The 72089-nt window shown below is 45.9% G+C and overlaps 3 protein-coding genes across 6 annotated transcripts in view; all 3 read right to left on the reverse strand.

Annotated features, from left to right (window-relative positions):
• Nucleotides 1-8382: 8382 nt before the first annotated feature.
• On the reverse strand, nt 8383-11924 carry LOC116967482 (activity-dependent neuroprotector homeobox protein 2-like). The gene has a single exon (XM_033014091.1). It carries the CDS (start codon nt 11737-11739, stop codon nt 9724-9726), a length of 2016 nt encoding a protein of 671 aa, XP_032869982.1. The 5' UTR covers nt 11740-11924; the 3' UTR covers nt 8383-9723.
• A 14749-nt stretch (nt 11925-26673) lies between these two features.
• LOC116967490 (biogenesis of lysosome-related organelles complex 1 subunit 4-like) lies at nt 26674-38902 on the reverse strand. Of its 4 annotated transcripts, XM_033014103.1 has the most exons (5): nt 38498-38902; nt 36220-36291; nt 34960-35061; nt 31297-31431; nt 26674-27553 (listed from the first exon to the last, which is right to left on the reverse strand). In XM_033014103.1, exons 1-5 carry the CDS (start codon nt 38768-38770, stop codon nt 27452-27454), a joined length of 684 nt encoding a protein of 227 aa, XP_032869994.1. In that variant the 5' UTR covers nt 38771-38902; the 3' UTR covers nt 26674-27451. The 4 variants fall into 4 exon arrangements, with proteins under 4 accessions (XP_032869994.1, XP_032870002.1, XP_032870014.1 ...); XM_033014111.1 differs by lacking the exon at nt 36220-36291 and having other exon boundaries at nt 38498-38813; XM_033014123.1 differs by lacking the exon at nt 31297-31431 and having other exon boundaries at nt 38498-38813.
• A 10579-nt stretch (nt 38903-49481) lies between these two features.
• pard6g (par-6 family cell polarity regulator gamma) overlaps nt 49482-72089 on the reverse strand; it is a 26425-nt gene continuing 3817 nt past the window's right edge. The window contains exons 2-3 of the mRNA XM_033014143.1: nt 59931-60153; nt 49482-51268 (exon numbers count right to left, since the gene is read on the reverse strand). Of these exons, the coding sequence (XP_032870034.1) occupies nt 50415-51268; nt 59931-60153 (1077 nt within the window). The 3' untranslated portion in view covers nt 49482-50414. The remainder of the gene's footprint in view (nt 51269-59930; nt 60154-72089) is intronic.

The following is a 72089-nucleotide window of genomic DNA, read 5'->3' on the forward strand; positions in this document are numbered from 1 at the left end:
TTGATAACCATCAGCACGGGAGCACCTCAAGGCTGCGTGCTCAGCCCCCTGCTGTACTCACTCTATACTCATGACAGCGTAGCAGGTCATAGGGCAAACACCATAATCAAGTTCGCTGACGACACCTCTGTTGTGGGACGTATCACTGATGGGGATGAGTCAGTGTATAGAAGTGAGATCGACCGACTGACCAAATGGTGCCAGCACAACAACCTGGTTCTCAACACCAGCAAAACCAAGGAACTGATTGTGGACTTTGGAAGGGGTAGGATGGGGACCCACAGTCCCGTTTATATCAACGGGTCGATGGTGGAAAGGGTCAAGAGCTTCAAATTCCTGGGCGTGCATATTTCCTGAAGATTTCCCCTGGTCCAAGAACACTGATGCAATCATAAAGAAAGCTCATCAGCGCCTCTACTTCCTGAGAAGATTACGGAGAGTTGGTATGTCGAGGACTCACTCGAACTTCTACAGGTGCACAGTAGAGAGCATGCTGACCGGTTGCATCGTGGCTTGGTTCGGCAACTTGTGCGCCCAGGAGCGGAAAAGACTGTAAAAAGTTGTAAACACTGCCCAGTCCATCATCGGCTCTGAACTCCCTACCATCGAGGGGATCTATCGCAGTCGCTGCCTCAAAAAGGCTGGCAGCATCATCAAGGGCCCACACCATCCTGGCCACACACTCATCTCCCTGCTACCTTCAGGTAGAAGGTACAGGAGCCTGAAATCTGCAACAACCAGGTTCAGGAACAGCTACTTCCCCACAGCCATCAGGCTATTAAACTCAACTCAAACAAAATCTGACCTTTAATTAGCCTACTGCACTTTATATGTTTATTTATGTGTGTGTGTGTGTGTGTGTGTGTGTGTGTGTGTGTGTGTGTGTGTGTGTGTGTGTGTGTGTATATATATATATATATATATATATATATTCAGTGGTATATGGACACACTGATCTGTTCTGTATTATTTATGCCTACTATATTCTGTTGTGCTGAAAGCAAAAGCAAGAATTTCATTGTCCTATCTGGGACACATGACAATAAACTCTCTTGAATCTTGAATCAAATGGGCTATTGGAACGCAGGACGATGAAGGGTGATCTTATAGAGATGTATAAAATGTATTATAGATGTACTTTAAAAAAATCATGAGACTTTTGCCCAGAGACTTGTGAATCTGGAATTCTCGGCCTTAGAAGGCTGTGGAGGCCGATTCTCAGGATGCTTTCAAGAGAGTTAGATAGAGCTCTTAAAGATAGCGAAGTCAAGGGATATGGGGAGAAGGCAGGAATGGGATACTGATTGAGGATGATCAGCCATGTTCACAGTGAATGGCAGTGCTGGCTTGAAGGGCCAATTTGCCTACTCTTACACCTATTGTCTATTGACTACGTGAATCGAGGACCGGAGGACATAGGTTTAGGGTTAAGTGGGGAAAAATGTAATAGGAATTTGAGGGGTAACTTTTTTTACACAAAGGGTGGTGGGTGTATGGAACAAGCTGTCAGAGGAGGTAGTCGAGGCACGGACTATCTCAACGTTTATGAAAGTTTAAGAAACGGTCAGAAACAGTTGAGCGGTCGGTACATAGATAGGACATGTTTGGAGGGATATGGACCAAACGCAGGCGGGTGGTCCATAGCTAGTAGTGTAGCTGAGACATGTTGGCGGGTGTGGGCAAGTTGGGCCGAAGGGCCCGTTTCCACGCTGTATCGCTCTATGACTCCATGAACGACAATGTTTACAAGGCAAGTGCAGGAGTAACTCAGCGGGTCAGGCAGCATCTCTGGAGAACGTGGATAAGCGACGTTTCGGATCGGGACCCCTGGTCACCTCAATGGCTAAAAACACTCACTTTGCCAGATTCACCAAAAGAAGCGTAAATCTTTTCAAACATATTTTTCAAACAAGTACATTTGCAAAGCACAAATTTTTACCTTCTGTACAGAGATTTTAGTTTGTGGTTCCGGGAGATTGTCAAGATTTGCAGATTCTCAACAAACGTCATCAAAAGGTTGTGGCAGACGGTGAGTCATCACAACAATCTCCAGTCGAGTCCGGCGTGCCACAGGGAACGGTGTTGGGGCCCTCGCTGTTCTTGATCTACGTTAACGATCTGCCTGACAACCCGTCTTCCAAAGTGAGACTCTTTGCAGCCGACTGTATTGTGTATCGAGAAATCAAATCTGCTGAAGATGCCAAGGTTCTTCAAAATGACATAAACCATCTTTGGCAAATGGGTTTCAATCACACCAAATGCTTTACCATGAGAGTTGCTCATAAAGCCAAGCCGATCATGAACGGGGCGACAGCCTGCTTAAAGAAGTTGATCACCACCCATACCTGGGAGTTGAACTCACATCTGGCCTAGCCTGGAACAGACACATAATCCAGATTGCCACAAAAGCAAACAGAACTTTGGGCCTTCTCCAGAGAAACTTATCCAGTTGTGACAAACCAACTAAGGAGGTAGCGTACAAAGCACTTGTCTGCCCACTGTTGGAAAATTGCCAGACAATATGGGACCCTCACCAGAAAAATAACATTGACACCCTTGACAAGGTTCAGAGGCGTGCAGCCTGGTTTGTCTATAACGACTACTCAGGACAGTCAAGTGTTTCCGATATGTTAAATCACCTTGGCTGGGAGTCGCTGGAGTCCAGACGCACCAAAGCCCGCTTTTGTGCTGTCTACAAGGAGACTCATAGCATCATCCCCAGTAACATATCTCACCTCATTCAATCCAATACCCAGAAATCTACAAGATCAGGTCACTTTATTCACACTAGAATTAGAGCAAACAAATATAGCTATCTACAGTCACTATATCCATGCACTATCCTTCCCGACACCACCACATGTGCACCAACCTTGTCACACTTCAAGTCACAGCTCAACAACTTTGGACATGGATCATCTCACCAAACTTGTCCACAAAAAAATCTAAATAACCCTTTTGTAACCAGTGCCCATGCGAGCGTTACCTGCACGAGATAGCCCAGTTGTTGGAAGTTGTGCAGTAGCAAGCAGAAGCAGAAGATTGTAAACTGTGGGGTTGGGATGAATGCAGTTACAGCACCATTCACCCCAGAAAGAAAATGAAACAAAGGCCAAGCATTCAAAGCTTAGTGTGTACATTTTGATTAGGATGTGTGTCATGGGTTATGGGGAGAAGGCAGAACAGTGGGGGTGAGAGTGGAGATGGATCAGCTATGATTGAATGGCGGAGTAGACTTGATGGGTCAAATGGCCTAATTCTGCTCCTGTCACATGAACGCATAACTGGGGTCATGGGGAGAAGGCAGGAGAGTGAGGTTGAGAGGTGGAGATGGATCGGCCATGATTGAATAGCGGAGTACAATTGATGGGCCAAATGGCCCAATTCTGCTCCGAGAACTTATGAACAAATGGTTCTCTTAGAAAACATTCAGAACTGTTTAGTTACTTAAATCAAGGTATTATGATGTAGGGTGCTATCAGGCAACTGAGTCATCCTGCCACAACCAGAGAGCAGTGCTGAACTACTATCTACCTCATTGGTGACCCTTGGACTGTCTTTGATTGGACTTTGCTGGCTTTACCTTGCACTAAACGATATTTACTTACCATGTATCTACATACTGTAAATGGCTCGATTGAAATCAAGTATTGACTTTCCGCTGAAAGAAATGCAGTTTACTGTACCTCAGTGCACGTGACAATAAACTAAACTGTGGACAATCTTTCTTTTCTTGATCTTCATTTCTTTTCTTCTACTGTGGGCTCTTGAATTTCATATTCCCGCGAGTGTGTACCTTGACAACCACCTGTTTTGTTCTCCCAACCCAAGGATCAAATGCCACCGCAACTGAAATAAATGGCACACCCCAAGATGTGATCAGTTATTCGTCCATTGTTATCAGCCAGCAACAAGTGGTAGGGATCAGTGGAATAGGATGACCCCCCCCCCACACAGTATTTATCAACATTGTTCTCGGCAGATAAGTGTTAAAACGCACACCTCCCGACTCAGGGACAGTTTCTTCCCAGCTATTATCAGGCAACTGAATCATCCTACCACAACAAGAGAGCAGTCCTGAACTACTATCCACCTCATTGGTGACCCTCGGACTATCCTTGACCGGACTTTGCTGCCTTTACCTTGCACTAAACGTTATTCCCTTATCATGTATCTGTACACTGTGAATGGCTCGATTGAAATCATGTATTGCCTTTCCGCTGACTGGACAGCAGGCAACAAAAGCTTTTCACTGTACCTCGGTACACTTGACAATAAACTAAACTGAAACGGAGTTGAAAGGGGGAGGAAGTGAATGATACCGCAATGAATGAATATATATGACGTGTATAAAACATCTATCAAACATGAACATGTATAAAGTCATGAGAGGAATAGATCAGGTAGATGCACAATCTCTTGCCCAGAGTAGGGGAATTGAGGACCAGAGGACCTAGGTTCAGGGTGAAGGGGAAAGGATTTAATAGAAATCCGAGTGGTAACTTTTTCTTATAAAGGGTGGTTGAATGAGAGGTAGTTGAGGAAGGTACTATAGCAACAGCTAAGGAAGAATTAGACAGGTGCATGGATAGGACAGGTTTAGAGGGATATATGGGCCAAATGCAGGTTGGTGGGACTAGTGTAGATGGGACATGTTGGACGGTGTGGGCAAGATGGGCCGAAGGGTCTGTTTCCACGCTGGATGACTCGATGACACTACATGCCGTTTCTTGGTTCACCTTCTGAATTTAAAAAAAAAATGAAAGTTCCATGGAAAGAAAGATCATGACAAATTGGAAGATAAACTGAAGGGGTAAAAAGAGGCAAGTGCATTTTATTGAAAAAAAATCCAGCATTTTTTCCTCCCATGATTTACAAAAAGATGTACACTGTGATGCTGTTGCAATGAATCCCAACATTTCTCACCAATAACTTCGCAGTCCAGCTGAATCAGAGAAGGCGATCTTAATTTTTGTTTTTTAACTTAGAGATATAACGCGGAAACAGGCCCTTCGGCCCAACGAGTCCGTGCCAACCAGTGATCCCCCACACTAATGCTATCCTCCACACACTTGGGACAATTTACATTTATACCAAGCTAATTAACCTACAAACCTATACGGGTTGGAGTGTGGGAGGAAACTGGAGGACTTCTTTAGGTTCTTTAGGCATTAGCTTCCTTAGGTAAGTGAAGAGGAAAAAATGAAGATTGAAAATGGTGAAATTATTATGGGGAACAAGGAAATGGCAGATGAATTGCACAGGTACTTTGGATCCGTCTTCACTAAGGAGGACATAAGCAATCTTCCTGATGTACTAGCCAGAGGATATGGTGTGACGGAGGAACTGAAGGAAATCCACATTAGGCAGGAAATAGTGTTGGGTATACTGATGAGACTGAAGGCTGATAAATTCCCAGGACCTGATGGTCTGCATCCCAGGGTACTTAAGGAAGTGGCTCTAGAAATCGTGGACACATTGGTGATAATTTTCCAATGTTCTATAGATTCAGGATCAGTTCCTGTAGATTGGAGGGTAGCTAATGTTATCCCACTTTTTAAGAAAGGCGGGAGAGAGAAAACAGGGAATTATAGACCAGTTAGCCTGACATCGGTGGTGGGGAAAATGCTGGAGTCAATCATAAAAGATGAAATAGCGGCTCATTTGGATAGCAGTAACAAGATCGGTCCGAGTCATGACCGGTCCGAGTCCGAGATTTACGAAGGGGAAATCATGTTTGACTAATCTTCTGGAATTTTTTGAGGATGTAGCTAGGAAAATGGACAAGGGAGAGCCAGTGGATGTAGTGTACCTGGACTTTCAGAAAGCATTTGAGAAGGTCCCACATAGGAGATTAGTGGGCAAAATTAGGGCACACGGTATTAGGGGTAGGACATGGATAGAAAATTGATTGGCAGACAGGAAACAAAGAGTAGGGATTAATGGGTCCCTTTCAAAACGGCAGGCAATAACTAGTGGGGTACCACAAGGCTCGGTGCTGGAACCGCAGCTATTTACAATATATATTAATGATTTAGATGAAGGGACTACAAGTAACATTAGCAAATTTGGAGATGACACAAAGTTAGGTGGCAGTGTGAACTGTGAGGATGCTTTGAGAATGCAGGGTGACTTGGATAGGTTGGGTGAGTGGGCAGATGTAGTTTAATGTGGATAAATGTGAGGTTATCCACATTGGTAGCAAAAGCAAGAAGACGGATTATTATCTGAATGGTGTCAAGTTGGGAAATGGGGAAGTACAACGGGATCTGGGTGTCCTTGTTCATCAGTCATTGAAAGTAAGCATGCAGGTACAGCAGGCAGTGAAGAAAGCGAATGGCATGTTGGCCTTCATAACAAAAGGAGTCGAGTATAGGAGCAAAGAGGTCCGTCTGTAGTTGTACAGGGACCTAGTGAGACCATATCTGGAGTATTGTGTGCAGTTTTGGTCTCCAAATTTGAGGAAGGACATTCTTGCTATTGAGGGAGTGTAGTGTAGGTTTACAAGGTTAATTCCCGGGATGGCAGGACTGTCATATGTTGAGAGAATGGAGCGACTGGGCTTGTATACTTAGAAGGATGAGAGGGTATCTTATTGAAACATATAAAATGATTAAGTTTTTGGACATGCTAGAGGCAGGAAACATGTTCCTGATGTTGGGGGAGTCCAGAACCAGTGGCCACAGTTTAGTTTAACAATAAGGGTTAAGCCAATTAGAACGGAGATGAGGAAACACTTTTTCACACAGAGAGTTGTGAGCCTGTGGAATTCTCTACATCAGAGGGCGGTTGAGGCCGGTTCTCTGGATACTATCAAGAGAGAGCTAGGCAGGGCTCTTGAAGATAGCGGAGTCAGGGGATATGGGGAGAAGGCAGGAATAGGGTACTGATTGTGGATGATCAGCCATGATCACATTGAATGGCTTGAAGGGCTAAATGGCCTACTCCTGTACCTATTGTCTATTGACCCGGAGAAAACCCACGCAGGTCAGGGGGAGAACATACAATCTCCATGCAGACTGGCACCCATAGTCAGGATCGAACCCAGGTCTATGGCTCTGTAAAGCAGCAACTCTAGCGCTGCACTACTGTGCCATATAATTCAAGTGCACAGGAGGAACATTTTCTTGCAATAATTGGTGGAGTATTTAAATATTACATCCTCTTCAATGAAATGTTGGGAAAGCTCCAATCAGCTGGCTGTAATAAATAATAACTCACCGATTGGTAATGGACAGTTCAGGCCAAAACACACCAGCAGAAAATTAACAAAATCCTGCAGTTTGGAAACAGCACTTAAAAGTTAGATTTGAGATTTTGTCCCTCATTTCAGGCATACAATCAGATATATTCTTGATTAGCACGGGCGACAGCAGTTATGCGGAGAAGGGGTTAGGAGGGAGAGATAGATCAGCCATGATTGAATGGTGGAATAGACTTGATGGGCCGAATGGCCTAATTCTCCTATTCCTTATGACAATTTAAAAGCATTAAATCAATAACAAGTTACCTAGTAATTTTGAAATGTTGAGGTGTGCAATTTTGTAACCAGAATGCATTCTATGGTTATTTAGTAGTATTAGCATTTAATAAAATTGCTAATAGTGTTTAGGTTAAAGATACAGATATAGGTTAAATATACCGTTCGGCCACCGAGTCCTCACCGACCAGTTATCCCCCGCACATTGACACTATCCTACGCACACGACGAACAATTTAACTGAAGCCAATTAAACACCAATCCTGTTTTTATTTGGAGCGTGGGAGGAATCCGGAGATTCCAGAAAAATCTCCGTACAGACAGTACCCATAGTCAGGGTCAAACCCGGGTCTCAGGCGCTGTAAGGCAGAAACTCTATATGGGGTGGGGGAGGGAAAGATAGCTAAAACTTTATGAACAATTCAAGATAAATCTTAGTAATGTAACAGACTCTGTTCTTTAAACAAACTAGAATTTAAGTGGAAAATTGCTCAATGTGCAATTACAGCAATTTTAAAATGAGAAACCACTGAAAAGACCTGCCAGTTACAGTTCATGATGCTTTCAATATTTAGTCCCCTCCATAATTTGAAAGTGGTCCCGGGTTTGATCCAGACTAGGGGTGCTGTCTGTACGGAGTTTGTACGTTCTCCCCGTGACCTGCTTAAGTTTTGTTCTGAGATCTCAGGTTTCCTCCCATACTCCAAAGACGTACAGGTTTGTAGGTAAATTGGCTTGGTATAAATGTAAATTGTCCCATAGTGTGTGTGTAGGGTAGTGTTAATGTTTGGGGATTGCTGGTCGGTTTGGTCTTGACGGGCCGAAGGGCCTGTTCCCACGCTGTATCTCTAAACTAAAAACTAGAAAGAAATTAGTTTTGAAAAATAACTTAGGACTAATTGTTGAATGATGAACTGTGATTTTTTTTTAATCATTTGTGAAATGAACTACAAAATTGTAATAGTGAAAAGAAGAGGAACTACAAAATTGTGATAGTGAAAAGCAGACAACAAGGCATCCTAAGCCGAAATTCATCAAGAACATTGGAAAAATGGACTAGGCAATGTCAAAAAATAATCCAAGATGGCGCCCAACAAAGAAGCAGATCTACAATCACAGATTACAATCGCTGCACCCATTACACTGTAAATGGCTCGATTGTAATCACGTATTGTCTTTCTGCTGACTCTATAGCACGCAACAAAAAGCTTTTCACTGTACATCTGACAATATACTAAACTGAAAGAGGCAACTTTGCAGCAGGTTTGACCGAATAAACTGTACTTCTCACCCTCCTTTTCATGTTTCAAACAAACATTAAGAAACTGCAAAGGCAGGAACTTTGTAAATTGGGCAGAGCAAAAGTCACAGTGTTATTGACATTAAATTCATCCTCCAACACATATAGCAAAGCTCATCGTGAACCTGTGCTTAATACCAATATATCCCTTTCTACCTGAATGCAAGTTTACATTTCATTTTGCAAACCGCACTGCATCCATGTAAAGTGTCTGTAAATAAACACAATAACATTTTTGGCTTTAAGCAGGATTTCGAGTTAAACCTTTGTATTTAGATTCATCTTGATCTCGAGCTTCCAGCCACAAGGAATCATGACCAGTATGGCACAAGAAGCGTCCCCTAAAGCAAAATGCCATGAACAATTTGATTGTCTTCCAGTATAGATTAGTCCATGTATTTGTACCCTATGACCAAGGTGGACACTCATGTCAAAACTAAAGATAGACACAAAATGCTGCAGTAACTCAGCTGGACAGGCAGCATCACTGGAGAAAAGGAATGGGTGGGTGACATCTCAGGTCGAGACCCTTCTTCAGACTGGAGAACGGAGCAGTGTCTGGACCTGAAATGTCACCCATTCTTTCGAGTTACTCCAGCATTGTGTGTCCATCTTCGGTGCACAACTTCACCAATGGAGTCTGGACAAAGTTTACACAATAATCTACAGTATCACTGTCAAAGTCATTCATTTTCAGGATTTGGAAGGATGGACAGTTATAATCCAAAGATAGACACAAAATGCTGGAGTAAGTCAGCGGGACAGGCAGCATCTCTGGAGAGAAGGAATGGATGACTTTCGGGTTGAGATCCTTCTTCAGAAACGTCACCCACCCATTCCTTCTCTCCAGAGACGCTGCCTGTCCCGCTGAGTTACTCCAGCATTTTGTGTCTTACCTTAAGTGTAAACCAGGATCGGCAGTTCCCTCCTACGCAAGCCATAACTAACTTCTATTCGGCTTTCTGCTTGTTCCCCCAAAATCAAATCTGAGCCCGTGCTTTACTTTCTTCAGTTCCGACATGTTGAATCCTAAAAGCACAAAAGGTTTGTCCTTCATTGCTTTCAAGCACGACCCCCGTTTTGTGTCAAAGACGAGGGCAACGTCGTTCTTCTTCAGGGACAGGACTGAAGATAACAGGTCGATCTCCTTATTGCTCGGGTAAGGTTGCTTGTGAAAGTAGTCGTTGAGGAACAGCTTTCGTTCTTTGTAGGAGCGATGGCCAAATCCTTTCGGGACTAGCGCCAGCACAGTAGATGGATCCGAAGAGGGCAAGGAGTGTGAAGTATTCGCCGTGTTACTCCGTGCTAAAGGAGAGACTTTAGAATAGGCGGTGGCTACATCAGTCTTTAATCGTTTTGAAGCCGGAGGTGCTAAATTTCTTCCATCGCCATTTGAAACCAGTTCAGTCCCCAATTCGCCGATTTCTGAAAACACACGCTTTGACAGCCCAGTGTCTTTTGGCAAAGTAACACTTTGCATTTTATTAAGGCCCCTGCAGCGAAATAGATGGAGAGAGATTGTTGATGCCGACATGTGGTCAGTGTACACAGCTTGACAGTAAATGCACTTAAACGAGGGTATCTTCAGTAGCGGATGAACAACAGGTGCCACGTGATGTTTCTCGTGCAAATGCTTTTCGTATTGCAAACCACGAAAATGATTCCAACAGAAAGGACACCCTGAACTTGGTGGCCCCGGGGTTACAGCCTGTGCAATGATGTCTACCTCCTCTGCCTTGTGCCTGCACACCTCGATTACTAAAGGCGCGTGAGGAGAGGACATTTTGCTTGGAATGAGGGTCAGGTGGATGTCGTTGGGACCCATTTCATCTTCTGGCAACGTGATAGTCAAGTTAAAGCCGCCTTCTTTGCTTTGGTTGGAGGCCGAGGCTCCGTCTTTGTTGTTTTCCACCACTTGGATCCTCAGCCCAGCGTGCGAGAACTTGGTGTGCGCGGTAAACTTGGCCAGATCGTGGAAGGTTTGCGAGCAGAACAAGCAGGTCAGGCCATGCATTAGCAGATGGCAAAACAGGAGGTTTTCGTGTACGTAACACTCACAGAACAGACACTTGCAGATGTGGGCGCCGGCCCTCTGTAGGTAGTTGGCACAGGCCACGACCTTCTCAGGCCTGTTGTTGTTGTTGGCCCTGTGCGCGGTGGCGATGTGGTTGTCGTAGGCGCTGAGCGGTAACAGTGAGCTGCAGAAGGAGCAGCTCTTCCACTGTTGGGCTCTGGTGACGGGCGCCAGCGGCAGATTTAGAGCAAGTTCCGCGGGCATCGACAGCGCCGGTTCCCGCTCCACGGCGGCAACTGCGATCACCGAGGGCTCTTGCTGGGGAACGCACGGCGCTTGATTCGACCGGTCGATATGAAGTGGCAATTGCGTGGCGGAGAGCACGCCCGGTTTGTTGCTGCTGCTGCTGCTGGTGGTCGCAGTGGTAGCAACAGGCAAGGCGAACTGAACCGGAGTTATGAGGGTGTAGGCAGGTAAGCCGTTGGCGTCTTTCCCGCTCTGAATTAGATGCTCAATCGTCGGCAAATTCCCTGGAATACTGGTGGGTCTGGCCGCCCGGTCAATGGTCAATCCCTGCGGCATGAGGAATGCCCGAGGCAGCGCCCTGATGGCAAGGTTGCTCTGGCCCATCTGGAAGGTGGCAGGCAGCAGGTTAACCTGGCCTGGCTTTGGGAGTCCGCCAGGGCCGCTCACTGGGATCAAAGCGTTCAAGGCCGGAGTCATTGAGCCCAAAGACACCGGAGTGAAATTCTGCGGGAGCGCCAACACATTGAGCGACGCCGGCACCGGGATGGGAGAGAGTACGCTGGTGATGACCGGCAGAGGAGGCTGTGATAGCGGCGCGATGTTCACCGTGGAGGCGGCCTGCTTCACGCACGTCAGCGCCGGGCCTTGCAGTCCGATGATGTTCAGAGCCGACCCGGCGGCTTGAGCTCCGGAGAGCATTTGCCCAGCTGGCCTGATGCTACACGGCGACGGCGCGTTGGTCTTGCTCAAAGATCATAGAAGGCCCCGATAGACAACGCCTGCGAAATCCAACGGACTGAGGTGGAGGACGCAACCGAACAAAACTGAACGTCCGCCATTCCAGGAACCCGACTTCCGTTAAGCCTCTCGCAGTGTATTGTGGGGGATTGTGCTGGGCAGCCAACGGTCACGCATCGAGCGCGGGACCACGCAACGAGCGCGTAACTGACGCATCGAGCGCGGGACCACGCATCGAGCGCGGGTCTCACGCAACCAACGATCCTATAAGATCTTTGCACGCAACGAGCGCGGGACCAGGCAACGAGCGCGTAACTGACGCAACGAGCGCGTAACTGACGCATCGAGCGCCTCGCGCACTGAGCGCGGGATTCAGGCTGATCACAGAATTATTATTATTATTATTATTAAAGCTTTATTTCAGGCACAGGTCCATATAACACATCAAACAGTACAAAGAATTACAAAGATACATTAAAAAATTGCATATTAGCCTAAAATATATATAAGCTATTGCACCAATGCCGTCTTAGCCTAGAAGTGAATATATAGCAGCTTTTCAGAGGGCTGACTAGGGCTTCAATTATGTGGTTCTCTGATTTGTCCAGGCGACACATAAAACTAAACATCAGCTGTCTTAAGAGTGCCTCACAGGTTGGCACTCTAGTGGACACAAACAATTGACTGGCACTATGCCACCTAGGGACACGAAGTAGCAACCCCATTGCATCATTGTATGCAACCTTAAGCCTGCATACTCGTTTTCTTATAATTAGACCACAATTGAGCAGTATATAACGGTGTGATGTAGGTTCTGAACAGGGAACACTTCACAGAATCAGAGCACATATAAAACTTCCTTATAAGCATGTTGGCTTGAAGATAAATTTTACAGCGCTGTCGGTAGAGGTCTTTGTCATCCTTCCAGTCATCAGATATGACATGACCTAAGTATTTAATTTCCTCACGCACAGCAAGAGGACTGTCTGACAAATAAAAGGTCGGAAAAGTTGATTTCCTGTCCTCAGCACTTCTAATTACCATTATGCGGCTTTTCTTAGCGTTATACTTAATGTCATAATCAAGGCCATACTGAGAGCACACCTTCAACATCTGCTGCAGCCCAGCACTATATGGACAGAGCAGGACCAGGTCCAGAATATTTGGCGCTCAAAAAAAATAAAATAAAGAAAGTCACGTACGATTCAATTCGCCCCAAGGCTTCCAGATCTCCTCCACACTCACCAATGAGAATAGTTTTCAGTCGGCGGGTTTCCTGTAAAGAACGAGCAATTTGATTGTCTTAAGCACATCGCACATTATTTAAAATGGCAAGTGTTTAAGAAAGAACTGCTGTGTGTGGTGGGAGGTGGGGTGGGGAATTAAAATGAAGGTTTGTATTGATTGTCAGAGAGGGGTTTCCTCGGGCTGCTAGCTGATGAAGAAAAATCGTTCACGCTTCCGTTCGCGGGTTTAAAAAAAAAAGAATTTGCTGTACCATTGCGTCTCTATTAAACTTAAACACGACTAAAAAAGCCTTCACCGCCTTTGATCGCGGATCGCAATATCAGGACAAAACGAAAGGCATGTCGTTTATTTAACATATTATTTTGCTTTTTGGTGTGACTTTATTTTAATCTTATGATGCGAAAATTTTATTTAGGCCCCATACGAATCGGCCATGTCTTGCCTGCCGATATGGGCTTAAATTTAGGGCAACGGCAACATTCCAATCGATCACATTCCAGAAACATCCACTCAAGATAATCAAAATCATAAATTGTTTTTGGACAATCATGTCATAAGAGCATCTAAATCATCTATATTTTGTGTTATTATCTATCCATGATCAATATTTTCAATATATTGTTGGGTATTTACTATTTGTTTTAGCGTTTAACATTATCATTTCTAAAGTTTTTCTAAAACTGCAAATAATAACTTGTTTCTGTTAATGCTGTTCAGTGTTTTTTTTCTTTACTTTTGTCTCCGGAGAAGAAATGCAAAATTGTCAATCCAAATGCCAAGCAAAAGAAACTGATTTAGGCAGCATTCGCAGAGATTATCCGAATTTGGACTACTCCAAATGTGATGCTCTTCAGGACATTCTTAATGGGAAAGTAGTGGGCAGAAAGGCATGTCATGCGTGGTTTGAAGATCAAAAACCTGTGGTTTACAATGCCAAAATTGAAAAGTTGGGAAAAACAAGGTGTACAGAGTTGCTTATTGGTTACAATCTGAGGAGTATGATGATGCTACTGATTATGATATGCGAATGTACCAGCTAGCAACTGATCTTCTCCATAAAGACTTGGGCTATTGCTGGAAATTGTAATTTATTTACCTATCTGTTATGGACTTACAGCATATAATACAATAATATTAAAGTTCTGATCTTGAGAATATCACATTTTCAAGGCAGTCTGGGTGTTTATTACTTGTTCTGTCACAACGGTCACTTTTGTAATTAGCTACAATTAGGTAACTAACTAATTGTATGCTTCAATTTGAGGTCATCCAAGTAAGATGTTTCATATGTTTCAGACTGCTTCAATCTATAATTGAAATTTTCATTCAGTTCTCTTAATTTTTAAGAAAGTTATGGGCTTTTGACTGTCCTCGATCACAGCTTTTTTGTTAAGTCAGTGGAAAAGCAATAGGGAACGAGATGCTAATTTCCGAGTAGGAAAATGGCCATAACTTTTTCAATACTGAAGATATGAAAGTGAATTATGTATCAAATTAAAGTTCTTTTTGTGCTTTATCTGATGGGATAAATTACAGGCTTATTTTTTTAAATCTCAAAATTTTGTAACATTCCTACTGCAGATGCTGGAAAAATCAAAGGTAGACAAAAAAAGTCTGGAAAAACTGGCAATGTAACTGTAGTACTAATGATTCCATTTGACATCCATGCCATCAAAATCTGCAGGTGCTGGAAATACAAAATAAAGCAAAAAAATGTTTTAGAGGTGAGTAAAAACCATGAAGGGAATATATAAGGTGAATGCATAGTCTTTTTCCCGGGATATGTGATCTCCCCTTCTCCCTCTCCCCTTCTACCTCTCCCCGTCTCCCTCTCCTGCCATCCCCCTCTCCCGCCATCCCTCTTCCTATCCCTATACTCCATTCCATCTCAGCCCCCAGCACTCCCTCCCCTCCTCTTCACCCTCTGTCTTCTTGCCCCTCTCCTCCTCCCCTCACCTCTCCCTCCCTCTCATTTCCCCTACCCTCAGTCCCTCCATAACCCCTCTCCACTCCCTACCCCCTCGTCTCACTCTATCTCCCTCCTCCCCCACTCCTCACCTGCCCCCTACTCTCCCCCCTCACCTCCCCACTGCCCACCTCTCCCTCTATTCCCCCCCCCCTCCTCTCCCTATATCAGGGCTGCCAGGGCTTGCATTTCATGAAATTCTCAAGCTCTCACGCTGATCACAAATTTCTCATGCTCAAATTTTTAATAAATGAATAGAGTCACGAACTATTCAATGCGCCCAAGGCTTCCAGATCTCCTCCACGCTCACCAATGAGAATAGTTTTCTGTCGGCGGGTTTCCATAAAGAACGAGCAATTTAATTGTATTAGACTCTTAAGCACGTTATTTAAAATGGCAAACTGCTGTACATTTGACATTCATGGAACCAAAAATCTGCAGTTGTTGGAAATTCAAAATAAAGCAAAAATTGTTTTAGAGGTGAGTAAAAACCATGAGGGGAATATATATGGTGAATGCATAGTATTTTACCCTGGATATGTGATTCAAGAACTAGAGGGCATTGGTTTAAAGCAGGGCTGTCAAACTACCGGCCCACGGGATGATTTGTTTCCCCCCTGCAGATGGTGTGATAGGTGAGACAGGGCCAGCACCGACCCCCCGAGGCACCCTTCACACCTCCCACCCTCACCTCCGGCAGCTCTGTGCCCATCGGCCGCTCTGTCCGCACCCCATGGGGTGAGAGGGGGCATCGAGTCTCGGGCTAAGGCTCCACTCCGATGCCCGACTCCCGGGTCACTGACCCCCACCTCCCCCTGACCCCAGCTGGACACAGAGCGCCTGGGCCGGCCCGCATTCCCGGGGGGGGGGGGGGGTGGGGGGAACGCTCCTCGGGCATCACCAATTCTCCGCTCACTCCGGATGTTGTCGCCGCTTCACTGACACACACTCTCACACACACACACACACACTGGCACACACAAGGTTTAAAAAGATATGGGCCAAATGGGACTAGTTTAGATGGGGCAACTTGATCTGCATGAACAAGTTGGGATAAAGGGCCTGTTTCCATGCTGTAAGACAACGACACATTGTAGAAAGGGTACAGTTGCTCTGGAGAGGATCCAGGGGCGATTTATGGACATATTAGCAGGGCTGGAAATTTTTTTCACTTTGAAGAAAGATTTGATAACTGGGGTTATATTCTCTGCAGCAAAAGAGGTGAAGGAAAGACTTAGTTGAGATGAATAATATTATGAGAATAGGACCCGTTTCGCTTAACAAAGAGTGTAGGAAGGAACTGCAGATGCTGGTTTGAACCGAAGATAGACACTAAAAACTGGAATAACTCAGCAGGACAGGCAGCATCTCTGGAGAGAAAGAATGGGTGATGTTTCAGGCCAAGACCTTCAGACTGAAGAGGTTGAAAACCAGCCATAAAAGACAATGACTAGAGATGTGTGTTATCCAACTAAGGGCAGAAATCAGAATCATGTGTTCATCTTTATTGACGTGACACCATAATAAATATATCACAGAAAAAATAATTTAATGGGGTGGCACGTTGGCGCAGCAGTAGAGTTGCTGCCTTACAGCACCACAGACCCAGATGTGATCCTGACTACAGGTGCAATCTGTACAGAATTTGTACATTCTCCCTATGACCACATGGGTTTTCTCTGGATATTCCGGTTTCTCCCACATCCGAACGATGTGCAGGTTTGTAGGTTAATTGGCTTCTGTAAATTGTCCCTGGCGTGTAGGATGGAACTGGTTGCCGGTCAGTGTGAACTAGGTGGGCTGAAGGGCCTGTTTCCATATATATGTTTTACATATCTTTATTTCATTGAACCATATACGATTGAATATGTGGCATTATTTTCATCTTGTTTCTATAGTCAAAGGGTAAGGTTGATTGATTTATTTGTGCAGAACATTGATGGAAGTCCGACTCTTGCCTTGTTTCTCTGTGTTTTTTCTCGCTCTCTCTATATATATATATAAATATATATATATATATATATATATATATATATCTATATCTCTGATTTCCATACATGAATATACTAAGGTCATTCATGTGCTGCACCTGTTGATCAGAGCCTGGCTCTACTGTGGAATGTAATTTAGCCTAACCTTATTCATACCTAATCCAATTTAAAGCATAAATGTTGCATTCAAGTGTAAGTTAAAAGACTCACTACAGTATGCACCAGATTGCACAATTTCAAGCTGAAAATGCAAAAGCTCCCTGTTGGCAGCCCTGCCCCCATCCTTCCCCACTCTCCTTCATGGAGCCGTCGGAGGGGAAGGGAGAGGCTGAGATTGCGGCCTTTAATTATGTTTATTGTTATTATTTGTCTGATACGTTGGAGCTCCGCTCGGGCAGTGCACCTGAAATTTCGTTGTATGTATTTACAATGACAATAAAGTGTATTATTATTATTATTATTATTATTATCCCACCCCCACCCCCCACAATGGAAATCGCGATGTTTTAAAAAAAATGGAATTCTCAATGAAAATCGCGTTTTTTCTTTAAAAAAAACTAAACACAATGTTAGCTGTTAATTAATTGATTAAAACTGATTTTTTAATGTAAATGAGATTTGGGGTCCCATTGTGACTTCATTGTGAATGAAAACATTTGATTAAAACTGATTTTTTTTAAAAATCTCGATTGTTTTATGTAAATGAGATTCGGGATCCCATTGTGATGCCGAACGCTGCTGACGGGCAGGGCAAGTGGAAAAGTGGTTTGAAAAGTGTTTTTTGTAAAGTTTAAAATGTCAATAATTTGTAAAATATAACATCAATCCAATCGAAACATGTGTCATTTACATCCCAGGACAATTATGAGTAAGATGGGCCAAAAATTGTGGCGCTATCGTGTACTGTTTTGGCACGGTATTTTGGGTTTCACATCCAAGCTCGCACGCACGCATACATAGATACATAGATACATAGAAAATAGGTGCAGGAGTAGGCCATTCGGCCCTTCGAGCCTGCACCGCCATTCAATATGATCATGGCTGATCATCCAACTCAGTATCCCGTACCTGCCTTCTCTCCATACCCCCTGATCCCTTTAGCCACAAGGGCCACATCTAACTCCCTCTTAAATATAGCCAATGAACTGGCCTCAACTACCCTCTGTGGCAGAGAGTTCCAGAGATTCACCACTCTCTGTGTGAAAACAAGATGAGAGTTTTAGTAATATACTAGACTAAGTGGGACGCAATATTCCACCTCTCCACCACTTCCTATATTGGTGGCCAGTGGGAGTTGGGGGGGGGCGGGGGGACTTTCTGGAGCGCTAGTATGGATGTTGTGGGCTGAAGGGACTGGTTTTCCAGAGGGCTAGTATGGACATTGTGGGCCAAATGGATTCTTGGGGTGGCAGCTCAGTCACTCAAACCTGATGTGCTGGCAGCTCACTCACGGCTGGTGGGCTGGCAGTTGACTCACGGCTATTCCTTGAAATTCCATTTCAAGCAGGGTGCAAGGTCACCAAATTCAAATGCAGTTTCCTACCATTTCAAGCAGGCTGCAAGGCCACCAAATTCAAGTGCAGTTTCTTACCACTTCAAGCAGGGTGCAAGGCCACCGAATTCAAGTGCAGTTTCATACCACTTCAAGCAGGGTGCAAGGCCACCAAATTCAAGTGCAGTTTCATACCACTTCAAGCAGGGTGCAAGGCCACCAAATTCAAGTGCAGTTTCATACCACTTCAAGCAGAGTGCAAGGCCACCAAATTCAAGTGCAGTTTCATACCACTTCAAGCAGGGTGCAAGGCCACCGAATTCAAATGCAGTTTCATACCACTTCAAGCAGGGTGCAAGGCCACCGAATTCAAGTGCAGTTTCCGACCACTTCAAACAGGGTGCAAGCCCACCGAATTCAAGTGTAGTTTCCGACCACTTCAAGCAGGGTGCAAGGCCACCGAATTCAAGTGCAGTTTCATACCATTTCAAGCAGGGTGCAAGGCCACCACATTCAAATGCAGTTTCATACCATTTCAACCAGGGTGAAAACGCCATAAAACCACACTAAACGCCACACTCACAGTTTAGTAGACTTTCAGTGTGTTGAGTTAATTCACAGCTCAGACAGTGTCGTGACCTCTCCCTCCCCCATCTTGCAAAGACGGAGCCACACCCACACTTCTGGGTTTTATAATCCCTCCCACCGGAAGGGATTATAAACTAATAAGTGAATCGGAAAAAGGAAAGAAGGGAAAGGAAGATGAAAGGAAAAAGAAAAGAAAGAATTTCGAAAAAGATACGAAAAAGAAAGAAGAAAAACCCCTGAACTAATGAAGAATGAAAGAAAAAAGTGAAGATATCCTACTACTCTTCCCTACACCCGCTCACCCGACCCTAGCGTCGGTTTTGAATTTGTGTTCAACCATTCTGTTGTGGAAGAAATTCAATAAAAGGAGACCATATTTTGGAAAATTGATCTGATTTGTCAGACAAAACAAGCCTTATTTTTTCTAAATGTAGTGTCTCGGTCATTTCTGTGATCCACATCTTCACTGTGGGAACTGTTATCTTTTTCCAGAATTTAAGTATAAGTTTTTTCGCAGTTATTAAACCGTAGTCAAGGAAGCGTCTTTGGAATATCGTTAACTTAGGGCAGCCCTCTGACATTCTTAATATTATTAATTTTGAATCTGACTCCAATTGAATTTTGAGTGTTTTAGAAATGGTATTGAATATTCCCTACCAGAACATTTCTCAACCTTTTTTAAGCACTAATAACACTTTTATTTCTCATTGATGGGAAGAATCCTCTGCACCTGATGAGCGGAGGGGGACTAAGATGGTAAAAAATCACAGCAGTAAGTGGTAGCGTTTTATCTAAAATCAATGTACAGTGCAAACAGGAAGTTGTCAAGTTTCCACCACCAACAGCCATTTGCAGTGCTTCACTTCAAACCAACCCACCACCAACAGCCATTTGCAGTGCTTCACTTCAAACCAACCAACCACATTTTCATTTGCAAACCACATTAAGGGCTCACAAGGTCAGTAAAACCACACTCACAATTTAGTAGACATGTGTTCAGTATTATTCACAGCTCAGACTGAGAGACGTGACCCTCTCGCTTCCCCCATCTTGCAGAGACTGACTGAGCACTTAACACTTCCGGGTTTTAGTCCCTTCAGAAGGGGCATGGCCTTCAGAAGAGAGAATCTCAACATTTTTTAAACACTAATAACTCTTTTATTTTTCATTGATGGGAAAAATCCTCTTGTCCTGCACAACGGAGGGGGGGGGGGGGGGGGCTGAATAAGATGGCCAAAAATCACAGCCATAAGTGCCAGTGTTTTTTCTAAAATCAATATACAGAACAACAGGAAGTGGTCAAGCTCAGGCTTTTAATAATATAGTCATACGAGCCCAAGTGGGGCCTGTTGGGCCCCGTTCCCCAAACCAATAATCCACCACTCACCCGGGGGTGGCATAGAAGGAAAGTTCTGTAGTTTTTTTTGTAAAACATTGCGGGGCGGCGTCTGCGCTCCCCAGAGCCAATTAATGGACTCGACTTGGGTCCCCGGAGCCAATCAATCTTTCCCATGTGGGGGGAGGGTGGGAATTTTAGTGCCATCGTGTACAGTTTTGGTGTAGGCCCATGATCACATGGGATCATAAATATAGATAGATAGAAACAAGATTCAAGGTCAAGTTTGCATTTATTGTCACTGCACCAATTGGTACAGCGAGATTTGGGTTACCATACAGCCATACAAATAAATAGAACACAACACACGATAGAATTTAGCATGAACATCCCCACACAGCAGAATCAATGTTTCCCACTGTTCAGTCATCTTCCTTTTTGTTCACCCGTGGCCGGGGCCTATTGAGGCCTCCGCAGTCGCCGCAATGGCGGCCCGATGTTTCAGGCCCTCGTGCCGGATGATGGAACTCCGGCGTCGGAAGAACATTCTCAGTGGCTTGGAGTTCCGAATCGCCCGCTTCCTACCGGAGACAGTGGCTACCGAAGTCCACAGGCCGAGCTGGGCGGAGCTCCAACACGGTAATCCTTGGCGAAAGATCCCAGGGCCCCACGTTGTTAAAGTCAGCGCCGCCCACAGCTGGAAGATCCGCAGACCACAGCTCCACGTTGTCAAAGTCGACAACCCCAGCACTCCGGAACTCCAACACGCCGACCCCGGTAAGGCATCGCTCGGTCCGCGATGATACTTCAGTGCTGCGCCGCTGCTGAAGCCGAAGCTCTGATCGGTCTCCGGCAGGAAAGGCTGCGCCAATCCAGATGGTAGGCGGGGGCGAAGATGCGGCTCGGAGGAAAGAGGCATCCTCGACCAGGTAGTGACTGAGAAAAACAGTTTCATCCTTCCCCCCCACATAAAAAGACTAAAAGACCTCCAAAACAAAACTTTATGACAGACTAAAAAATAAAAAAAAGATGAAAGGACGAACAGCTGCAGGGGAGGCTACCATACTCAACGGCGCCCCCTTCCGATGAGAGTTTTAGTAATATACGAGACCAAGTGGGACTCGTTGGGTCCCTGACACACGGGAGGCCTGGTCCCCCAACGCAACACGCATTGTTCCTCAACGCAATGTTCCACCACTCACCCGTTCCCCCGACGCAACCCGTTCCCCCAATGCATTATTCCACCACTCGCCCATAGCACCCAACTGTGCAGGGGCTGCTCATTTTGCCTTATTCACCCTCCCTCATTTTAAACTTTAAAAAAAACTAGACTAAGACTAAGAGGGGGGAGAGAGAGGGGGGGGGGGAAGGGGGGGGGGGGAGAGGGGGGGGGGGAGAGGGAGAGAGAGAGGGGGAGAGAGAGAGGGAGAGAGAGAGGGGGGGAGAGAGAGGGGAGGAGATAGAGGGGGGGGGAGAGAGGGAGAGAGTGAATGAATTAATGTCTATATTACTAAAAGTCTGATCTTGACCGCTTTTGGCCCACTGCTGCGATTTCCGAGAGAACGCCGCCACCATTTTTGGCCACCTCGCTCAGAGCCCCCCTCCGCCTTCCGGGATCGGAGGATTTTTCCCATTCTCTCTGCTGCCCCCGCTGGTGGCAGGGGGGAGTGACTATAAAACCCGAAGTGTAGTCCCTCACTCAGTCTCTGCCAGACCCAGGAAGCGAGAGGGTCACGGCTCTCTGAGCTGCGAATAACACTGAACGCACGTCTACTCCACGGTGAGTCCCCTCGATGCGGTTGTCAGGTGGCTGCTGCCCAATTGTTTGCCACGCCTTTTTTAAAAGTTTGTGTTCACAAAATGAATTTTGATTGTCAGGTGGCTGCTGCCCAATTGTTTGCCGCTCCTTTTTAAAAAGTTTGTATTCACAAAATGAATTTTGGTTGTCGGGTGACTGCAGCCAAATTGTTTGCCTCGGCTTGGCTTTTTATAAAATCGTTGCAACAGTTGGCTTCCATCCCAAGAATCCATGCGGCCCACAATGTCTATACTAGCCCTCTGGAAACCAGTACCTTCGGCCCGCAACACCCAACAGGTCCCACTTAGTCTGGTATATGTATATGTCTATATATATTATATTTTATATATATATATATACCGGGGTTACTTGCAGTTAGAGAAATCAATGTTCATACCAAGCAAAATATGAGATGCTGCTCCCCCAATTTGCGTTTAGCCTCGCTCTGACAATGGAGGAGACCTAAGGCAGAAAGGTCAGTGTGGGAATGGGTAGGAAAATTAAAGTGTTTAGCAACTGGGAGATCAGGTAGGTTCAATATTTTTTACTGTATCTATTAATATTACAAGGCAAATGTATTTACTGGAACATTAAATTCTTGGGCAGTGAGATAGGATAGATGCGGGAAGTATCCTGGTTTGCGTTGTGCCATTCTGGAACTGGAATGCTGAGGGCTAGGATGGAAGCCACCTATTTGGACAGAAACACGTGGTGTGATGCTGCATCCCAAATGGTTGCAGAAGCTGAGTTTGTGAACAGGCATAACAGTGTATTAAAAATTCTGTTAATCAATGGATTATGGAAACACTACTGGAAAGCCAAGTTAAGATAGTCGGGAGTCATCGAGTCATAGTGCCTTGCAGTGTGGAAATAGGCCCTGGTGTTCTCAGCCGCCGAGTACTGCGCCCAGGTCTGGTGCCGTAATTCTCACGCCAAGAAGCTGGATGCTGCCCTCAACAGCGCCCTGCGGACTGTCTCCGGATGCATAGGAGCCACCCCAGTAAACCAACTGCTCGTCCTTGCTGGCATCGCGCCAGCCAACATCAGACGAGAAGCAGCCACGCTGGCCCTCTCTCGAAAAGCAGACCAGTGAATCCCACCTCCTCCATCAGATCGTCACAGAGACACCACGACATGTGCGCCTCAAGTCACGGCGCCCCTTTGCCACGCAAGCCCAAGAGCTGCTCTGCACAACACCGGCTGACGCTTCCAAGGCCGCCTGGGTCAAGGCGAGATGGAGAGACCAGTGGAAGTCAGCGGAACCATTTAGGCTACACCGTTACATCAATGACCCCATGGACGTCCCTGGCCAGGACCCGCCCCGAAAGCACTGGACAACCCTCAACCGCTTGAGGACAGGCGTCGGACGCTATGGAGTAGTGATGAAGAGGTGGGGCCTCGTGGACAGCGCCTCCTGCGAGTGTGGGGACCCAACACAGACAGTGGAGCACATTCGCCAGTTGCCCCAAACACCGGCCACCGAATGGTGAACGAGGTCTGATTGATCAAGACGATGACACGTTGGCCTGGCTTCCCTCAACGGAGCTGCAGGTCTAAAAGACATATGACAGAAGAAGAAGAAACAGGCCCTTCAGCCCAACATGCCCACACCAGCCAACATGTGCCATCTATACCAGTCCCACCTACCTCCATTTGGCCCATATCCCTCTAAACCTGTCCTATCCATATACCTGTCTAAATATTTCTTAAACGTTGCGATACTACCTGCCTCAACTACTTCCTCTGGCAGCTTGTTCCATACACCTATCACTCTTTGCGTGAAAGTCACCCCTCAGATTCTTGTTAAATCTTTCCCCCCTCACTTCTCAACCTCACCTCACCTGCTCAACCTCTCCCCATAGCTCAGGCACTTGAGTCCTGGCAACATCCTCATAAATCTTCTCTGCACGGTTTCCAGTTTGGCAACATCTTTCCTATAACATGGTGCCTAAAACTGAACATAATACTGTAAATGCGGTCTCACCAACATCTTACACAACTGCAACACGACCTCCTAACTTGTATACTCAATGCTCTGACTGATGAAGGCCAATGCGCTAAAAGCCTTCATGACCACCTGCCCAACCGATCAAGATCCTGCTGCAATTTTGACAACCATCTTCACTATCTACAATATCACCCACTTTTGTGTCATCTGTAAATTTGCGAACCATGCCATGTACGTTTTCATCCAAATCATTGATGTAGATGACAAACAGCAATGGGCCCAGCACCGAACCCTGAGGCACACCACTAGTCACAGGCCTCCAGTCTGAAAAGCAACCTTCCACCATCACCCTCTGCTTTTTTGCAATCACATGGGATTGAACCTTTCAGAGCAACCTACCTTGGTGTGGAACCTTGTCAAATGCTGTATTAAAATCCATGTAGACAATGGCCTTACAGCGCCAGAGACCCGGGTTCGATCCCGACTACAGGTGATGTCTGTGCGGAGTTTGTACGTCCTCCCCGTGACCGTATGGGATTTCTCCGAGATCTTCGGTTTCCTCCCACGCTCCAAAGACGCGCAGGTTAGTAGGTTACTTGGCTACTTGGAAGGAGTGAAAATTGGCCCGTGTGTGTAGGGTAGTGTGTGTGGGGATCGCTAGTCAGTGCGGACTCGGTGGGCGAAAGGGCCTGTTTCCACACTGTATCTCTAAACTAAACTTTATAACAATGTAAACTAGCATCTGCAGCACCTTGTTTCTACATCCATGCTGAATCTGTTTCTATGTTATCTTCTGAACACCTTGACGTTCACCTTGATTATTTCCCACCAGGGAGTATAAGAGGGGTTTCATACTTCTTTTAATCCTTTTTAGGTTTCTCAATGTTGTCCAACATTGGCAGCTTGAGGTGTAGATGCTGGTTTACACCGAAGTTAGACACGAAATGCTGGAGTAACTCAGCATCTCTGGAGAGAAGGAACAGTTGACGTTTTGGATCAAGACCCTTCTTCAGACTTGATATTCAGCTTCCATGTGCCCTGCAAGTCTTCTGGTCTTCCTGTAGGCGGTAGTGGTGAGCAAGGAACACCAGCATGATGTCAATGGATTTGAGTACAAGTGCTTGGGGCACAGAGTCTAGAGCCAGGAGCTAGTGTTTAATTGTCCTACCTACCAACATTCCATCTTCTCCCCTCTCCCATCAGGCAAGAGGTGCAGATGCAGTATTGTGGTCACAAAGTGCTGGAGTAACTCAGGAGGCAATTTCTGGACGACATGGATAGGAGACTTTTCGGATGGGGACCCTTCTCTGGGCTGATTGGGAGGAGGGAAGGGGGAGAAAGAGTAAAGTTGGGTGAGAGGACGAAGGCGTGACAGGGTAATGCAGGCGAGGAGGCTGTTTGATAGACAGGTGGTTGGAACAAAGCGATTAAAACAGAAGGTGGGAGACAAAAGGATTGAAGAGTTGCGAATTGTGAAGCCAGAGGAAGGAATGTGGGTCGAGGGGCAAGGGAGAAATAGGTGCAAGTCTGGATGTGGGATGAGGCAGGGAAGGAGAGAAATGGCAGGGGCGTCGGTTCCCTCCCATCCACTCCACCCCCCCCCCCCCCCTCCGTAAACAGCATCCGTGGTGAGGATCGAACCCCGAACAACAGCTCCAGAGACCCGACTTTAATCCCAACTATGGGTGCTCTATGTACGGAGTTTGTACGTTCTCCCAACGACCGCGTGGGTTTTCTCCGGGTGCTTCGGTTTCCTCCCACGCTCTAAAGACACACAGGTTTGTAGGTTAATTGGCTTTGGTAAAAATTGTCCTAGTGTGTGTAGGGTGGTGCTGGTGGACAGATTGATCGCTGGTCGGCACAGACTCGGGGCACCATATCTCTCAAGCCAACAGTCACCTATCCATCTTCTCCAGAGATGACCTGCAAATTTACTACAGCACGTTTGTCTCTTTTTTTGGTAAACCAGCATCTGCGGTTCCACATTTCTGCAGCATTATAATGTTCCCTGGCAGGGTGGCTGAAGATGCAGCAGGGCTTGGGACTACCATTGATCGAACCTTCCTGGACTTCAGCTTGCGCTAAACGTTATTCTCTTTATCGTGTATCTGTACACTTATCTAACTGATTTCTTGATTAGTAAGTGTCAGCAGGTTATGGGGAGGGGGGGGGGGGGGCGGCGTGGGAAGGCCGGAGAATGGTGTTGAGAGGGAGAGATAGATCAGCCATGATTGAATGGCGGAGTAGACTTGATGGGCTGCACGGCCTAATTCTGCTCCTAGAACTTATGAACTTCAACTTTCCCCCTCTCACCTTAGACCCCCTGGTATTGGACATTACTACCCTGGGGGGGGGGGGGAAGGTTCTGACTGTCCACTCTATCTATGCCTCTCATAATTTTTATATACTTCTATCAAATCTCCCCTCGACCACCGACGTTCTGGAGAATCCTGACTTCCTTTCAGATGTGTTTCGAGATGCATTCTATCCCGTACCATACCAACCAGATGCAGCACAGGAATTAAAAATTACAATACTGAAAGGCATTTTAATATTTTTCAAAGCAAAAAGAATTTCAAAATCCAGTGCCCAATACAGTCATTAGTACAATAATAGTAATATAAAATTTAACAAAAACATTTTAACTTAGCAAATTTGAAATTTCTGCCTCGAAAGTTAATATAATTAAACAAAGTAGCAAATTTTGAAAACGTTGTTATATATTATAGTGAAGGATCATAAAAGTGCAAAAATTATGGCTTAGGATATGATGCACTGCTAGGAACAAATTCAGACTCAAACAAGGACCAAATCATTGCAAAAAGTTAAACACACAGGTTTGCTGTTTGCACCTTTAGAAAGGAGATGAGAAGGAATTTCTTTAGTCGGAGGGTGGTGAATTTTTGAATTGTATTGCCGCAGAACGTTGTGGAGACCAAGTCAATGGATATTTTTAAGGCGGAGATTGACAGATGGCAGGAGAATGGGGTTGAGTGGGAAAGATAAATCAGCCATGGTTAAATGGCGGAGTGGATTTGATGGGCCGAATGGCCTGATTCTGCTCCTAGAACTTATGACAATCATTAAAGTGTACACAACCATCCAAAATCAGTCTAAAGTAATCATTCAACAGTGCATGTGTTTAGGCAAGAGTTTTACCTCAAGTAATTTTTGGAAGATTCAAAAAGGAAGACAAGATTTGTTTCAACACTGGTTCGAAAATGTCGGCAACGCTCTGATTAAGTGCATCCTTCACGGCTCAAACAATGGAAGCCCTTCTATTCTGCCGCGATTATCTCAGCATTGTCATTCGTGCTCCTCTGGATTCTCCGCAGGGAAATAATCTTCCGCCCGGAAGAGAGGCGCAATCTCAAACTTTTGCTGTTGCTTCTTTGGCGAGGATGATTTCTACGAGGGAAAAGTAGAGTAAATAGGATCAGATGCCCCTCCGTATTTTGCATCGCTGTACATCACGCTCTTTTAAGTCTTCAATACCAGCCAAGATCATTCACTCTTGTTACGGGAATTAAGCATCTCCTTCCCCTCCCAAACAAGGACTGCGCAGTGGAGCAGCGGTAGAGACCTGGGTCCGATCCCGACTACGGGCGCTGTTTGCACGGAGTTTGTACGTTCTCCTCGTGACCTGCGTGGGTTTTCTCCGGGTTCCTCCCACACTCCAAAGACGTGCAGGTTTGCAGGTTAATTGGCTTCTGTAAAAACTTGTAAATTGTTCCTAGTGTATGGGGTAGTGCTGGTGTACGGGGTGATCGCTGATGAGCACGGACTCCGTGGGCCAAAGGGACGATTTGAACGCTGTATCTCTAAAGTCTGTACCTTTGCATCATCAGCCTTTCACTGTACCTGTACACATGACAATAAACTAAACTAAGTATAAAAGTCTAAATTCTACAACAGTGCATGTATTTAGGCACCAGTTTTGTACCTCAATTAATTTTTGGTAGATTCTGGCTTGCACAATGCTATGAACTATCAGTGAAAGAATATACCTTTAGAAATGAGATGAGGAGGATTTCTTGAGTCAGAGTGTGGTGAATCTGTGGAATTCAAAGGAATCCAAGTCTTTTTAAAGCAGAGATTGACAGATTCTTGATTAGTAATTGTGTCAAAGGTTACAGGGAGAAGGCAGGAGAATGGGGTTGTGGGTGAAAGATAAATCAGCCATGATTAAATGACGGAGTAGGCCTGATGGGCTGAATGACCAAATTCTGCTCCTTTGACAGAGGAACATGAACTATATTCTGCACTCTGTATCTTCCCCTTTACCTATTGTATTCATGTTTGGCCTGATCGTATCTGACCTGCTTGGATGGCATGCAAATAGGTATGTATTGAAAAGCTTTTGTTTGCATGCTATCCAGTCAATTGAATTGTATTAGAGTCATAGAGCGATACAGTGTGGAAACAGCCCCTTCGGCCCAACTCCCGCACACCGGCCAACAATGTCCCAGTTGCCTGCGCTTGGTCCATGACCCTCCAAACCTGTCCATGTACCTGTCCAACTGTTTCTTAAATTATGGGATAGTCCCAGCCTCAACTACCTTATCTGGCAGCTTGTTCCATACACCCATCACCCTCTGTGTAAAAAGGTTACCCCTCTGATTTCTATTAAATCTTTTCCCCTTCACCTTGAACCTATGTCCTCTGTTCCTCGATTCCCCTATGAGTAAAAGACTCTGTGTATCTACCCGATCTATTCCTCTCATGATTTTGTATATCTCTATAAAATCTCCCCTCATCCTCCTGCGCTCCATGGAATAGAGACCCAGCCTACTCAACCTCTCCCTATAGCCCGCACCCTCTAGCCCTGGCAACATCCTCGTAAATCTTTTCTGAACCCTTTCAAGTTTGACCATATCTTTCCAATTACATGGTGCCCAGAACTGGACACAATATTCTAAAGGCAGTCTCACCAACGTCTTATACAACTGCAACATGACCTCCCAACTTCTATACTCAATACTTTGACTGATGAAGGCCAAAGTGCCAAAAGCCTTTTTGACCACCTTATCTACCTGTAACTCAACCTTCAGGAACCATGCACCTGTACTCCTAGATCCCTCTGCTCTACAACACTACCCAGAGGCCTACCATTTACTGTGTAGGTCCTGCCCTTGTTCGACGTCCCAAAATGCAACACCTCACACTTCTCTGTATTAAATTCCATCAACCATTCCTCTGCCCACCTGGCCAATCGATCCAGATCCTGCTGCAATCGTTCACAACCATCTTCACTGTCTGCAAAACCACTAGCTTTTGTATCATCAGCAAACTTGCTCATCTTGCCCTGTATGTTCTCATCCAAATCATTGATGTAGATGACAAACAGTAACGGGCCCAGCACCAAACCCTGTGGCACACCACTAGTCACAGGCCTCCAGTCTGAGAAACAACCTTCCACCATCACCCTCTGCTTCCTTCCATGGAGCCAATTTGCTATCCATTCAGCTATCACATGAATACAATTAAACCATCCACAGTGCAAAGATAAAGGGCACAACATTTAAAGATATGACACTGAAGTCAGATAAAGCCTGATTAAAAATAGTTCAACGGTCACCAGTGAGGTAGATGTGAGGTCAGTATCTTTGTTTACCTGATGAATTTAGGTTTATTATTGCACGAGGTACAGTGAAAAGCTGTGTTTTGCATGCTATCCTAACAGATCAGATGTACCCAACATAAATAGAATCCATTCAAACTCAAGTAGAATACACTATCGCTACGTTTAAGAAACATTTAGACAGGTATGTGGATAGGACACGAGCCAGATAGAGGGATACGGGACAAATGCAGGCTGGTGGGACTAGTGTAGACGGGGCATGTTGGCGAAGTGGGCAAGTTGGGCCGAAATGCCTGTTTCCACGATGTGCGACTCTATCACAAAGAGCAATGGGGATGATACAGAATGACGAATATGGTTCTCAGCATTGTGATGGGCCATGTAAACCAAATGCAGGCTAATGGTACTAGTTGAGGAAGACGGCTTGATCAACATGGACAAGTTTGAGTTTAGTTTATTGACACGACTACTGAGGTACAGTGAAAAGCTTTTGTTGCGCGCTAACCAGTCACAGAAAAGACAATACATGATTACAATCGAGCCATTCACAGTGAACAGATACATGATAAAGGGAATAATGTGAATAATGGTTAGTTTAGTTTTGAGATACAGTGCTGAAACAGGCCTTTCGGCTCACTGAGTCCACACCGACCAGCGATCCCCGCACACTCACACTATCCTACACACACATGGGATAATTTACATTCATACCAAGCCAATTAACCTACAAACCTGTGCGTCTTTGGCGCATGGGAGGAAACCGAAGATATCGGAGAAAACCCACGCAGGTCACGGGGAGAACGTACTAAACTCCGTACGGACAGCACCCGTGGTCAGATCAAACCTGTGTCTCTGGCGCTGTGAGGCAGCAACTCTATCGCCACCATTTAGTGCAAGATAAAGCCAGTAAAGTCCGATCAAAGATAGTCCGATGCTGGGGCAAAGGGCCTATTTCAGTCTGACGTTACGACACTAAAGATTTGGAGTCTGCCAGCTATTTGCCAGGATGTTTACAAGAATGATCCCAGGAATGAGCAGGTTAACCTACGATGAGCGTTTGTCGGCACTGGGCCTGTAGGGGGACCTCATTGAAACATACCGAATAACGAAAGGCTTGGATAGAGTGGATGTGGAGGGGATGCTTCCACTAGTTGGAGAGTCTAGGACTAGAGATTATAGTGTCAGAATTAAAGGACGTTCTTTTAGGAAGGAGATGAGAAATTTCTTCAGTCGGAAGGTGGTGAATCTGTGGATTTCTTTGCCACAGAATGCTGTGGAGGCCAAGTCAGTGGATATATTTAAGGCAGAGATAGATAGATTCTTGATCAGTATGGGTGTCAGAGATTATGGGGAGAAGGCGAGAGAATGGGGTTAGGAGGGAGAGATAGATCAGCTATGATTGAATGGCAGAGTAAACTTGATGGGCCAAATGGCCTAATTCTTCGCCAATTCCTTATGATCTTATGACCTATTTAGGGAAATTGCGATTGAGGCTACTTCAAACAAATAAAAACAGTTGCTACAACAGCCACAAAACTTAAAAAAGCGCATTGTCAAACACATTACTCACATTAAAGAATGTCGAAGGACTGAACGACTGCAACATTTTTCTAAACGCACTGGGAAAGGTCCCGAACTGCGCTTCAGCCTGTGTTACTTGGTCATCCAGCGTCGATAAGTTCTGACCAACCAGCTTAACAAAGGCCTGAAAATTCCATTGGACATTTATGAAGCCTGAAATTAAATATCTACATTTTCAAAAGATTGCATCTTGTTAATTCTTCCTTGAAAAGAAGTTGAACTGCTGAAAAAATAGATGAGCTTGAATGTAGGAGTGGCATTCCATGCTACATTGTGTGAAAGCCTTCCTCTGTTTATACTTTGCTTTAGAGATACAGCGCGGCAACAGGCCCCTCAGGGGGGTCTAAGCGAACTGAGCGGAGGTGTTCAGCGAAACGATCGCCGAGCCCGCGCTTGGTCTCGCCGATATACAGGAGTTGACACCTGGAACAGCGGATACAGTAGATGAGGTTGGAGGAGGTGCAAGTGAACCTCTGCCTCACCTGGAAAGACTGTCGGGGTCTTTGGATGGAGTCGAGGGAGGAGGTAAAGGGGGTGTTGCATCTCTTGCAGTTGCAGGGTAAAGCACTTGATGGTTTGTGTGGGAAGGGACGAGTTGACCAGGGAGTTGCAGAGGGAACGGTCTCTGCAGAAAGCAGAAAGGGGTGGAGGTGGGAAGATGTGGCCAGTCGTGGGGTCCCGTTGGAGGTGGCGAACATGTTGTGAGGATTATGTGAGAACTTTTTCCACACAAAGGGTGGTGGGTGTATGGAACAAGCTGGCAGAGAAGGTAGCAATGGTCAAGAAACATTTATACAGGTACATGGATAGGACAGGTTTAGAGGGATAAGGACCAAACGTAGGCATGTGGACTACTGTAGATGGGACATGCTGCCCGATGTGGGCAAGTTGGGCTGGAGGGCCTGTTTCCACGCTGCATTATTGATTCGAGGGACAAAGTTTAATGGAGATATGTGGGGCAAATTAAAAAAAACACAGAAGCATGGATGTCTAGAGCACACAGCCAGGATGATAGGATAGTTCTACAGTGCAAGGCCAATCCCCCCGTTTCCCCAGAGCCGCACCAGGAACCCAGTCTAGATTTTGGGTGGATTCACTGCACTCAAACCCCCACCATTCTGGCTCAGAGACACAGCACGTTATCCAGTGAACTCTGTCCTACATCATATGACCATATTAAAAATCTGAAGCATTTCTCCTTCCATGGTACATTAAATGAAGCACTTTTAATTGGCAGAAGCGGCACACGGATTAAAGATAATTGGCAATAAGGAAGATTAAAACAAAATATATAATATGCAGTGACAGCCCGGAATATTTCTTATGGATAGGCATTTGAAACAAACTCAATGGCAGCCTTAAAGTAATAATTCAGAAAGGCTACGGAGGCTTCGGAAAGGGTGCAGAGGAGGTTTATCAGAATAGATCCCTGCATTAGGGGGGCATTAGCTGCAAGGAGAGGTTGGATAGGGGTGATCTTATAGAGGTGTACAAAATCATGAGAGGAATATATTGGGTAGACACACAAAGTCTCTTGCCCAGAGTAGGGGAAACGAGATCCAGAGAACATAGGTATAAGGTGGGGGGGGGAAGAAAGATTTAATAGGAACCTGAGGGGTAACATTTTCCACACAAAGGTGGTGCGTGTATGGAACAAGCTGCCAGAGGAGATAGTTGAGGCAGGTACTGTCGCAACATTTAACAATTAGACAGGTACATGGATAGGACAGGTTTGAGGGATATTGGCCAAACGCAGGCAAGTGGGACGTGTAGATGGGACATGTGTAAGAAAGAACTGCAGATGCTGGTTTAAATCGAAGGTAGACACCAAATGCTGGAGTAACTCAGCGGGTGAGGCAGCATTTCTGGAGAGATGGAATGGGCGACGTTTCGGGTTGAGACCCTTCAGACTGATATCAGGGGAGGGGGCGGGACAAAGATAGAATGTAGTTGGAGACAGTAAGAATAGTTGGAGAACTGGGAATGGGGAGGGGATGGAGAGAGAAAGCAAAGACTATCTGAAGTTAGAGAAGTCAATGTTCATGTGGCTGGGGTGTAAACTACCCAAGTGAAACGAGGTGCTCCTCCAATTTGTACTGGGCCTCACTCTGACAATGGAGGCGGCCCAGGACAGAAAGGTCCGATTGGGAATGGGAAGGGGGAGTTGAAGTGCTGAGCCACCGGGAGATCAGGTAGGTTAAACCTGAGCGGAGGTGTTCAGCGAAACGATTGCCGAGCCTGCTCTTGGTCTCGCCGATGTAGAGAAGTTGACACCTGGAACAGTGGAGGTTGGAGGAGGTACAAGTGAACCTCTGCCTCACCTGGAAAGACTGTTTGGGTCCTTGGATGGAGTCGAGGGGGGAGGTAAAGGGAGAGGTGTTGCATCTCCTGCGGTTGCAAGGGAAAGTACCTGGGGAGGTGGTGGTTTGGGTGGGAAGGGACAAGTTGTGGGCAAGTTGGTGTGGGCAAGTTGGGACGGACGGCCTGGTTCCACGCTGTGTGACCATTACTCTGTGACAAACTTGGATTCTTTTCTCTGGAATGCTGGAGGTTGAGGGGAGACCTGATAGAACTATGTAAAGCTATGAGGAATAAATAAGGCGGACAGTCAGAATATCGTTTCTAATCTTCAACTGATCTTAAATGGAAGTTTACAAAGTCAAGGTTGCAATGGGATTAAAAGACACAAAATGCTGGAGTAACTCAGCGGGTCAGGCAACATCTCTGGAGATCATGGATTGGTGACGTTTCGGGTCGGGACCCTTCTTCAGACTGATTGTGGTGGATGGAGGGGATGGGGAAGAAAGCTGGGAGGGGCAGGACTAAGCCAGGCAAGTGATACGTCAGACAGACACAAAATGCTGGTGTAACTCAGCGGGACAGGCAGCCTCTCTGAAGAGAAGGAATGGGTGACGTTTCGGGTCGAGACTCAGCGGGTCAGGCAGCATCTCTGGAGAATATACTAATTGTGTCTCTATGTCTGTGGTCTTAGAGAACACAGATAGGTGATGTTTCAGGTCGGGACCCTACTTCAGACTAATCGTGGCGGGTAGAGGGTTTGGGGAAGAAAGCTGGAAGGGATGAAGGGCAGGACAAAGCCAGGCAAGTAACGGGTGGATACAGGAGAGGGGGGCAGGGAGTGGGGGAATTAATATGCTGATGGTTGGTCAAAGGGTAGAAATGTACAGTAGGTGTGAGACAAAAGCATTGAAGAATTGTGAATTTTGAAACCAGAGGAATGAATGTAATGGAAATGTAGACATTGGTTCCCTATAAGCATTCTTATTTAATATATTATACATAATTTAAGTTTAGTTTAGATACAGTGCTGAAACAGGCCCTTCGGCCCGAGTCTGTGCCGACCAGCGATCCCCGTACACTAGCACTATCCTACACACACTAGGGACAATTTACAATTTTACCAAGCCAATTAACCTACAAACCTGTGCCTCTTTGGAGTGTGCGAGGAAACCGGAGTTCCCGGGGGAAAGCACATGCATGTCACGGGGAGAACGTACAAACTCCGTACAGGCAAGCAGCTGTAGTGAGAATTGAACCTGGGTTTGTGGCGCTGGAAGCAACTCTACCTTTGGCAGAATGAGACCTTTTCTACAAAGAGAGGATACACTTCGATTAACAGTTAACTGCTCACCTCGAGTTTATCAATCTTTTTGTACATGTGCTTCATTTCATCTGCTTTGGCATGGATTTCAGGGATATTTTCATTCATAATCTGAGAAGAATCATTTCGAATCTACAACAGGAAAGAACGTTTATAGCATTACAAATCCTGCATTACTAAAGGTTAGAACAAATTTCAACAGCATAACATGTTATCAGAAGAAGGGTCTCGATCCGAAACGTCACCCATTCCCTCTCTCCAGAAATGCTGCCTGTCCCACTGAGTTACTCCAGCATTTTGTGTCTACCTTTGATTTAAACCAGCACCTGCAGTTCTTTCTTACACATAACATGTTATCACGTTGTTCAAGAAGGCTACAAAACTCCAACTAACAATTCATAAGTTTCTAGTCCTGGTAATGTCTGCCCATCAAGTCCATCTATCTTTGAGGTGAATGTGAATCATATTTCAGTTAGACTTGGGATGAGGCATTATCTCTTCATAAGTGATAGGAGCAGAATTAGGCCATTCGGCCCATCGTCTACTCCGCCATTCAATCCTGGCTGATCTATCTTTCCCTCTCAACCCCTTCTCCCCATAACCCGACACCCGTACTAATCAAGAATTTATCTATCTGTTTTAAAAATATCCATTGACCTGGCCTCCACAGCCTTCTATGGCAAAGAATTCCACAGATCCTATGATTAAAGAAACTCCTCCTCATCTCCTTCCTAAAGGAACGTCCTTTAATTCTGAGTCTGACCTCTGGTTCTGGACTCTCCCATTAGTGAAAAACATCTTCTCCACATCCACTTCATCCAGGCCACATCCACTGTGTTTCTTGGTTTAGCGATTCAGCAAGGAAACAGGCCCTTTAGCCCACTGAGTCCATCAATCACCCTTTCAAACTGCTTCTATTTTATCTCACTTTCTTATCCACTCCCCTCACATTGCCGAAGCCAACTAACCTACAAACCCGCAGATCTTTGGGATGCGGGAGGAAACCGGAGCACCCGGAGTAAACCCACACGGTCACAGGGAGAACGTGCAAACTTCACGCACACAGGACCCGAGGTCGGGGTCGAACATCTGGCTCTGTGAGGCAGCAGCTCTACCAGCTCCGCCACCGGAAAAATGTGTAAGCAATCTCACTTTTTATATGGTAGCTGCAACACAAATTATGGAGCAATATGGACAATGGTCATGGAGAATATGCGTGGCATAATAGAAGATTCTGTATCAAAAGCCCCACACATGAAGAGCAAAAATAAGGATGTTTACACTACTTACCATCTCCAACATCCCACAGAATTCATCCACTCTGGTAAGCATTTCTTCCAAGCAAATATCCAATTCCTGAATCTGTAACTCAAAAACAAACTGAGCTACACTCAAGGACACAAAGTGCTGGAGTAACTCAGCGGGTCAGGCAGCATCTCTAGAAAATATGGATGAGGGACGTTTCGGATCGGGACCCTTCTTTGGACAGCTGTACTGTCTTGAAAGTGAGGTACAATTTGGAGTGAGACCAGCACAGTGCCTCTTTAGTCAGAGGGTGGTGAATCTGTGGGATTCATTGCCACAGAAGGCTGTGGAGGTCATGGCATTGTGTATATTTAAGGTAGAGAATGTTTGGTTCTTAATTAGTAATGGTGTCAGGGGTTATGGGGTGAAAGCAGGATAATGCAGTTGAGAGGGAAAGATAGATCAGCCACGATTGAATGGCGAAGTTGGCTTGATGCGCCAAATTGTCTGATTCTGCTCCTACAGCTTATGAACCCTTATAAATAAACTGAGAGATTTTGAGGATTCGACCATTGATGGATGTCAAGCATTGAACAATAGAAAGAGGAAAAACATTTATTAAAAACAGAAGAGGGGCATTGATAGAGTGGACTGTCAGAACCTTTTACCCCTGTGTGGAAATGTCAAGGATAAGAGGGCATAGGTGAGACGGGCAAGGTTTAAAGGAGATGAGTGTGGCAATTGTGAGAGGAGAACTTATAGAAACAATAAAAATTCCTAAGGGATTGGACAGGCTAGATGCAGCAACAATGTTCCCAATGTTTGGGAAGTCCAGAACCAAGAGTCATAGTTTAAGAATAAGGGGCAGGCCATTTAGGACTGAGATAAGACAATAAGATTAAATGGCCAGCACCGCCATTCAATGTGATCATGGCAGATCACCCCCAATCAGTATCCCGTCCTGCATTCTCCCCATAATCTCTCACTCCGCTATTTTTAAGAGCCCTATCTAGCTCTCTCTTGAAAGTATCCAGAGAACCAGCCTCCATCGCCCTCTGAGGCAGAGAATTCCACGGACTCACAACTTTCTGTGAGAAAAAGTGCTTCCTTGTCTCCGTTCTAAATGGTTCCCCCCTTATTCTTAAAAGGAAAAACATTGTCACTCAGAGAGTTGTGCATCTGTGGAATTCTCTGCCACAGAAGGCAGTGGAGGCCAATTCACTGGATGTATTCAAGAGAGTTAGATTTAGCTCCTAGGCCTAATGGAACCAAGGGATGTGGGGAGAAAGCAAAAACAGGGTACTGATTTTGAATGATCAGCCATGATTATATTGAATGGCGGGGCTAGCTTGAAGGGCCTACTCCTGCTCTATTTTTAATGTTTCTAAGATTGGTGAGTTCCGAGAACGAGCTGCTGGGGCTGATGGTGGAGGCAGATACGAAAGTGCCATTGAAGAGACTTTGGGATTGGCACATGGAAATGCAGCGAATGGAGGGATATGGATTATGGGCAGGTAGATAAGAGTTGGTCTTGGCATCATATTCAGCACAATCAGGTGGGGCTAGTGTAGATGGGGCGGTGTGGGGAAGTTGTGCTAAAGGGCCTGTTCCGTGCTGTATGACTCTAATAACCCCAACATGTAGGAAAGAACCGCAGATGCTGGTTTGAACCAAAGATAGACACAAAAAGCTGGAGTTAACTCAGCGGGTCAGACAGCATCTCTGGAGAAAGGAATGGGGGACGTTTCGGGTTGAGACCCTACAGGTTTGAAGGGACATGGGCCAATTGCGGGCAGGTGGGAGTAGTGCAGATGGGACATGTTGGCCGGTCATAGAATGATAGTGTGGCAACAGGCCCTTCGGCCCAACCTGCCCACATGTCCCAGCTACACTAGTCCCTTCTGCCTGAGCTTGCTCCAAACCTGTCCTATCCATGTACCTGTCTAACTGTTTCTTAAACGTCGGGGTATTCCCAGCCTCAACTACCTCCTCAGGCAGTTTGTGTCATACACCCACTTGTGTGGGCAAGTTGGGCTGAAGGGTCTGTTTCCACGCTGTGTGGCTTTTAGTGTATGTCCTGAGGGAGCTAGACGAGGGGTTTCCTGAATCGTGCAGACTCAGGGTTTTCCTGAATACTGCCACAACTAAAGCAGCAGAGTTTCCAGGAGGGAGGGGGGGAGAAAGAGGAGAGAGGGAGAGAGGAGAGGGGAGAGGGAGAGAGGGGGGGAGGAGAGGGGAGAGAGGGGAGGGGGGGGGGGGTGAAGAGGGAGGGAGTTGCAGCCCTGGTGAAGATGATGTGCGGGCGCTGGCGGCTCTCTCTCACCTCCTGCCCGGCGCTGGCTGTCAGACAGTCCGAGTAGAAGCTGGCCGTCCGCCGCAGCTGCTGCAGCAGCGCCTCCTGCTCGCTGTCGGGCTGGGCAGCTGCCGGCCCGGGGCCCCAGGCTTCACCTCCCCGCCCGGGCCCAGGGTCTGGGCCGCCATCGTCATCCTCCTCCTCCTCGGCTCCTTCTTCCTCATCATCGTCCTCCTCCTCCTGCCCGCTGCTGCCGCCAGAAGCAGAGGCGCCATTAGACGCTGCGGCCCACGAATCCGCCATGGCGCCCAGCCCCAGCCCCTGGCCCTCCAACTCCTCCCCTGGTCCTCCCCTCCAACTCCTCCCCTGGTCCTCCCAACTCCTCCCCTGGTCCTCCCAGCCCCAGCCCCTGGTCCTCCCAGCCCCTCCCCTGGTCCTCCCAGCCCCAGCCCCTGGTCCTCCCAGCCCCTCACCTGGTCCTCCCAGCCCCAGCCCCTGGTCCTCCCAGCCCCTCCCCTGGTCCTCCCAGCCCCTGGTCCTCCCAGCCCCAGCCCCTGGTCCTCCCAACTCTTCCCCTGGTCCTCCCAGCTCAGCCCCTGGTCCTCCAACTCCTCCCCATGTCCACAAAAATGCTGGAGAAACTCAGCGGGTGCAGCAGCATCTATGGAGCGAAGGAAATAGGAAACGTTTCGTGCCGAAACCCTTCTTCAGACTGGTAGGGGGTGGCGGGGAGAAGAAAGGAAAAATGAGGGGAGGAGACAGCCCGAGGGCTGAGGGAGAAATAGGAAGGGGGGAAGACAGCAAGGGCTAACAAAATTGGGAGAATTCAATGTTCATGCCCCCAGGATGCAGACTGCCCAAGCGGAATATGAGGTGCTGTTCCTCCAATTTCCGGTGTTGCTCGCTCTGGCCATGGAGGAGACCCAGGACAGAGGTCGGATACGGAATGGGGGGGGGGGAAGTTGAAGTGCTGAGCCACCGGGAGGTCAGCTTGGTTATTGCGGACCGAGCGGAGGTGTTCGGCGAAACGATCGCCAAGCCTCCACTTAGTCTCACCGATATAGATCAGCTGACATCTAGAGCAGCGGATGCAATAGATGAGGTTGGAGGAGATGCAGGTGAACCTCTGTCGCACCTGGAACGACTGCTTGGGTCCTTGAATGGAGTCGAGGGGGGAGGTAAAGGGACAGGTGTTGCATCTCTTGCGGTTGCAACGGAAAGTGCCCGGGGAGGGGGTGGTACGGGAGGGAAGGGAAGAATTGACAAGGGAGTTACGGAGGGAGCGGTCTTTGCGGAAGGCAGACATGGGGGGATATGGGATGTGGCGAGTGGTGGGGTCACGTTGGAGGTGGCGAAACTGACGGAGGATTACTTGTTGTATGTGACGGCTGGTGGGGTGAAAGGTGAGGACTAGGGGGACTCTGCCCTTGTTGCGAGTGCGGAGATGGGGAGAGAGAGCAGTGTTGTGGGGTATGGAAGAGACCCTGGTGCGAGCCTCATCTATGGTGGAGGAGGGGAACCCCCGTTCCCTGAAGAATTAGGACATTTCAGATGCACTGGTGTGGAACGCCTCATCCTGAGAGCAGATGCGGCGTAGACGGAGGAATTGGGAGTAGGGGATGGAGTCCTTACAGGAAGCAGGGTGGGAAGAAGTGTAGTCCAGATAGCCATGGGAGTCAGTAGGTTTATAGTGGATGTCGGTCAGAAGTCTATCACCTGCGATGGAGATAGTGAGGTCAAGGAATGGTAGGGAAGTGTCGGAAATAGTCCAGGTGTATTTGAGTGCCGGATGGTAGTTGGTGGTGAAGTGGATGAAATCAGTCAGTTGTGTGTGGGTGCAGGAGGTGGCACCAAAGCAGTCGTCGATGCAACGGAGGTAGAGGTCGGGGATGGGGCCCTGGTACTTATTGAACAAGGATTGTTCGACGTACCCGACAAAGAGGCAGGCGTAGCTGGGGCCCATGCGTGTGCCCATAGCTACGCCTTGTATTTGGAGGAAATGGGAGGAGTCAAATGAGAAGTTATTGAGGGTAAGGACCAGCTCCGCTAGGCGGAGGAGAGTGTCAGTGGCCGGGTATGGGTTGCTTCTCTGGTCGAGGAAGAACCGGAGGGCTTTGAGACCATCCTGGTGGGGGATGGAGGTGTAGAGTGACTGGGCGTCCATGGTGAAGATGAGGGGGTGAGGGCCTAGAGAATGGAATGCGCGGAGACGGCGGAGAGTGCCTGAGGTGTCCTGAACATAGGTGGGGAGGGATTTAACCAGGGGGGATAGGATGGAGTCAAGGTATGTGGAAATGAGTTCGGTGGGGCACGAACCAGCAGAGACAATGGGTCTACCGGGACAGTCAGGTTTGTGGATTTTGGGGAGAAGGTAAAATCGGGCCGTGCGGGGCTGGGGAACGATGAGGTTGGAGGCTCGGTCGGGCAGGGCATGGGAGTTGATGAAGTCGGTGAAGGTGCTAGAGATGGAAGCCTGGTGCTCGTCAGTGGGGTCATGGTCCAGGGGTAAGTAGGAGGAGGTGTTCGAGAGTTGGCGCGTGGCCTCAACTTTGTAGAGATCGACGCGCCAGATTACCACAGCACCTCCCTTGTCGACTGGTTTGATAACCCAATCTGGGTTGTTGCGGAGTGAGTCGATGGCAGTGCGTTCAGGGGGGGGGGAGAGATTGGAGTGAGACAGGGGAGGGGGGAAGTTGAGGCGATTGATGTCACGACGACAGTTTTGGATAAAGAGTTCCAAAGCCGGAGGGCCACGAGGGGGGGTTCCACGAGGAGGGGGTGCGTTGGAGATGGGAAAAGGGGTCATCAATGGGGGGAGAGGACTCCTTCCCATGGAAGAACGCTGTGAGGCGGAGACGACGGTAGAAGAGCTCCAGATCGTGGTGGGCGCGGAACTCCCCATGTCCTCCCAGCTCAGCCCCAAGTCCTCCCAGCTCAGCCCCTGGTCCTCCCAGTTCCAACCCACAGGCCACACGCACAACATTACCCCATCCCAGGTCCTCCCAGCTCAGCCTAGTCCTCCCGATTCGGTCCCAGGTCCAACAAGCAGCACCCAGTCCTCCAAGCTCCGGGTCCTCCTCGCCTCTCCCTGGTCCTCCCAGCTCGTCCCGGCACCAGGTCCTCCCGACTCAGTCCCAGGTTATCCCCCCACCCGGCCAAGGCTCAGCCCCAGGTTCCCCCCCCCGCCAGCTCCGCCAAGGCTTTTAGATAGGCCCGTGGAAGTGCAGGGAATGGAGGGATGTGGATCATGTACAGGCAGATTAAAATAGAATAAAGGACGTTTCGTTAGGAAGGAGATAAAGTGGAGGTGTGTCAGAGGGTGTTGAATCTGTGGAATTCATTGCCATAGGCGGCTGTGAAGGCCAAGTCAGTGGATATTTTTAAGGCAGAGATAGGGATTCTTGATTAGTACAGGTGTCCGCTTATGTGAAGAATGCAGGAGAATGGGGTTGAGAGGGAGAGATAGATCAGACATGATTGCAAGGTGGAGTAGACTTGATGGGCTGAATGGCCTAATTCTGTGACTTGTGAACTTATGAAGATGAGATCAGTTTATCTTGGCATCATATTCAGCACAGACATTATAGGGCATAGGGCCTGTTCCTATGCTGTACTATTCTATGTTATATCTCACAAGTTGGATATTGAGTATCAATAGTCTATTTACACCTTTTTCCATATTCTCTCCAATTCTGGGCATCAATGTTGTCAAGCCGGAAAGGGTACAGAGAAGATTTACGAGGATGTTTCCAGGACTAGAGGATGTGAGCAAAAGGGAAAGGTTGAATATCCTAGGTTGGGACTCTATTCCTTGGAGCGGAGGAAGATGAGGGGTGATCTCATATAAGATTATGAGAGGAATAGATCGGGTTGATGCACAGAGTCTCTTGCCCAGAGGAGGTGAATCAAGGACTAGAGGATGTAGGTTTAAGGTGAAGGGGAAAAAATTTAATAGGAATCTGAGAGGTATATTTTTCACTCAAAAGGGTGGTGGGTGTATGGAAGAAGCTGCCAGAGGAGGTAGTTGAGGCAGGGACTATCAAATCATTTAAGAAATGTACATGGATAGGACAGGTTTGGAGGGATATGGACCATATGCAGGTAGGTGGGACTAGTGTAGCTGGGACATGTTGGCCGGTGTGGGAAAGTTGGGCCAAAGGTCCTGTTTCCACACTGTATCACTCTGTGACACTATTTCTCAGTAACTTAATTGTATCCTGAATGTAGATCTGTGATAGAGTAAACAGTATTTTCACTTGGGAGATTATAGTCTTACCCTGTGGTTTAAACTACTTGATTCTATGCTTTGGAGTGAGCGGCTGTGCAGTAGAAAGTTTGAAATAGTTTACTATAATTGTAGCATATTTGTAATAGTTCACTGTAATTGCTTAAATAGTAAGTAGGAAATTGTTTTGTTTACCAGAGGTCATAAGGAATAGGAGTAGAATTAGGCCATTTGGCCCATCAAGTCTACTCCGTCATTCAATCATGGCTGAGCTATCGATCTCCCTCCTAACCCCATTCTCCTGCCTTCTCCCCATAACACCCACTAATCAAGAATCTACCTTTCCCTGCCTCGGAAATGGCGGCGCTGCCCAAACAGCTGCGGCTCGCCTGCAGTCCGCCTGTCTTTTTCTTTTTTTTTTGTTTTCTTTTGTCTTGTTGGACGTATGTTTTAGTTTATTTTTAGTTGTGTATGTGTGGGGGTCGAGGGAAACTTGTTTCAGTCTCTTCCTTTGGGGGGATGCGTCCTTTTCTTGGTCGTATCTCCGTCTCCGTCACCGTCTGCGCTGAGGCCGAGCTGGCTGCCTCCAACTGGAACCGACCTCGAGGCTCCGGAGGCAGAGCCAGGACTCACCATCGCGAAGCTGGCCGACTTCGGGGCTGTGGTGGCGGCCCGACTTCGGAGCCTCGGAGGCTTCGGCTGCGGGCCCAGTGGACGACAACATCGGGAGCTCGCAGGTCCCAGGTTGGTGACCGATTCTCCGGAGCTCCCACAAGAACAGCTTCGTCCGCTGGACTGGAGGGTGGCAGCTTCGTCTGCCCCGGGCCGCGGAGTTTGAACCGGCCAGTTCGCGGAGCTCGGATTCGGCCGCGGGACTTACCATCATCCGGCGGGGGGCCCAACATCGAAAGCCTGGGTCGCCTCAACGCAGAGGGAGAACAAGGAAGGAAGAGATAAGGACTTTAAGACTTTTGCCTTACATCACAGTGAGGAGGTGCCTGGTAGACTCACTGTGGTGGATGTTAAACTGTGTTAATTGTGTGTTCTATTATTTTATTCCTTGTCATGACTGCAAGGTATGTAATTTCGTTCAAACTAACAAGTTTGAATGACAATAAAGGATACTTTACTTTACTTAAATATATCCACCAACTTGGCCTCCACAGCCATATGTGGCCAAGAATTCCACAGATTCACCACCCCAAGAGAGATGTCGGGTGGCGGGCCGAGCCGGTCGAGGGTGACGGAGGAGGCCCTGACTCAACTTACCCGGATCGTGATCCGCTCCAGTGTATCGAGCATGAGCCTTTTGTTAATGGCACCAAAATATGGCGACTCGTGCATGTGTGAGCTATGCTGTGCACACATGACAACAAAGCATCGTTGAACCATACGATGACCATTACCATTCAAATGCTTACCATTTGACAACCAGAACTCTTGATTGTCTATATTGTGTGGTCTGTAATTTCTTGTATGTATTTAGTCACCCGCACATGGCTTGCTTTTCTTTCTAGTTTTTAATTTAGAGGTACAGCGCAGAAATAGGCCTTTTGGCCCACCGAGTCTCTGCCGACCAGCCATCCCTGCACATTAACACACATCCTACACACACACTGGGGACAATTTTACATTTATACCATGCCAATTAACCTACAAACCTGTACGTCTTTGGAGTGTGGGAGGAAACCGGAGAACCTGGAGAAAACCCACACAGGTCACGGGGAGAATATACAAACTCCGTACAAATAGCACCCGTGGTCTGGGTCTAACCCTGGTCTCTGGCGCCGTAAAGCAGCAACTCTACCGCCTGCCCCACCGTGCCGCCCTGTGTGTGATCTATGCAGTGCACAAGTGACAATAAAACACTATTGAACCATATGACCATTACCATTCACATGTTGTTCAAAAGGGAACTGCAGATGCTGGAATATCGAAGGTACACAAAATTGCTGGGGAAACTCAGCGGGTGCAGCAGCATCTATGGAGCGAAGGAAATAGGCGACGTTTCGGGCCGAAACCCTTCTTCAGACTGATGGGGGGGTGGGAGAAAGAAGGAAAAGGGGAGGAGGGGGAGGAGCCCGAGGGCGGGCGGATGGGAGGGTGGGAGGAGACAGCTAGAGGGTTAAGGAAGGGGAGGAGACAGCAAGGGCTAGCAAAATTGGGAGAATTCAATGTTAATGCCATACGGACGCAAGGTCCCCAGACGGAATATGAGGTGCTGTTCCTCCAATTTCCGCTGTTGCTCACTCTGGCAATGGAGGAGACCCAGGACAGAGAGGTCGGATTGGGAATGGGAGGGGGAGTTGAAGTGCTGAGCCACCGGGAGTTCAGGTAGGTTATTGCGGACTGAGTGGAGGTGTTCGGCGAAACGATCGCCCAACCTACGCTTGGTCTCCCCGATGTAAATCAGCTGACATCTAGAGCAGCGGATGCAGTAGATGAGGTTGGAGGAGATACAGGTGAACCTTTGTCGCACCTGGAACGACTGCTTGGGTCCTTGAATGGAGTCGAGGGGGGAGGTGAAGGGACAGGTGTTGCATTTCTTGCGGTTGCAACGGAAAGTGCCCGGGGAGGGGGTGGTGCGGGAGGGAAGGGAAGAATTGACGAGGGAGTTGCGGAGGGAGCGGTCTTTGCGGAAGGCAGACATCGGGGGAGATGGGAAGATGTGGCGAGTGGTGGGGTCACGTTGAAGGTGGCGGAAATGGCGGAGGATTATGTGCTGTATTTGGCGGCTAGTGGGGTGAAAGGTGAGGACCAGAGGGACTCTGCCCTTGTTGCGAGTGCGGGGATGGGGAGAGAGAGCAGTGTTACGGGGTATGGATGAGACCCTGGTGTGAGCCTCATCTATGGTGGCGGAGGGGAATCCCCGTTCCCTGAAGAACGAGGACATTTCCGATGCCCTGGTGTGGAATGTCTCATCCTGGGAACAGATGCGGCGTAGGCGGAGGAATTGGGAGTAGGGGATGGAGTTCCATTCACATGTTACCATTTGACAACCAGAACTCTTGATTCCTATTTTGTGTGAGCTGTAATTCCTTGCATATGTTTCGTCGCCCGCACATGGCTTGTTTTACTTTTTGTCTTCAAATATGCAAACAATCTACATGACATCAAAAGACAAAAAGTGCTGGAGTAACTCTGACTTAAGATTAATTAATCAATCTGATCTCCCTGTGGCCCAGCACTTCAACTCCCCCTCTCATTCCGAATCCGATCTTTCTGTCCTGGGCATCCTCCATGGCCAGAGTTAGTCCCATCGCAAATTGGGGGAGCAGCACCTCATATTTCGCTGGGCAGTTTACACCCCAGCGGTATGAACACTGACTGACTTCAACAATTTCAGGTAGTCTTTGCTTTCTCCCTCCTTCCCCTCCCCAGCTCTCCCACACTCTACTGTCTCGTCTCTTCCTTTCTTCTTCCCGCCCCCCTCACCCCCACATCAGTCTGAAGAAGGGTCTCAACCAGAAGCGTCACATATTCCTTCGCTCCATAGATGCTGCCTCACTCGCTGAGTTTCTCCAGCATTGTTGTCTAGTAGTAGGCCCCTCTCGGTCATGACTGACCATGGGTGAAGCATTCTGGTCGGATGCAAGCCTGGGCGATGTTCTGGTCCCAAAGAAGGATCTACTATTATATGATACAATCACCCTCCTCTTTCAAAATGTGGAGGAAGGAACTGCAGACACTGGTTTACACCAAAGATAGACACAGAATACTGGAGTAATTCAGCGGGTCAGGCAGCATCTCTGGTGAAAAAGGAATTGGTGACGTTTCAGGTCAAGACCCTTCTTCAGACTGAGAGTCGGGGGAGAGGGAAAGTAGAGGTATGAAAAGGTTCTGAACAAATCAGATCCGGCACTGATGACCAAGGAAAGGTGGAGCCCACAATGGTTCATTGTTGGCTGTGGAAGAGGTTAACGAACGGATACATGGCTCCTCCTTCAAATCTCTTTTCTGCTCATAAACCTAGAACTAGATTCTGCACTCTATCTTTCCCTTTGCTTTACATATTGCACTTGAGTTTGGTTTGACTGTAGTTATGTATAGCTTCATCAGATCGGATGGGATAGCATGCAAAGCTTTTCACTGTACCTCAGTACATGTGTCAACGATAAACCTAAACCAAAGAACATTCTTTGATGGTGATGGGGGCTTGGGGTAAGAGGTTTAATTAAGAAATTCCTAGACCTAAATATATGAAGGCATGACAGCTAAGGATGGGTTAAGGAGACTGCAGTAAAAAAAAAAACTGTGCTGGAGTAACTCAGAAGGTCAGGCACCGTCTATGGTGAACATGGATAGTGTAGGAAGGAACTGGTTTAAACTGAAGCTGGAGTTACTAGTCACTGGCAGCCAACCTTTATTGCCACACTTTGCCTTCTGCCATCCAGCAAACCTGCTATCCCTGCTAGTATCTTCTCTTTGATACCATGGGCTCTCATCTTCTTTAGTACCTTAACAACGGCCTTCTGAAAATCCAGGTAAACAACATCCACTGACTCTCCTTTGTCTGTCCTGCTATTTACTTACTCAAAAGAATTCTAACAGGATTGTCAGGCAAGGTCTCCCTTTCACAAAACCATGCTGACTTCGGCCTATTTTATTGTGTGTTTCTAAATACTCATAAATCCTCATAACATCCTTTATAATAATGGTCTCTAAAATCCTACCAACCACTGAAGTCAGGCTAATCGGCCTATAGTTTCCACTTAATGCAGACACAAAAAGCTGGAGTAACTCAGCGGGACAGGCAGAATTTCTGGAGAGAAGGAATGGGTGACGTTTCGGGTCGAGACCCTTCTTCAGACTGCAGTTTCCACTTTCCTGCTTCGCTCCCTTCTTGAACAGCGGCGTGATATTAGCAACTTTCCAATCGCCTGGAACCATCCCTAACTCGAGTGATTCTTGAAAGTTCACAACTAATGCCTCTGCAATCTCGAAAGCCTATTTAATTGTATTATTTAGGAAGCTTTTCAATGAGACCATTAAACTAATTCATATCTCCAGTAGATATGGGACATCACAAGCTGTTGTTCAGTGAGGTACAGGGGAAGTCTGGTCAATATTTATTCTACAGTCATCACAATGTGTTTATCTAATCAGTGGTGCTGAGATGTGGCGCTTATCTGTACAATTAGCTGCTGCATTTCCATACAATAGTGGCGACACCACAAGTACTTCCAACTATAATAGTGCTTCGGAATGTCTTGACGTCATGAAAGGCAAACGTGATAACTTCTTTATTTTTACAAAGAAGGGCAGGAAATATAACAACGCCATTCTACGGGGAATCACATCGTAGAAATTGCACAGTTTTGTAAAATTGAAAAAGGCCCTGCAGAAAAGGGCAGTATTTGAGCGAACGATGAGAAGCTTGTGGAATGGGAGCAAACTAGGCCAAGCAAACAATGGGACAAAGATTTAGTGCAAGGGGGAAAAAGAAAGTTAGAAAGCAGGGCAGTAGAGTTACCTCTACTGTTAGAAAGTGGGGCAGCCAGAGACCTGGGTTCAATCTTGACCACGGGTGCTGTCAGTAGAGAATTTGTACGTTCTCCCTGTGACCGCGTGGGGTTTTCCCCGGGTGCTCCAGTTTCTTCCCAGACTCCAAAGACGTACAGGTTTGTAGGTTAATTGGCTACGGTAAAGATTGTAAATGGACCCTGGTGTGTAGGATGGTGCTAATGTATCTGTGGCAGACTCGGTCGGCCAAAGGGACTAAATTCTCATTATTATCCATTTAAATTCTCAGTGAAGAACCAATTATAATTTGCAATGAGGGTAAAGGCATTAAAAAACTTCTGAAAGTTAAAAGCAAATTAAATATAACGTTTGAATGCTTCATGCATCTTTGGTTCCCTCAATAATAATCTCAATGACAATAATAATTTTCTAGTACAATGATGCTGGTTTCCACATATTGTATTAGTAGGTAAACAGGTGCATTGACAATCATTGCAGGTACAAAAATAGATACCCCGCCCCCCCTCCCCCCCCCCCCCCAAATAAGAGAACGCTTCATGTATAAAATTTGAAATGCATAAAATATAAGATACCATAAATTGATTTACAGATGAATTCAAGAGACTCAGATGACAATCACAATTTGGTCAAGCCTTAATTTGGTGTTCATGTCACTTTTAAAGCTCCTGATCATTTATTCCTCAGTATCCATTTTCTACACACTACTAACTGTCACTAGTGCCTATTTTGCTGATAGATTTATTATTATTTTCAGCTCCAAAGAGTATTTCTAGACATATTGTAGATGCACTTAGAGATACAGCGTGGAAACAGGCTCTTCGGCCCACCAAGTCCGCGATCACACTAGTACTATCACACCAGGGGCAATTTACTATCTTTACCAAAGCCAATTAACCTACAAATCGGTATGTCATTGGAATGTGGGAGGAAACTGGAGCACCCGGGGAAAACCCACGCAGGTCCAGGGCACGCCATACAAACTCCGTACAGGCAGCACCCGTAGTCAGGATCGAACCCGGGTCTCTGGCGCTGTAAGGCAGCATTTCTATCGCTGCGCCACCGTGCTGCCTTCTACAACTCAAGGACAGCTAGATCCGCTGGTCAAGAAGGCTTTTGGCTCATTGGCCCTCATCGGTCAGATTAATGAGTATAGAATTTGGGAGGTCATGTTGCAGTTGTATAAGACGTTGGCGAGGCCACATTTAGAGTATTGTGTTCACCTCTGGGCAACATGCTGTGGGAAAGATGTTGTTGTGCTGGAAAGCTCTGGCGCTGTAAGGCAGCAACTATCGCTGCACCACTGGGCACTTTTCTTTTTTTTTTTTACATTTGTAGCTATTCATCTCCAAACATACTCAACATTAAAATTTAGAAAACAAACCATGACCGTTGAGTTGGGCATTTTATTAGTCATCGGCGGGTGGTCAGTGTGGACTCGGTGGGCCGAAGGGACTGTTTCCGTGCTGTATCTTTCAATCAATTCAATTTTATGCTGAAACATATTTAGCTGCAGCGTGACATTGCCAAATGTCATTCTCTGCTATTGCCACAGATTATTGTAATTTAGCCACTTCTTCAGCCAGAGGGTGGCGAATCTGTGGAATTCATTGCCATAGACGGCTGTGGAGGCAAAATCATTGGATATTTTTAAGTTGGAGATTCTTGATTAGTATGGGTGTCCGGGATTATGGGGAGATAGCAGGAGAATGGGGTTGAGAGGGAAAGATAGATCAGCCATGGTTGAATGGCGGAGTAGACTTGAAGGGCCGAATGGTCCAATTCAGCTCCTAGAACCTATGAACTTCCAGATTGTATTTGTGTGTGGAACAATAGCTGTAATAATAAGAACTATGTTGAAGAATTAATGTTCCATTATTGCTACAAACGTCTGCTCATATCTAACAAGTGGTATTAAGCAAAACAATCATTTCTGACCACAGGCTAGCTCCATGATTATATTTTTAAAGTTTAAACTAATTTGGTATTGTGCTTTTCGATATACCGACTTATAAACTTCAATGATTTAAAATAATTTATGGCTTTGTGACCTATTTACCCACAAGATTTGAGTAGTAGTAGTTGCCTTTAAATGTTAAAGGCAATTCATAGAAAAACCGGAGATTACTAATTTTAGTAAAAAAAATAGGAAATGTTCCCCAAAATTTCCTGAAATTCAAACGACAGCGAAAGGCAACAAAGTCCATTATTGGCTGCTGACACCGAGCAGGATGGGAACTCTCAGAGTGTTATCACGGTTCCATCTTCCTCAATGCCGCCTCTGGTGAGAGCGAGACTGTGCCTCGCCTCAGCTTTGATTGCAGTCAACGTGTTAAGTATGCTCGCTCTGTTTTCTCGAATGGAGTCATTGAACGCCAGCTCCTTCTGCAGTCTCTGACTGAGATTACCAACGCTCGTCTGGGAAGTGGCAAAGGAGGAAGGCAGCGGCTTGAAGGGAATGCTGTGCGTGTCGTTGGTCCCCTCGATGATAATGTCAGCTTCCTCGTCGCTTTCGTCCTCGGGGTTGTAGTTGTGCATGGCGTGGGCAGACGACAGGCTGTGGTGACTGGACGTGCTGTCGTTGGAGTGGCCAGAGCTACCAGACATGCGGCTGCTGCGGATGACATTGTTCCTCTGGTTGACTGGCTTCACCGTGACGATGAGGTTGTGACTGTTGGCGATCATCATGTCTGTAACCTGATCGAGTGTTTTCCCCATCACCTCGATCCCATTCACCTCCAGCACTTCGTCGTTAACAGCCAGGAGCCCCGTGCTTTCGGCTAAACCTCCCGGCACCAGCCTCGAGATGAAGATGCCGGGAACCTTTTCAAGGCCGTGCGCGGTCACTCTCACGCTAGTGCCGTCTCGAATGTAGAATCCCAGGGGCTTCTCGCATCCGTGCTTGTACAACCGCACTCTCCGGTGAGTTTCAGGCAGAATGTCCACGTCAATAATGGAAGAAACCGGTCTGAAGTCTTGAGGAACGCTAATACTGAGGTGAACACGCTTCCGGAGGGTGTCGTTTCGGAGACCTCCCAGAGGTTTCTTCTTTCTTGTCAATGAATCGGTGCCAAAAAGATCGTAGTCTACCTCTTCTGAAAAAGTCAAAAGCAAATTTCTGAAAAGGTTCATTCATAATATTGTGCATCATCTAGGACTAAATTAAAACAAAATATAGAGCGATAGAGTCGCACATCGTGCAAACAGGCCCTTTGGACCTACTTGCCCACACCGGCCAACATGTCCCAACTACACTAGTCCCACCTGCCCACGTTTGGTCCATATCCCTCTAAACCTGTCCTATCCATGTACCTGTCTAAGTGTTTCTTAAATGTTGGGATAGACCCAGCCTCAACTACCTCCTCTGGCAGCTTGTTCCATACATCCACCATCCTCTGTGTGAAAAAGTTACCCCTCAAATTCCCATTAAATATTTTCCCCTTCACCATAAACCTATGTCCTCTGGTCCTCCAGACCCACTCTGTTTAAGAGACTCTGTGCATCTACCCGATCTATTCCTCTCATGATTTTATACACCTCTGTAAGATCACCCCCTCATCCTCCTGCGCTCCAAGGAATAGAGTCCTAGCCTACTCAACCTCTCCCTACAGCTCACACCCTCGAGTCCTGCAACTGTTGTTTAGAGATTCCAAATAGCAAAGCATTTCCAGAGAACAAACCTGCTATTTGAGATATTTTAAACCTATTTCAAGTCAAACTGGTTGCCGTGTAGACATTTCAAAGTGATAATATAGAATTAAACCAATTAGAATTCACAATGATAAACATTAGACAAGGAATGCATTATAGCAAAAATGCTAAAAAGCATTAGTAAAACTAATTTTAGGCCTTTTAGTCAAAATTATTCAATCGGATTACATAATGCAATTTAAAAATAGTGAAGATAAACACAAAATGCTGGAGTAACTCAGCGGGTCTGGCAGCATCTCTGGATATAAAGGATGGGGTTTGACCTTTCTTCAGACTGAAAGCAGGGGGGTGGGGGTGAGTGGAAGAGAAGAGGTGGTGGCGAGAAAAGATAGTGGTGCACAATTAAACAGAAGCCCTGTGTTAGCAGAGGAGATGCCTCACCTCCAAAACCGCCTGCCTCTTCAGCGACTGCCTGCCCCATTTGACGGGGAGTCTGAAGTGCCCACCCTGGCCTTATTAGCCATTTCAGAACCCATTAAACTGGAGTGGAAGTAAATCCCTTGAGAGACGACCGGAGATCAGGGTGGACTTTTAAAGAAATGGTCAGTGCACTTGTTAAAATTGGAGGAAGCTTCAATTAGTCTAAGTGATTAACGCTACAAAAATATTATTTAAAAAATGTAATTCTTTGGAGATTCATGTAGGCAAATAACAAACTGAAGCAAGACTACAGTCAGTGTCATGGAACAAGAGGCTACAGATGATAGTTAGTTGCTCCAGCTTCTATCTGCTGGTGGAACTCAGCGGGCAAGCAGCATCTGTGGGATGTGGGTATTGAAGGTACTGTCAACTTTCCAGGTCAAAATAATTTGGGTTAAAGCATTCATACGTTCCAGGAGCAGAATTAGGCCATTCGGCCCATCTGCCATTCAATCATGGCTGACCGATATTTCCCTCTCAACCCCATTCTCCTGTCTTCACCCCATAAGTGTTGTACTTCCGGTTGCGCTGGTGCCAGCTGCCTCCACCTTCATCTTTTTGTTTTTTTGTTATGTTGAAGTGTGTTTTTAATGTTTTTTTTAATATTTTAATGTGGGGGAAGAGGGTACGGTAAGGGGGGATACCGTCCTCGTCCCCCCCAGCGGCCTACCTACTGGATTGGCGCGGCCTTTCCTGCCTGGACCGACCAGAGCTCCAGCAGCGGCGGGACAGCGCTGATACATCGCGGGGCTGGCAATGCCTTACCGGGGATCGCCGTCTGGAGCCCGGAGTGCTGGGCCTGCGGCACCGACATCCTGGAGCTGTGGTTCGCGGAGCTCCCAACGCGGGCGGCGCTGACAAACATTGTGGGGTCTTGCGACTCTGCCCGGTTCGGCCTGCGGACTCGGGAGCTGCGGACTCCGGTGGGAGGCGGCTGATTGGGAGGTCCGGGCCGCTGAGGAGGATTTTCACTGTCGGGGTTCGGCGTCGGCGTTCCATCAGCCCGGCGAGAGGGCCTGAGCATCGGGCCGCCCGGGGTGGCGACTGCGAGTGCTCGGAAGGCCCCGACCACGGGTGAACATCTGGGAAGATCGGAGGGGAGGCTGGCTGGACTATGGTGCCTTCCTCACCAACTTTCTGTGTTTGTGCTTTTTTTAAAATCCTATTTTATTTTTAATATGTTTTATTATTTATTATTTATTTATTTTTATGATACTGACTGTAAAGGGAAATTCATTTTGTTGTCTCTAATTGAGACAATGACAATAAATTTGAATACAATACAATAACCTCTGACCCCTGTACTAATCAAGAATCTATTAATCTTCACCTTAAAAATACCCACTGACGGCCTCCACAGCCTTCTGTGGCAATGAATTCCACAGATTCATCACCCTCTGAATTCCTCATCTCCTTCCTAAAATAACGTCCTTTAATTCTGAGGTTATGACCTCTAGATCTACTCTCTCCCACTAGTGGAAACACCTCTCCACACCCATTCTATCAAAGCCTTTCACTATTCTGTACGTTTCAATGAGGTCTCCCCTCATCCCTCTATCCAGCAAGTACAGGCCCAGTGCCTTCAAAGGCTCGTCATATGTTAACCCGCTCATCCCTGGGATAATTCTTGTAAATCTCCTCTGGACTGTATTGCATTAAATGTCCTGATCGTGCAAAACTGTCTACTTCTAAATATAGAAACTGTTTACAGGAGCGGCGAACAATGTCAACGGGTGAATTTGAGAGATTGTGCTTCGGATGTTTATCATGTTTGTGTCTGTTTGTATTAAACAGGTAGCTTTGATCACAAAAGATTCGGACTCTTTTTTTCTTTTTGGTGCTTCGAATACCATTCAGTTCAATCTATTCAAGCCACAATCATCTTCAGTGACTTAATTCTGGTAAAATATTAGAGCTTGGCTGCTAGTTATAGACAGAAAAATCTGGAATAACTCAGCGGGTCAGGCAGCATCTCTGGAGAAAAGGAATAGGTTAATATTTCCGGTCGAGACCCTTCTTCAGACTCTGGTTGCTGGTTAGATCTATGTTCCCCAGAGAACTGCCTGAGCCGCTGAGTTACTCCAGCACTCTGTGTCCAGCATCTCTAGTTCCTTGTTTCTATGTATTCATCAATAACCTACTCTCTGGGTTGGATTTCATTGGGCCCGATGCTCTCTAAACCACACAAGTTCAGATCAAAGAGTTAAATCCTAGAGGTGAGATGAGAGCGAATTGCCTTGATATCAAGGCGGCATTTGATTGAGTATGGCGACATTGGGAAAAGTAAAGTCAATGGATGTCAAAGCAAACAGACTCCAGTTTAATTTAGTTTATTGTCACGTAGACGTCGGTACAGTGAAACACTTTTTTTTTTTTTTAAAGTGGGTGGAGTTGGAGGCTAATTGTGGCATATGCAAAATACCATTGCAAAGGTCACTCAGCTTTCTGGGTCTAACATTTGAGCCGTTTCATCAAGAAGGTGGCATCACAGGTAGATAGGGTGGTCAATAAGACTTTCAGCAAATTGCCCTTCATCAGTCAGGGTATTGAGTATAGAAGTTGGGAGGTCGTGTTCCAGTTGTACAAAATATAGGTGAGGCTACATTTAGAGCATCGTGTTCAGTTTTGGTCACCTTGTTATAGGAAAGCTGCCAAGCTGGAAAGGGTGCAGAGAAAATTTACGAGGCTGTTGCCAGGACTCGAGGATCTGAGCTATAGAGAGGTTGTGCAGACTAGGACTCCTTGGAGCGCAAGAGGATGAGGAGCGATCCTAGAGAGGTGTACAGAGGAATAGATCAGGTGAACACACAACCTCTTGCCCAGAGTAGGGGAATAGAGAACCAGGAGGCATAAAGTGCCCTCCATAATGTTTGGGACAAAGACCCATCATTTATTTATTTGCCTCCATACTCCACAATTTGAGATTTGTAATAGAAAAAAAAATACATGTGGTTAAAGTGCACATTGTCAGATTTTATTAAAGGGTATTTTTGTGCATTTTGGTTTCACCATGCAGAAAATATGTTTATACACAGTCCCCCATATTTCAGGGCACCATAATGTTTGGGACACATGGCTTCACAGGTGTTTGTAATTGCACAGGTGTGTTTAATTGCCTCCTTAATGCAGGTATTAGAGAGCTCTCAGCGCCTAGTCTTTCCATCACCTTTGGAAACTTTTATTGCTGTTTATCAACATGAGGATCAAAGTTGTGCCAATGAAAGTCAAAGAAGCCATTATGAGACTGAGAAACAAGAATAAAACACCAGCCAAACCTTAGGCTTACCAAAACCAACTGTTTGGAACATCGTTAAGAAGAAAGAGAGCACTGGTGAGCTTACTAATCGCAAAGGGACTGGCAGGCCAAGGAAGATCTCCACAGCTGATGACAGAAGAATTCTCTCTAGAATAAAGAAAAATCCCCAAACACCTGTTCGACAGATCAGAAACACTCATCAGGAGTCAGGTGTGGATTTGTCAATGACCACTGTCTGCAGAAGACATCATGAACAGAAATACAGAAGCTACACTGCAAGATGCAAACCACTGGTTAGTTGCAAAAATAGGATGGCCAGGTTACAGTTTGCCAAGAAGTACTTAAAAGAGCAACCACAGTTCTGGAAAAAGGTCTTGTGGACAGATGAAACAAAGATTAACTTATATCAGAGTGATGAGCAAAGTATGGAGGAGAGAAGGAACTGCCCAAGATCCAAAGCATACCACCTCATCTGTGAAACATGGTGGTGGGGGTGTTATGGCCTGGGCATGTATGGCTGCTGAAGGTACAATCTCACTTATCTTCATTGATGATGCAACTGCTGATGGTAGAAGCATAATGAATTCTGAAGTGTATAGACACATCCTATCTGCTCAAGTTCAAACAAATGCCTCAAAACCCATTGGCCGGCGGTTCATTCTATAGCAAGACAATGATCCCAAACATACTGCGAAAGCAACAAAGGAGTTTTTCAAAGCTAAAAAATGGTCAATTCTTGAGTGGCCAAGTCAATCACCCGATCTGAACCTAATTGAGCATGCCTTTTATATGCTGAAGAAAAAACTGAAGGGGACTAGCCCAGAAAACAAGCATAAGCTAAAGATGGCTGCAATACAGGCCTGGCAGAGCATCACCAGAGAAGACACCCAGCAACTGGTGATGTCCATGAATCGCAGACTTCAAGCAGTCATTGCATGCAAAGGATATGCTAAACCCGTAAAAAATACTAAACATGACTACTTTTATTTACATGACATTGCTGTGTCTCAAACATTATGGTGCCCTGAAATGGGGGGGGACTATGTATAAACACTGCTGTAATTTCTACATGGTGAAACCAAAATGTGTAAAAATGGCCTTTATTCAAATCTGACAATGTGCACTTTAACCACATGTGATTTTTTCCAATTACAAATCTCAAATTGTGGAGTTCAGAGGCAAATAAATAAATGATGGGTCTTTGTCCCAAATATTATGGATTACCATAAGGGGAGAAAGATTTAATGGAAACCTGTGGGGCAACTTTTTTTTACACAAAGGGTGGCGGGTGTATGGAAAGAGCTGCCATAGGACGTGGTCGAGGCTGATAGTATTCCGCCTTTTAATAAACATTTAGACAGGTACATGGATAGGACAGATTTAGAGGGATATGGGCTAAACGCAGGCAGGTGGGATTAGATGGGACATGTTGGTTGGTGTGGATAAGTTGGGCCGAAGGACCTGTTTCCAGGCTGTATGACTCTATAACACTGACAGCAGTTCATCTAAATCCTAGGTCTCCCTTTCCAACAATGTTGTGGAAAAACTGTCATAGATGAATAGTGTGGAAACAGGCCTTTTGGCCCAACTCGCCCACACTGACCAACAATGTCCCAGCTACCCTAGTCCCACTTGCCTGCGCTTGGTCCATATGCCCCCCCCAAACCTGTCCTATCACTGTACCTGTCCAGCTGTTTCTTAAATGATGGTATAGTCCCAGCCTCAACTACCTCTTCTGGCAGCTTGTTCCATACACCCACCACCCTGTGTGTGAAAACGTTACCCCTTGGATTCCTATTAAATCTTTTCCCCTTCACCTTGAACCTATGTCCTCTGGTCCTCGATTCTCCTACTCTGGGTAAAAGACTGCGCATCTACCCGATTTATTCCTCTTATGATTTTGTATACCTCTATAAAAGATCTCCCCTCACCCTACTACGCTCCATAGAATAGAGACCCAGCCTACTCAACCTCTCCCTATAGTTCACACCCTCTAGTCCTGGCAACATCCTCGTAAATCTTTTCTGAACCCTTTCAAGCTTGACCTTTAAGGAGGGTGACTTAATATTTTCTGAAGAACAATTGGGCACGGACAATAAATGCTAACCTTGCAGTGATGCTCAGGTCCCACATATGAATTAACGCACATATGTAAGACCATACACCCAACATGAGCAGCACCCTAAAATAACAGTTATCTAGATATTTGAGATTGCAGTATCTATAAAATGGCTGCTTGCAAGGCCTCAAGTAATTACATCTTCATGCTCCTAAATCGTATTGAAATCTAAAAAAAAAATCAAACGTTTAAAAAAATGGTTATTTTAGTGTATTTGCTAATTTAATTCAAGCGGTCTAAAAATGTATCTCATCCTAAAAACCGAAAACCAATTTATGCATTGAACTCATTATGTTTATAATTATTAGCTGATGTTCAGAATGCAGATGTGGAGGAATTTCTTTAGCCAGAGAGTGGTGAATCTGTGGAATTAATTGCCACAGAAGGCTGTGGCGGCCAAGTCATTGGGTATTTTTAAAGTGGAGATTGATAGGTTCTTGATTGGCGAGAGCATCAAAGGTTACTTGGAGAAGGCAGTAGAATGAGGTTGAGGGGGGGAATATAGATCAGCCATGATTGAATGGCACAAGCAGACACGACAGGTTGAATGGCCTAATTCTGCTCCTATATCTTATGATCAACAATCTGATAATATTTAACAAATATTTTCCACATAACTGCATCGTAATATTTAGTTGTATACATTTGATGACTCATCTAACTAAATCAAAGGAGCATGGGAATGCAGAGACAAAAATAAAATGGAGATGAAATATCCTGATATGAGGCTGGAGGAGGTGGGGCGCAGACAGAGGACAAATCTTTAGCACATCATGCAGTGCATTGGCAGTTTTGGGCCCCATATCTAAGGATGTGCTGGCATTGGAGGGTCCAGAGGAGGTCTACGAGAATGATCCCAGGAATGACTGGGTTAACATATGATGCATATCCCCCTTAATGCAATGGCGGCAGCCCTGTCAGCAGCGCGTTAGTTTTTTCAACTTTTTAATTTTTTTTAGTATGTTTTAAAGTATGTTTTTAATGTTTCTTTGTGTGTTTTGTGTGGGGGGTGGTGTGGGGGGGTGAGGGGGAAACCGTTTCGGCCGCCTCCTCCATGGAGAGGCGACTTTTTCCAGGTCGCCTCCCCCGTGGCCTAACAGCAAGGATCGGCGCGGCCTTTCCCGGAGACGCGCCCGGGGCTTCAGCGGCGGGCGCAGCGTGGACTCTCGGCGTGGAGCGGGTGAGCCCTCGCTTGGACTCGCCGGAGGATAGCGCTCCGTTTCGCTGGCCCGGGGCAGCCGGCAGCCTGAAGCCGCGGTCTGCACAGCTCCAGCTGGCGCGGTGTCTACAGCCCGAGATCCCTCGTGGGGGACCCGGGGGAAGAAGAAGCCATCACTGCCTGCCCGCGGTCAACTTCTACCGCAGGCGCGGTGTCGACTTACCATCACCTGTGGAGGGGAGCTTCGACCGCCGGCCCTGCGATCTGCGGTGCTTCTGGCTGCGGCGCGGCAGGAACTTTAAACTTTAAATCTTCGACCGCCGGCCTGCGGCCTACACCAACTTAAAGCCGCGGTCTCCGGTGGGGAGAGACGACTCTGGACTTGTACCTTGTCCTTTTACCATCTGGACGCCCGCAGCAACGGCTGCGGAGGGTTGAGGTCCCGACCACGGGGGAAAATGGAGGAGGACTGGCCAAATTGTGTGCCTTCCACCAGTGATGAATGCTGTGGTAGATGTTTATGTTAAATTTTTATTGTGTTTTTGTGTGTGTTCTTTATAATTGTACCGCTGCTGACATATTCATTTCACTTGCACTTTATGTGTCATGTGACAAATAAACCGTATTGTATTGTATTGATGCATGTTTGAAGACATTGGCCTGCATTCGCTGGAGTTTAGAAGAATGAGAGGGGACCTCAATGCAACTTTACAGAATAGTGAAAGGCCTGAATAGAGTAAATGTGGAGTGGCTGACCCAGCGGCCACAGCCTCAAGATTAAAAGGATGTACCTTTAGAAAAGAGACAAGGAAGAATTTCTTCAGTCAGAGGGTGGTGAATCTGTGGAATTCATTGCCACAGAAGGCTGTGGAGGCTGACAATACATATTGTTAAGGTGGATAATGACTGATTCTTGATTCGTACAAGTGTCAGGGGTTATGGTGAGAAGGTAGGTGAATGGGGTTGAGAGGGAAAGATAGATCAGTCACAATTGAATGGTGGAGTAGACTTGATGGACAGAATGGCCCAATTCTGCTCCTAGAATTTATTAACTAACATTTACCTTAATTTAAACTAATTTCAAAATCATACCTCTCCGTTGCACAAAAACTCTGAGCAATGGGTTAGCCATGGAAATAGCTTTATAGAAGTTGTCATTGTTGTTGATTGGAAGCAGGTCACCATGAACATCAGCATATCCAATTAATACATCCATGTTGGAGATGTTATGCGTATGAAGAATTAGGTTGTAGAATTCATCAAACTTTCCAGGCTTGTACCGGCACAACGAGAATCTTCGGAATTCTGCTCCAAACTGATCAAAAACAAAAATTAGTATGTCATTGTCTGTGAGCATATTTAATATTACATTTAGAAATATTAGGTCAATAGGAAAATACTAGTAACTTCCACATAAAGACAACTTCAGCTCACGATAGTGTTTATATAGAGAAAAGCAACGTTCAATCTCCAAAACACTGCTGAATCAAAGAATCGAGTAGAGTTTCCTTTTTCACTCCTAATCAAAGACTAGGAAAAGGCCAGACCCTCCAGTTCTCTTGGACAGGTCTGTATGAATTCATAGCAGAATATACTTTGGGAAGGTAGAAAAAAGTAATTAACAAAAATTAAGATATTAAGTCTATTATATTTTACAATCATGCTTCCTGAAGATGATGGCACCTTGCAAACATAGAAACATAGAAAATAGGTGCAGGAGTAGGCCATTCGGCCCTTCGAGCCTGCACCGCCATTCGATATGATCATGGCTGATCATCCAACTCAGTATCCCATCCCTGCCTTCTCTCCATACCCCATGATCCCTTTAGCCACAAGGGCCACATCTAACTCCCTCTTAAATATAGCCAAAGAACTGGCCTCAACTACATTCTGTGGCAGAGAGTTCCATAGATTCACCACTCTCCGTGTAAAAAATGATTTTCTCATCTCGGTCCTAAAAGACTTCCCTCTTATCCTTAAACTGTGCCCCCCAGTTCTGGACTTCCCCAACATCGGGAATAATCTTCCTGCATCTAGCCTGTCCAACCCCTTAAGAATTTTGTAAGTTTCTATAAGATCCCCCCTTATGTGGGACCTTGTCGAAAGCCTTCTGAAAGTCCAGATATAACACATCCACTGCAAGTGGCTGAGACTGTCTGTAGAAAATAAGGCAGCATGTCTTAAATCACAACTTGGACACCAACATTTACATTTACATTTTCTGAAATGGCGTAACTGAACAATTACATCAGAGAATTATATTTACACTACGCTGGCTCGGCAAGGCCAGCAGCATAATCAAGGACAAGTCACTCTTCTACCCTCTCCCATCAGGCAAGAGGTACAGAAGTGTGAAAACGCACACCTCCAGATTCAGGGGCTGCTTCTTCACAGCTATAATCAGGCAACTGAAGCTTCCTATCAACAACCAGAGAGCGGGTCTGAGCTACTCGGACTTTCTTTAATCAGACTTTACTGGACTATATCTTGCACTAAACGTTATTCCCTTCATCACGTATCTGTACACTCTGCTTGGCTCGATTGTATAATCTTTCTGCTGACTGGTTAGCACGCAACAAAAAAAATTTCACTGTACATGTGACAATAAACTAATCTTCCTATTGTCAAGATAGTAGTAGTAGTAGTAGGACTTATATGCATTCTCTGGAATATTATAGCACATATAAAACTCATGCAAATCATCAAATAACTTTTTATTGGTGATAGAGCATTAAATTGACGTCCAATTTCTTTTGCAATTGTATTTTTTTAAATGATTAAATAGCTTTAAAGTTTAATTATGTGCATTGTATATATACAATAATTTTAGGGGTGCATTATCCTTCTGTGATAAATATCTATCCAGGATAAAACAAAAATTACATGTTGCTGCATCTCCATTCTGACATTTCAAAAGATGCCATAGGGTTAATGGCTCAAACTGGCTCAAATTCAAACTGTAGTTTGATCTCTGGAAAGACTAGACAATAATCCATTTTGGATGAATTGAATGCTTTCAACTAAATTCTTTCTTGTGCCACGTGCAGAACTCACACTAATTCTGTTCCTTTTCTTCCTATACAAAATTCCCCTCAATTTTTGGCTCAGTGGCAAGGCAAAACATTCAAACCAACTAGTTTAAGAAGTGGGGTCCCACCCCAAAACATCACCTATCCATGCGTTCCAGAGATGCCGCCTGACCTGCTGAGTTACTCCAGCACTTTGTGTTCTTTGTGTCACCCATTCCTTCTTTCCAGCGATGCCGCCTGTCCCGCTGAGTTACTCCAGTATTTTGTGTCTATTTTGAGTTTAAATCTTTAATTGACCCATTTACTCGTCACTGAAAGACAACTGCTGTGACTCCCCTTTTGTCTCCTCACATATCACTGGCGCTTGAAAGGCTATACCTATTCAACAAGCTAAGCACCGACCGTAATCCCACCTACAATCCTGCTTCCTTTCAAGGGGCACTAAGCCTTCAACTGCTTCCTTCTGTATTCCCCACAATTCATGGCTTGTTCACTTTCATCAGATGTTGAAAGATTTCTTCCAAAATGCTGCTGAGCATTTCTGTTTGAAGGCCACTTCAATATACTTCATACACATGTATTAACCTTAACACGACATTCAAGTCCAGTCTGTCACCATTGTGTTATGTTGACGGTATTGCATAAATGTTTATCCTTTTGGATATTTAAGCCGAATAAAAAAAAGTACTGAAAAAGTTGGAAAGCTGAAACATGACCAAATCTATTTTCTGAACTATTTCTTATTAATATTTAAGCTTAACAGGTTTAGACAGCATGACTTATTTTGCCTGAGGCAATGTTTCAAATATTATAAATCATTCAGATCACATTTATTTTTAAAGTTAAATATTTTGTTTAATTTATTTTTGACAGGAAACAAACACCTGACATTTAGTTTAGAGATACAGTGTGGAAACAGGCCCTTCAGCCCACTGAGTCCGCGCCGAGCAGAGATCCCCGCATACTAACACTATCCCACACACGCTAGGGACAATTTTACCAAGCCAATTAGCCTACAAACCTATACGTCTTTGGAGTGGGAAGAAACCGGAGCACCTGCAGGGCACGGAGAGAACGTACAAACTCCGTACAGACAGCACCCATAGTCAGGATTGAACCCGGGTCCTTGCCACGGTAAGGGAGCAACTCTAATACTGCGCAACCCTAATGTTCTATATTTTGTCGGTATTGCAATGGCTATAATTAAACTACATTAATTCAAAAGAATCTGATTGCAGCATGAAAAATGTATACCCAATGGAAATATGATTAGTTAAATTTTAGTTTCGAGATACAGCATGGAAACAGGCCCTATGGCCCACGGTGTCTGCGCCGACTAGCGATCCCACAGATGATCTGAAAGAGTATTGAGATTAGGCAACATTCTGCGTTGGTTCCAATTTTCTAAAATAATGATCTAAAAAAAGAACATATTTCCACATGCGAAACGCAAAATGTTAAATGCAAATTTGCCACAATGTAATTACATCCTCCTGCATCGGTTAAATTGCTATCCAACTTAATTCTGTGCAGCAACATATTCATTTCTAAGCCCCAAAATTTCAACAACTCAAATTTACTGCGTAGTAGATACTTAAAAGATGAACAGCTTCTGGAAGTGATTTTAATAAACTAGCAGTTTGTTTCTGTGTGCCATAAATAATGCAGGGAGTTGTGGACGTAGCCCAGACCATCACGCAAACAAACCCTTCCATTGACCCCATCTACACTTCATGCTGCCTCGGCCACCAGCATAATCAAGGACCAGTCTCATCACGGTCACTCTGTCTTCTCCCCTCTCCTAACAGGCAAGAAGTACAGAAGTTTGAAAGCGCACAGCTCCAGATTCAGGGACAGTTTCTTCACAGCTGTTATCAGACAATTGAACATCCTATCAACAACTAGAGAGCAGTCCTCACCTCCCATCTATCTCATTGGAGACCTTTGAACTATATTTAATCAGACTTTACTGGACATTATCGTGCACTAAACGTTAGACCCTTTATCCTGCATCTGTACACTGTATTGTACAATGGCTTGATTGTAATCATGTATACATTTTTCATAGACTGGATAGCATGTATCAAAAAACCTTTCACTGTACCTCAGGTACATGTGACATACCAGACTAAACTAAACTAACAGACAAGAATGAATACATCTAAAACAGCCACAACTTAATAATCCTATAATAAGATATACACAAAATGCTGGAGTAAGTCAGCAGGACATGCAGCATCTCTGGAGAGAAGGAATGGTTGCCTTTTTGGGTCAAGACCCTTCTTCAGACCTGATCTTATAAACTGTTTACCAACTTTGCACAAAAATAAAATCACAATTTGCACTCAGCAAATCAATGCAAATTAGTTATTTTGAATACATCGCATAATCAAGCCTTATGCCCAATTATTTTAATCATTGGACATTACAAGAATGGCAGAAAATTTCCATTAAAAGATAACTAGACATTGTGTGCCAGTGAGTGGTAAAAACAGGCTCGGACAAGCACGGCGTTTATTTTGAAATTTTAAAACTAAAACCAGTTTTGCAGGAACTCTCCATTCTAAGAAATAAGACTAAACTATTGCACAGTGTAGATAAACACTAGTAAGTGTACACAGCAGTGCAAGCAGGTCTAATTCACACAAGAAAAAGCTTTTGCCATGCATTATAAAATTTGATGCAAAACTATTTGTGGCTGTTTATTAAAGTATTTTATAGTCAGTGAAGGTTCATTTCAAGATTTGCCACCATTGTACTGGTAATAACCAGGATAGCCTGTTTGCACTTAGCAAGCTTCCACAAATGTCATTGTGATAGCAACCAGATAATGTTTGTTTAGTGATGTTGACAATGATAATATTGAGTGGTGCCAGATATTTATCTTGTTTCCCTAAGGTATATTTTTCATGCCACTTTGACATTCGCATTGTTCCACACATCCCTCCCTCCACCTTCTCTATGAAAAGTCAACTTGCATGTCTCCTCCCCGGTTGTGACAAAATGTTACCTGTTTCTCTTTCCAAGATTCTCCGTGACCTACGGAGCTTTTCTGCCATTTTTCTTTTTTGTTTAGAAAAATTAGTTTCTTCCAGACCCTGTCTATCTAAAAACACTACATGTCTGGTCATACTAACCTGCAAACACCCGATCTTGTCTGAACTTGTAAGCTAAGCAGGCTGAAGCCAAGTTAATATTTGGATGGGAATAAATACCAGGTGCAGTAGTCATAGAGGTAGCAAAGTGGCACAGTTTACTTTAGAGATACAGCGTGGAAACAGGCCTTTTAGCCCACCGAGTCCACCCTGACCATCAATCACCCATACACTAGTTCTATCCCACACACTAGGAACAATTTACAGATGCCATTTAACCTACACGTCTTTGGAATGTGGGAGGAAACCAGGGTTTACAGAGAAAATCCATGCAGTCACAGGGAGAATGTCCAAAAACTCTGGACAGACAGAACATGTAATCAGAATCGAACCCGGGTCTCTGGCTCTGTTAAGGGCCTGTCCCACGAGCATGCGACTCCATGCGGCAAGCACAACCTAAAGGGCCTGTCCCACGAGCATGCGACTGCATGTGGCAAGCCCGACCAAACCAGAAGCGGGGGCCGCGTGAGTGGCATGAAGTTCAAGCGAAGTCAGCGGGAAGTTCGCGCGTGACGTAGGCGTCGAGGCGGTGCGTACGGTGTCAAGGCGGCTGCGGGCCGGCAGGCCGTTGCCGTGCGGAATTTTTGAACACGGTCAGTTTTTCGGAGCCCCGCGCGATGTAGGGACCAACTCCATACGGCTCCGGCGATCGAAGTGGGACCGGCCCCGCGAGACCGTACTGCTCAAGCGACCACGTTAGGTCACGCTTGCCGCATGGAGTCGCATGCTCGTGGGACAGGCCCTTAAGGCAGCAACTCTACCGCTGCGCCACTGTGGAGCCTACAGATGGTCGCGCTGTAGTCTCTGTATCCCCACTTTGTAGGGAACGGATGAGAAAGTGGGATAATATAGAACTAGTGTGAACAGGTGATCGATGAACTCGGAGGGCCGAAGGGCCTGTTCCCATGCTGTATCTCTGAACTAAATTAAGGTTCATTCCACAACTAAGAACCATTTCAAGGTTTCCGAATTAGGTTATGCGCTGAGAACCATATGTTAAGATGGAAATTGACAAATCAAATCTCCACTAAGAAATGCATCTCCATTAACCCAGGAACTAATAATGCAAGGCTAAAACCTGCCCAAAGCTTTAAAACTTCAGTTGTGATTCCATGGCTTCCAACATAATAACAATCAGAAGCTAGTCAATATAGGTGACTTTTTAAAAATAATTTATATAGAAAATAAAACAGAATCTTGATAACTATTTGACCAAATGACCAAATGGTGCCAGCACAATAACCTGGCTCTCAACACCAGCAAAACCAAGGAACTGATTATGGACTTTGGAAGGGATAGGATAGGGACCCACAATCCTGTTTATATCAATGGGACGATGGTGGAAAAGGTCAAGAACTTCAAATTCCTGGGCGTGCATATTTCCAAAGATCTTTCCTGTTCCCAGCACACTGATACAATTATAAAGAAAGCACATCAGCGCCTCTACTTCCTGAGAAAATTACGGAGAGTCGGTATATCAAAGACGACTCTCTTGAACTTCTACAGGTGCACAGTAGAGAGCATGCCGACTGGTTGCCTCGTGGCTTGGTTCAGCAACATGAGTGTCCAGGAGCGGAAAAATAATTCAGAAAGTTGCACCACTGCCCAGTCCATCATCGGCTCTGACCTCCCCACCATCGAAGGGATCTATCGCAGTCGCAGCCTCAAAAAGGCTGCCAACATCTTCAAGGACCCACACCATCATGGCCACTCACTCATCTCTCCGCTGCCATCAGGTAGAAGGCACAGGAGCCTGAAATCTGGTACATCCAGGTTCAGGAACAGCTTCTTCCCCACAGCCATCAGGCTATTAAACTCGCCATCAAACAAACTCTGAACTATAACAGCCTATTGCACTTTATCTGTTTATTTATGTGTATATATATGGTCTACGCTATATAGACACACTGAACTGATCTGTATTTATGCTTACAATACTCTGTTGTGCTGCAGCAAGCAAGAATTTCATTGTCCTATCTGGGACACATGACAATAAACTCTCTCGAATTGTTTTAATTTGGAGCTTTTCAAATCATGAATCATTTAAGCAATAATGCTACTTATCTCCATTAAAGATTAATCAATCGCAGCCCGAAACTAATCTCAAGCAAATATTTTGAATAACAGAGGAATAGTTTCGAGGTATGCATATCCCTAGAGCTGCTATTTACCTCAAGGAGACCCTTTAATCGGACATTATCTTTTAGTAAACATTATTCCCTTTATCATGTATTTGTACACCGGGGATGGCTCTATTGTAAGCATGTATAGTTTTTTCCGCTGAAGGGTTAGCATTATAACAAAAACCTTTATACTGTACCTCAATACATAGAGTCAGAGTGACACAGTGTGGAAACAGGCCCTTCGGTCCAACTTGCCCACACCGGCCAACATCTCCCAGCTACACTAGTCCCACCTGCCAGCATTCGGCAGCAACATGTGACAATAAACAAAACTCTCCTGGGTCCAGAATATCAATGTAATCACAAAGAAAGTCATCAATGCCTCTACATCTTTAGAAGATTGAAGAGATTGAAGAGATTTGGTATGTCGACGAATACTCTATCAAACTTCGATATGCGTAGGTTAGAGCACACACTGACTGGTGGTATTACGGTCTGGTTCAGCAACTCAAACGTCCAGGAACAGAGAATGGCATGTTGGCCTTCATAACAAGAAGAGTTGAGAATAGGAGCAAAGATGTCCTTCTGCAGTTGTGCAGGGCCCTAGTGAGACCACACCTGGAGTATTGTGCGTAGTTTTGGTCTCCAAATTTGAGGAAGGACATTATTGCTATTGAGGGAGTGCAGCGCAGGTTCACAAGGTTAATTCCCGGGATGGCGGAACTGTCATATGCTGAGAGAATGGAGCGGCTGGGCTTGTATACTCAGGAATTTAGAAGGATGAGAGGATATCTTATTGAAGCATATAAGATTATTAAGGGGTTGGACACGTTAGAGGCAGGAAACATGTTCCCGATGTTGGGGGAGTCCAGAACCAGGGGCCACAGTTTAAGAATAAGGGGTAAGCCATTTAGAACGGAGATGAGGAAACACTTTTTCACACAGAGTTGTGAGTCTGTGGAATTCTCTGCCTCAGAGGGCGGTGGAGGCCGGTTCTCTGGATACTTTCAAGAGAGCTAGATAGAGCTCTTGAAGATATCGGAGTCAGGGGTTATGGGGAGAAGGCAGGAACGGGGTACTGATTGTGGATGATCAGCCATGATCACATTGAATGGCCGTGCTAGCTTGAAGGGCCGAATTGCCTAATCCTGCAGCTATTGTCTATTGTCTAGACCACAGAGAGTGGTAGACACTGCCCAGTCCATCATAGGTTAACTAGTAATAGTTATATATTTATTTTATTACAGTAAACCCTTGCTGTAACAGGTCATGGGGGGAGGGGAAGAATGGTGTCTGTTATAAGTGGGTAATGGGCTATCATTATGTGAGTTTTTGTGTATTAACCAGCGCCTGTGGTTTGTTTCTACAGCCAAACAACCACAGGTGTTGGTTAATACAGAAAAGAACACAAAGCCAGACACAAAATGCTGGAGTAACTCAGCGGGACAGGCACCATCTCTCTGGATAGAAGGAATGGGTGACACAAAGTGCTGGAGTAACTCAGCAGGTCAGGCAGCATCTCTGGAAAACATGGATAGGTGACGTTTCGGGATGGGACCTTTCTTCAGACTCTCGGTCTGGAACTGGGCCTGCAATCCAAGATGAGTTGACAGCCCCGGCCTGCTGGTGGCCGGTGGAGAGGCACGGATCGGCGAAGTCAACGGCCGTGGAGAGAGTGTAGGTAAGGGTCGGCAGTGGCAAGTGCGGCTTAGAAGGGGCCGAGGAAGCTGTGCGGGATGGGGTTGGCATCGGCAGCCCAGCCTGGCGGTGAAGGTTGGTAGGTCTGTCCGCTATAACTGAAATCCATTATAAAGAGGTTTGTAAAAACAAGGGGTTACTGTTTTATATATTTATCTGTGTTTTAACTCTTGACTCTATAGTTCTGCAATGTTATATCCTTCACAAAAGGACAAGAGAGGGATGAGAGGGTATTTCATTGAAACATACAAGATTGTTAAGGGTTTGGACACGCTAGAGGCAGGAAACATGTTCCCGATGTTGGGGGAGTCCAGAACCAGGGGCCACAGTTCAAGAATAAGGGGTAAGCCATTTAGAACGGAGACGAGGAAACACTTCTTCACACAAAGAGTTGTGAGTTTGTGGAAATCTCTGCCTCAGAGGGCGGTGGTGGCAGGTTCTTTGGATACTTTCAAGAGAGAGCTAGATAGGGCTCTTAAAGATAACGGAGTCAGACGATATGGGGAGAAGGCAGGAACGGGGTACTGATTGGGGATGATCAGCCATGATCACATTGAATGGCGGTGCTGGCTCGAAGGGCCGAATGGCCTACTCCTGCACCTATTGTTTATTGACAGAGGCGGCTCAGGAAACATACTAAATAAAACCAGGAAATTTTAGTCATGAAAGAATAAAATCATCCAACAAGTGCTGTAAAACTGTCATTGTAAGTCATTAAGATGTGTTGTTTACCCATGCACTGTGTCCATTACATAATTAATGTGAAAAGTACAACAATACTAAAGAACAGAGAAGTTGTTCAAGTGATTTTTTCCTCATGCATCCCAGCAACAACAAATGATAGTGAAGCCAGCCAACAATTTTGGCAGTGTGAACCAAAGATACTAGAGCTCTACGATCTTCGGTGTGAACATTCACACTGTTGTTTCCATGCAACTAATCTGATTACCCTGAGATAGTCATTGTTTAGAGATGCTAGTGTGGCAGAATCCTACATGCAATTAAGATAGAATAGACTCCACAAGGCAAAACCTGCCCTCGGGCTGATTCCTGAAGTCAGTTTCCACGTGGCTATCCCCTGATGGAACACGCAGGCTGCAAACAGCAAGGTATACGCCAACATGCTGAGATGGCAAATTTTGTGCTTGTTCCTTTCAAGTCAAAGTTAATGGGTTAGCGTGCCTCATTAGCACCATACAGATCTCACCAGATACCTCATTCTGCTTCGGCAAGGCCAGCAAGAGTTAAGAGTCAAGTCAAGAGTGTTTTATTGTCATATGTCCCAGATAGGACAATGAAATTGTTACTTGCTGCAGCACAACAGAATATGTAAATGTGGTACATAACGGGGGAAACAAAAGTCCAGTGTGTGTATACACATGCACACATACTCAATAAATAAACAAAATATAGCGCAATAATAATAATAGTCTATTATACTTCAGAGCTTGTTTGTTGTCATGTTTAATAGCCTGATGGTTGTAGGGAAGAAGCTGTTCCTGAACCTGGTCGTTACAGTTTTCAGGCTCCCATACCTTCTTCCCGATAGCAACGGTGCAATGAATGTGTGGTGTGGGTCTTTGATGATGTTGGCCGCCTTTTTGAGGCAGCGACTGCGATAGATCCCTTCGATGGTGGGGAGGTCAGAGTCGGTGATGGACTGGGCAGTGGCCACAACTTTTTGCAGTCTTTTCCGCTCCTGGATGTTCAAGTTGCTGAACCAAGCCACGATGCAACCAGTCAGTATGCTCTCTACTGTGCACCTGTTGAAGTTCAAGAGAATCCTCTTTGACATACCAACTCCGTAATCTTCTCAGAAAGCAGAGGTGCAGATGTGCCTTCTTTATAATTGCATCAGTGTGCTGGGACCAGGAAAGATCTTTGGAAATATGCACGCCCAGGAATTTGATGTTTTTGACCCTCTCCACCATCGTCCCATTGATAAAAACAGGGTTGTGGGTCCTCACCCTTCGCCTTCCAAAGTCCACAATCAGTTCCTTGGTTTTGCTGATGTTGAGAGCCAGGTTGTTGTGCTGGCACCATTTGGTCAGTCGGTCGATCTCACTTCTATACTCCGATTCATCAGCATCTGTAATTCGTCCCACAACAGTGGTGTTGTCGGCAAACTTGAAGATAGAGTTCGCCCTACATCCGGCTACACAGTTATGAGTATAGAGTGAGTAAAGCAAGGGGCTGAGCACGCAGCCTTGAGGTGCTCCTGTACTGAATGTTACTGAGGATGAGGTATTTCCGCCAATTCGAACAGACCGTGGTCTGTGGATGAGGAAGTCGAGGATCCAATTATAGAGGGTTGCGCAGAGACCCAGTTCCGTGCACTTGGTAACCAGCTTTTTTTCCGTATCAAAAAATCATTTATTTAATTTCAACACGATACAAAGACCAAAAGACCCCAAAAAAAACCGTGGTGACATACCTACCACCATGTTACAAAATCATCAAACAACTGTGTTACAAATATTCTAATAACTACTGTACAACCCCGGTAAAGGGGAAGCATCTGCTTCTTCCGCCTGGTAAGCGAACTGTAGTGGGTCGAGGTTCTTGTTGAGGTAGGAGTTGATATACCCCATAACCAACCTCTCAAAGCACTTCAGCACCACAGATGTTAGTGCCACTGGTCGGTAGCCGTTAAGGCACGTCACCTTACTTTTCTTGGGCACCTGTATTATTGATGCCCTCTTAAAGCAGGTGGGAACCTCACACCTCAGAAGTGAGAGGTTGAAAATGTCTGCAAAAACTCCAGCCAGTTGGTCTTCCCAGTGTTATCAGGCAACTGAACCATCCAACCTACCACAACTAGAGCAGTCCTGAACTACTATGTGTAGGAAGGAACTGCAGATGCTCGTTTACACCAAAGATAGATACAAAATGCTGGAGTAATTCAGCGGACAGGCAGCATCTCTGGATAGAAGGAATGGGTAATGTTTCGGGTCGAGACCCTTCTTCAGACTACTATCTACCTCATTGGAGACCCTCAGACTATCTTTCATCAGATTTACTGGCTTTATCTTGCACTAAACGTTATCCCCTTTATCCTCTATCTGTACACTGTAAATGGCTCGATTGTAATCATGTATTGTCTTTCCGCTGACTGGTTAGCACGCAACAAAAGCTTTTCACTGTGCCTCGGTACACATGACAATAAACTAAACTCAACCTCAAAAATACCTGTCTGGGGCTAGCAGAGTGTGCATATACAACAACTTGCATTTACGTGGTGTTTAT

The sequence above is a fragment of the Amblyraja radiata genome, chromosome 2 (assembly GCF_010909765.2).
Source record: "Amblyraja radiata isolate CabotCenter1 chromosome 2, sAmbRad1.1.pri, whole genome shotgun sequence".
NCBI lineage: Eukaryota > Metazoa > Chordata > Chondrichthyes > Rajiformes > Rajidae > Amblyraja > Amblyraja radiata.

Excerpts from the sequence above, each read along its gene's own strand:
- LOC116967482 (XM_033014091.1), bottom strand. The coding sequence starts at position 11,739 with ATGCTCTCCGGAGCTCAAGCCGCCGGGTCGGCTCTGAACATCATCGGA.
- LOC116967490 (XM_033014103.1), bottom strand. The coding sequence starts at position 38,770 with ATGGCGGATTCGTGGGCCGCAGCGTCTAATGGCGCCTCTGCTTCTGGC. Across the intron at positions 35,062-36,219 it reads TCTGTGGGATGTTGGAGATG|ATTCGAAATGATTCTTCTCA; the intron begins GTAAGTAGTGTA and ends TTCCTGTTGTAG. Across the intron at positions 31,432-34,959 it reads AAAAGATTGATAAACTCGAG|GCCTTTGTTAAGCTGGTTGG; the intron begins GTGAGCAGTTAA and ends TGGAATTTTCAG.